Below are 65966 nucleotides of genomic sequence, written 5' to 3'. Positions count from 1 at the left end.
AAACTGGGAAGTGTTATACATGTACAAACTATTCTATTTACTGTTAACTGTAAAACATTAATCCCCAATAAAGAAATTTTTTAAAAAATCTTACTTCTGTGAAAAAAAAAACACCTCAGGGACTTCTTTATTTCTACCTGTAGGCAGACATATTTCTATATGTAGGACAGTAACTGAAACAGCAGACTGTCAAATATTTGTTAAACAAATAAGTACTACTCAACACTGCCCAACAACATTCCTGAACATTATCTCACCCTGAAACAACTTTAATAAAGTTTATTCTTTCAGCCTAAGAGTTTGCACAGTGGATAAAGTGCTAAAGTCTCGGGAGTCGGGCTAGCGTAGTGGGTTAAGCACAGGTGGTGCAAAGCGCAAGGACTGGAGTAAGGATCCTAGTTTGAGCCCTGGCTCCCCACCTGCAGGGGAGTCACTTCACAAGCAATGAAGCAGGTATACAGGTATCTGTCTTTCTCTTCTCTTCCTCTCTCCATTTCTCTCTTTCCTATCCAACAATGATGACATTAATAACTACAATAAAACAACAAAGGAAACAAAAGGGAATAAATATTTTTAAAAAGATAGATAAAAAGTGTTAAAAGTTTCAAACATGAAGTCAGTCCTGAATTTTTTTTTTTTTTTAAAAAAAAACACTTCCCTTAATATTTATTTACTCAAGATTCTCTTTTCTACTTGTTTTTTTTTTTTTTTTTTTAATTTTGTTACCAGAGCACTATTCAGCTCTGGCTTTTGGTGGTTTGGGGGATTGAACCTGGGACCTTTGGAGCCTCAGGCATGAGGGTCTATTTGCATAACTATTATGCCTATCTACCCTCCGCCCTTAGTCCTGAATTTGATCCTCAGTATCATACTTGCTAGACTGATGCTCTGGTTCTCAAAAATAACTAGATTTAAAATAAAAAAAAAATTGTTCCTTCCCTCTTCCCAAATGTCCTGATTGAGACTCTTTTTATTAAGCTCATACTTTATGAAGAAAAAAGAAAAACTCAGACAGTGACTCCCAAATCTCCCACTACTAAGTACACCTACTCACATTTGTCCCCAAGTACTAGTTTCCCTCGTGTTAAAAGATTTATTTGGGAGTCGGGCGGTAGCATAGCGAGTTAAGCGCAGGTGGTGCCAAGTGCAAGCACCAGCATAAGGATCTGGGTTTGAGCCCCTGGCTCCCCATCTGCAAGGGAGTCGCTTCACAGGCGGTGAAGCAGGTCTGCAGGTGTCTCTCTTTCTCTCCCCCTGTCTTCCCCTCCTCTCTCTATTTCTCACTGTCCTATCCAACGATGACGACATCAATAACAACAATAAGAACTACAACAACAATGAAAAACAAGGGCAACAAAAGGGAAAATAAATAAATAAATAAAAATAAAAATAAAATATTTATTTATGGATGTGCGGAAGGAAGTATAGTGGTTATGTAAACAGAATCTCAAGGCTGAGGCTCCCAGGACCCAGTTTCAGTCCCTTGAACCAACCAGAAGCCAGTGCTGAGCACAGCACTGTTAAAAAAAATATATTTAGGGTGTTAGGTGGTAGTGCAGCGGGTTAAGTGCACATAGCACAAAGCACAAGAACGGGAGTAAGGATCCCAGTCTGATCCCCCAGCTCCCCACCTGCAGGGGAGTTGCTTCACAAGCGGTGAAGCAGGTCTGCAGGTGTCTATCTTTCTCTCTCCTTCTCTGGCTTCCCCTCCCTCTCCATTTCTCTCTGTCCCATCCAACAATGACATCAACAACAACAACAATTATAACTACAACAAGGGCAACAAAGGGAATAAATAAATAAATAAATAAATATTTAAAAATATAGATAGATTTATTTATTCTTCCTTTTTTCTGCTTGAGGTACGAAACGCACCATCCAAACCTAACTCACAAGTGCATATTAAATTATCATATTTATTTACTTATTGGGCCATTTCTTAGTTCACTATTTCTTTTTTTATATTTATTTATTTATTCCCTTTTGTTGCCCTTGTTGTTTTGTTTTTGTAGTTACTATTGTTGTTGTTATTGATGTCGTCATCGTTGGATAGGACAGAGAGAAATGGAGAGAGGAGGGGAAGACAGAGAGGAGGAGAGAAAGACAGACACCTGCAGACCTGCTTCACCGCCTGTGAAGCGACTCCCCTGCAGGTGGGGAGCCGGGGGTTCCAACTGGGATCCTTGTGCGGGTTTTTGCACTTGTGCGGGTTCTTGAGCTTTGCGCCATGTGTACTTAACCCGCTGAGCTACCGTCCAACTCCCTTAGTTCACTATTTCTAAATATCTGATATCCAGCTTACTTCACACATTTAAGTTATCTAAGAGAAGGAATTTTTCTGATCTCTGATTTACACTTTCTCCATGTGACCTCATCTAGTTCTATTTAAATACCAGAGTTTTTTTTTTAAATACCACAGTTTTAAAATATATTTTTTTGTTTAACAAATCCCAAGTTCCCAAATATGCCAGGAAATACTGTACTCCACAACACAACAGCATTGAATAAAACAAGTCACCTTACTTTCAAACAGCCTTTTTCTAGCAAGGCAAACAAAATAGTGATAATGTAAAGCCAATTAATATGGGGGAAAAAAAAACATGAAAAGAGAGGAAGGGTATTGAAAAGACTGTTTTAGAGAGGGTCATCAGGGAATGCTTCTCTGAGGTGATACTTGAACTTGAATGAAATGAAAAAAAGGAAGGGCTCCCCAGAGAGAGGAACAGTTGCTACACAAATCATAGAGCTTGTTAGGCTTATTCAAGAATGTCAAGGCAAATTGGCTGGAGAAGAATAAGTGGGATCAAGTGGTGGGAAGTGCATTTGGAGCAAATGCAAGGAGGATTGTGTAGGTTCTGGTCAGGAAGAAGGGGCTTGACTGGAAAGCTTTGAATAAAGGGAGTGAAATAATATGAATTGTGCTTTTTTTTTTTTTTTAGAAAAAAAAAAGCTCTCACATAGTTATTACTGAGTCAGGAAACAGGAACTGAAATATGCAAATAATATCAACAGTGTCCCTAATTAGTGTTCAGAGAACAGTGATGCTTTTTTGTTTAATATGACAAGATGCTAGCAAGCTATCACAGAATAAACATGTGTGCATTTATGTGACTTCTTTTAATATTTATTTTATTTATTTATTCCCTTTTGCTGCCCTTGTTGTTTTATTGTTGTAGTTATTATTGTTGTTGTCGTTGTTGGATAGGACAGAGAGAAATGGAGAGAGGAGGGGAAGACAGAGAGGAGGAGAGAAAGACAGACACCTGCAGACCTGCTTCACCGCCTGTGAAGCGACTCCCCTGCAGGTGGGGAGCCGGGGTTCGAACCGGGATCCTTATGTCGGTCCTTGTGCTTTGCGCCACCTGCGCTTAACCCGATTATGTGACTTCTTATAGAACCTACTTCGTTCCTCTCCAGTGTCTACTGTTGGAGTTATAATTGATTTTCTTACAAATTTTTATTTGAACCCACTGGGGAAATGGGATGATTCTGCTTTTGTTTCTTAGCCAAGAATCACTTAATTCCGGAAGTCTTATAAGAAGATACAGGAAGGACCAGTTAGTCTGCACAAATAATAGTGGAGAAAAGGTGAATTACGTCTTTCTAAATTTTTTAATCTTTATTTATTTATAATACAGACAGACAGAAATCGAGAGGGAAGGGGATGATAGGGAGAAAGAGAGAGAGAGAGAGAGATTGAGAGAGAGACCTATACCACTGCTTTACCACTTTCATAACTTTCCCCTGCAGGTGGGGACAGGGGGCTTAAACCCGAATCCTTGTGCATTATGACATGTGTGCTTAACCAGGTACACCACCATGGGGCTTCTGAATTATGTCTTAAAAGAATTAATATGTCTGACTGGAGAACTGAGTATAAGAGGCCAAGAATAGGGACAACTATCAATAGTTCACTAAAAAGTTACTTAAGTTTAGCTGGGAGGTGTTAGTAAAGACGTCTAGGGTGGCAAAGCTAATAGAAGTAAGAAAGAATGAGATTTGAGATCATATTTTCAATCTATAGATTGAGGTAGATAGGGAGTGTGACTATAATGTCTTTGGCTTAAGTAAATGAATTCATAGAAATATCATTTATTGAGAGAGGAATAGTTTCAAATCACCAAGCCTTCACTGTTTTCACAGATAGAGACAGAGGGTAAGATATCACAGTCATTGAAGCTGCCTCCAGTGTGATGGGTGTCAGGCTTGAACCTGGGTCACATGCATGGCAAACCTGGGACACTATGCAGGTGAGCTATTTTTCCAGACTGAGTGGTAGCTTTGGACATTTTCTTTCTCCCTCCCCTGCCGCCCCCTCCCTTGCCTCTCCCCCTCCCCCTGCCTTTCCCCCTGCCCCTCCTTCTCTCTAGCTCCTCTTTTTTTTTTTTTTTTTAACCAGAGCACTGTTCCGCTCTGGCTTACGGTGGTGTGGGGAATTGAACCTGCATGAGAATCTGTTTGCATAACCATTATGCAGTCTACGCTCCGCCCCTAGCTCCTCTTTTTATTACCAGAGCACTGCTCAGCTCTGGCTTCTGGTGGTGCTGGGATTGAACCTGGGAATTTGGATCCTCAGACATGAAAATCTTTTGCATAACCATTATTCTGTCTCCCCAGCCCAATTTGGACATTTTAAAAAAAGATTTTATCTATTAATTAATGAGAAATATAAGAGGAGAAAGAACCAGACATTACTCTGGCACATGTGCTCCCAGGGATTGAACTCTCATGCTTGAGAGTTCACTGCCTTATCCACTGTGCCATCTCCCAGATCATGTTTTGGACATTTAAAAAATAAGTACAGTTTGGGGGCCGGGCTGTAGTGCAGCGAGTTAAGCGTACATGGTGCGAAACTCGAGGACCAGCGTAAGGATCCCGATTTAAGCCCCGGGCTCCCCACATGCAGGAGGAGTCGCTTCACAAGCAGTGAAGCAAGTCTGCAGGTGTCTATCTTTCTCTCCCCTTCTATGTCTTCCCTTCCTTTTCAACATTTCTCTCTGTCCTATCCGGCAACAACATCAATAACAACAACAATAATAACCACAACAATAAGGAACCCAACACATCCATCCAAAAAGATCTGTGTACACATATGTTCTTGGCAGCACAACTTGTAATAGCCAAAACCTGGAAGCAACCCAGGTGTCCAACAACAGATGAGTGGCTGAGCTAGTTGTGGTCTATATACACAATGGAATACTACTCAGCTGTAAAAAATGGTGACTTCACCGTTTTCATCAGATCTTGGATGGATCTTGAAAAAATCATGTTGAGTGAAATAAGTCAGAAACAGAAGGATGAATATGGGATGATCTCACTCTCAGGCCGAAGTTGAAAAACAAGATCAGAAAAGAAAACACAAGTAGAACCTGAAATGGAATTGGTGTATTGCACCAAAGTAAAAGACTCTGGGATGGGTGGGTGGGGAGAATACAGGTCCATGAAGGATGATAAATGACATAGTGGGGGTTGTATTGTTAAACGGGAAACTGGGGAATGTTATGCATGTACAAACTATTGTATTTACTGTTGAATGTAAAACATTAATTACCCAATAAAGAAATAAATTTTAAAAAAACCACAACAATGATAAAAACAAGGCAACAAAAAAGGAAAATAAATTTTAAAAAATAAGTACAGTTTGATGATAATTACCAGAGCACAGTCTTATTATTACCAGCTCTGGCTTATGGTGGCATGGGGTTTGAAACTGGGACTTAAGAGACTCAGGCATGAGAGTCTCTTTTCTATCTACCCCAGCCCTGTTTTGGTCATATTTTATATTAGACATCTACTAGATCTAGAGAGGATGAGGTAGAGTCTGGATTTCAGAGCTGTGGTGGGAGTAAGTTCTCTCTTATTATCTGTAGAGCATAAACGAAGGCCCAAATGCCATATGTCTAACCACTTAGAAATTATAATCAAGGAAACAGACAACATATTTGTAGATAAAAACATGCTCTATGCTTCCACTTTAATAAACAAACCTTTACAATAATATAATTATAAAACACATAAGACAAAGTTGTGATTTTTTTGTGCCTCATGTTGGCAAAAAATGAAAGGTGACTAAACTTAATTATAAAATATTTCTGGGTGTTGTAGTGATAAGTCAGTGATGTTTAGATACATTATAAAGTACACACAAGAGGGCCAGGTGCACCTGGTTAAGCACACATAGTAGCATGCACAAGGACCCGGGTTTGTTCCCCACCTGCAGCAGGGCCGCTTCACGAATGGTGAAGCAGGACTGCAGGTGTCTCTCTCTTTCCCTATTTCCCCCTCCCCTCTCAATTTCTCTCTGTCCTATCTGTTTAAAAAAAAAAAAAGGAAAAAAATGGCTGTCAGGTGCAGTAGATTTGTAGTGCAGCCACCAAGCCCCGCAACAAACCTGGAGGCAAAAAATAAAATAATAAATACATATAAGTAATAAATTATTAGGGACCCAGGAGGTGGTGCAGTGGATAAAGTGTTGGATGAGGTCCTGAGTTCAACCCCTGGCCTCACATGTGCCAGAGTGATGCTCTGGTTCTCTTACTTTTTCTCCCTATTAAAAAATAAATCTTTCAGGAGTCAGGCGGTAGCGCAGAGGATTTAGCGCACAGCACATGGTGCACGAAGCAAGGACCCTCGTAAGAATCCCAGTTCGAGCCCCCCCCCCCCACACCTGCAGGGGAGTCACTTTCTCTCCCCCTTTCTGTCGTCCCCTCCTCTCTCCATTTCTCTCTGTCCTATCTAACAACTACGACATCAACAACAACAATAACTACAACAATAAAAAAACAAGGGCAACAAAAGGAAAAATAAATAAATAAGAATTATTAAAAAAATAAGTCTTTCAAAAATTCATTTTTGGAGGTCAGATGGTGGTACATTCCATTGAACACCCATGTTACAGCAGGCAAGAACTTGGGTTCGAGCCCCAGGCCCCCAACTGTAGAAGAGAAGTTTCATGAGTGGTGAAGTAGTGCTGCAGGTTTCTGTCTCTACTCTGCTATATTTCCCCTTTCCTCTCAATCTCTCTCTGTCCTATCAGTCAGTAGGTAAATAAATATTTTAAAGTTTTTTTTGAATATTTTAAAAAGTTTTTTTTTAAGTTTTTTTTTTTTTTTTTTAATTATCAGGCAGGGGTAGATAGCATAATGGTTATGGAAAGAGACTCCTATGCCTGAGCCTCCAAAGTCCCAGGTTCAATTCTCAGCACCACCATAAATGAGAGCTGAGTATTGCTCTGGTAAAAATAAATAAATAAATAAATAATCAATTAACATTTAATAATATATAAAAAAAATTTTGTCATTGCTGGATTTTACAGTTCTGAGCTGGCTTTTTTTTTTTATATATATGTAGAGAGATGGAGGGTGGAATAGATAGCATAATGGTTATGCAAAAGAACCGATAATAAGAGTGAACCTACTACCACCACAATCCTGGAATCCAGACTCTACCTCTGTCTAGTGGATATCTAACAGAACTGAGGCTCCAAAGTCCTAAATTCAATCCCCTACACCACCACAGACCAGAGCTGAGCAGAGTTTTGGTATATATCTACCTATATATTTATCTATCTATATCTCTCATTAAAATAAAACAACCAAATATATATGGAGAGAGAGAGACAGAGAGAAAGAGAGAGAGAGAAAGTGGAAGGGAAAGATAACAAACAGAATGTTGATGCTTCCTCCAGTGCCATGGGGATCAGACTGGGACCTGGATTGTGCACATGACAAAGTAGGCATACTATATAGGTGATAACTATTTTAACAGCCCATCTATCAAAAAGATAAGTCAAGAGCAAGGTTAGATAGTATAAAGGTTATGCAGAGATTCTCATAGCTGAGGCTCTCTCAGCTGAGATAGCAGGTTTAATCTTCCACACCACCATAAGCCAGAGCTAAGTAAGCAGGCAGGGGAGACAGCATAATGGTTATGCAAACAGACTCTCATGCCTGAGGCTCCAAAGTCCCAGGTTCAACCCTGCCCCGCATCACCAGAAGCCAGAGCTGAGCAATGCTCTGGTGTTTCTCTCTGTGTCTCTCTCTGTATCTCTCTCAAAAATAAAATTAATTAAAAAAATTTTTTTAAAAAGGGAGTCGGGCGGTAGCGCAGAGTTAAGCTCAAGTGGCACAAAGCACAAGGACCAGCATAAGGATCCAGGTTCGAGCCCCCAGCTCCCCACCTGCAGGGGAGTCACTTCACAAGCAGTGAAGCAGGTCTGCAGGTGTCTGTCTTTCTCTCCCCTCTGTCTTCCCCTCCTCTCTCCATTTCTCTCTGCCCTATCCAATGATGACTACAACAATAAAACAACAATGGCAACAAAAGAGAATAAATGAATAAATATTTTTAAAAATAAATAAAATAAAATAGAGACTGGGTGGGCGTGTACCTGGTTGAGTGCATGTTATAGTGTACAAGGACCCAGGTTCAAGCCCTAGTCCCCACCTGCAAGGGGAAAGCTTTGTGAGTGGTGAAGCAGGGCTTCAGGTGTCTTTCTTTCTTTTTTTTTCTTTCTCCTTTTATCTCCTCTTACCCTCTCAGTTTCTGGCTGTCTCTATCTAATAAAGATAATTTTAAAAAATAGAAAAATAATATAAAAAGTTAAATCAAAATTATATAAATGAAGCTGGGCATACAAATACTTGTAAAATTAATTGTATTATAAAGAGAAACATTTTGTATAAATAAAATGATTCCTTATGCTAGTATTCACTATTTATCCATGATAATGTCACAGATCAGGTGGTATAGTGGCATAGTGCTGAACTTATAAGCACAGGGCCCTAAGTTTGAGCTACAGCACCACAGTGCCACAGTGATGCTCCGGCCAGTTGCTCCAGAAAAAAATATTGAAATAAAGCAGCCTGGGAGGTGGTAAATCTGGTAAAGCACTGGACTGTCAGGCACAAGGTCTCAAGTTTTATCCCTGGCATTGCATGTGCCAGAATGATGCTCTGGGTCTCTCTCTCTCCTCTGATACTTCTTTTTTCCCTTCTCATTGGTAGATAAGTAAACCTTTTAAAAGTGAAATAAAATATCATTGCTTAGAGTCAAGAATGACAGCTCACCTGGAAGAGCGCTGGTTTTGTCATGTGTGCAACCAGGATCAGACTCTGGTTCACCATATGGGAGTACTATGGCACTGAAGGAAACTCTGGTTTCCTTTAAAAAATAAAAACTAAAGATATAATTGTTTTTAATAAATGAAGATAAGTAATTATTAAAAATAAAAGATACAAAAATGCACAGTAACATTTCAAGTGTATGCTTGCTGCTCAGATCTAGAAAGTTATTATTTAGCTGCTTTTGTCCATTAAAGCTACATATTCTCCTCCGGGCCAGGCAGTGACACACTTGGTTAACCACACACATTACAATGTACAAGAACCTGGGTTCTAGCCCCTGGTCCCCACCTGAAAAAGGGAAGCTTTGGGAGTGGTGAAGCCAGGGCTGCATCAGTATTTGCTTTATATGTTCTAAAATGCATAGTATAAAATATAGGGAGGGGATAGATAGCATAATGGTTATGCAAAGAGACATTGATGCCTGAGGCTCCAAAGTCCCAGGTTCAATCCCCCATACCACCATCAGCCATAGCTGAGCAGTGCTCTGGTATAAAAATTATAGAATATTATATATACTTAAAATTTAATTGTGAGAAGGAGATAGCTAGCTAAAGACACAGACAGAGAGTGAACGCATCACTCTGGCACATGTGATACCAGGGACCAAACTTGAGACCTCATACTTAAGAGTTCAATGCTTTACGTACTGCATGGCCTCTCTGACTACTAGAATACTATATTATATGCCTTTTGTAATTTTCTTTTTATAGTGCTTATATTTTCTGCACTTATTCTTTTGATATCTGCAATTTTAACTCATTCATTTACTAACTGTAGAATATTTCATGCCATAATTTGCTCACCCGTTCCATGGCTGAACATATGTGCTGTTTATAATATTTTATCATTATAAATAGTTGTGCAGGCAGCTGGAGAAATAACTGGTAGAGCACATGTCTGAGGTTATGGATTTGAGTGCCGGCATCACGTCACCAGAGTGGTGTTCTGGCTTTTCTCTCATTCTCTTGTGTGAAAAACTACCTAATATGAAATAAATAAAAATAACTGTAGAAAATAGTTCTGAGGGGCCAGGTAGTGGTGCACCTGGTTAAGCACACACATCAGAGTGATCAAGGACCTGGGTTCAAGCCCCTGCTCTCCTTTGCATGGGCTAAACTTCACAAGTGGTGAATCAGGGCTACAGGTGTCTCTCTGTCTCTTCTTCTCTCTACCTCCTTCCCTCTCAATTTCTCTGTCTCTATCCAATAATAAATAAACAAATAAAAATGTTTAAAAAAGAAACAACTGGATTTAAAAAAAAACAGTTCTGCAGTAAGTATCAGCAACATAGTATCTAAGAAGTCATGGTCTAGAGCTGACTACCTGGGATTAAATTATGGACACCATCACTTATAAATTATATCATTTGGGCAGGGGAGATAGCATAATGGTTATGTAAAGAGACCATCATGCCTAAGGCTCCAAAATCCCAGGTTCAATCCCCTGCAGTGCTCTAGTAAAAAAAAAAAAAAAAAACCAGTGGCACAGCTATATACAAATAATATCAAAAGACATAAATTATGGTGATGTTGATAAAAATAAAGTAAAATAATTAAAAAAAACTTTATATATATCCAGAGCACTGCTCAGGTCTGCTTTATGGTGTTGATGGGTATTGAACCTGGGACCTCAGAGCACCAAGCATGAAATTTTTTTTGCATAACCATTATGCAATCTCCCCAGCCCTAAAATAAATCTTTAAAAAATTTTAAAATATTTATTTTCCCTTTTGTTGCCCTTGTTGTTTTTCATTGTTGTCATTATTGTTGTTGTTATTGATGTTGTCATCGTTGGATAGGACAGAGAAATGGAGAGGAGGGGAAGATAGAGAGGGGGAGAGAAAGACAGACACCTGCAGACCTGCTTCACCGCCTGTGAAGTGACTCCCCTGCAGGTGGGGAGCCAGGGGCTCAAACCAGGATCCTTTCGATAGTCCTTGCGCTTTGCACCACCTGCACTTAACCTGTTGCGCTACTGCCCAACTTCCAAAAATTTTAAAAAGGTTATGCAAAAGTGATTTCCATACCTGAGGCTCTTGAGTTTACAGGTTCACTTCCCAGCACTGCCATAAGCAGTGCTCTGGTAAATAAATAATAAATGAATACATTCTCTATATCTCTATTTATTATTATTATGATTTTGCTAGAACACTGCTCAGCTCTGGTTTATGGTGGTCTGGGGGATTGAACCTGGGACCTGGGAGCCTCAGGCATAACCATTGTTTGCATAACCTTTATGTGCTTTATGTGCTATCCCCCCACCCTACATCTCATTATTCCTGGTGGCTGTCTTTTTTTTTTTTCTGACAGTAACAGTAGAGTGCAGGCATGAGATTCCTGGAGCACAGATCCACCAGTGGTGAAACTTCCCCCCTGCAGGTGGGCACCGGGGTCTTGAACCTGGGTCCTCATGCACGGTAACTTCTGTGTTCGCAAGGATGTGTCACTGCTCAATCCCAGATATCAATATTTAGTTTTATTTATTTATTTATTTGCCTCTAGGGTTATCGTGGGGGCTTGGTGCCTGCACTAGGAATCCACTGCTCCTGGAGGCCATTTTCCCCATTTTGTTGCCCTTGTTATAGCCATTATTGTTGGATAGGACAGGGAGAAATCGAGAGAGGAGGAGAAGCCAGAGAGGGGGAGAGAAAGACACCTGCAGACCTGCTTCACTACTTGCAAAGTGACCCCCTGCGAATGGGGAGCTGGGGACTCGAACCGGGATCCTTAAGTCAGTTCTTGGCACTTTGTGCCACGTGCGCTTAACCCCTACGCTACTGCCTGGTCCCCGATATCAATATTTATTATTACTCCTAATAACAGTCATGTTAACATATAGATTTATTAAATATTATACCTACTTCTCTTAAGTGATGTGCCAATTTATACTTCTGCCGGCATTGTATAAGTTTTATTTTCTTTTTAGTTATTTTAATATTGGATAGAGACAGAAATTGAGAGGGGAGGGGGAGATAGAGAAGGAAAGAGACACCTGAAGCTCTATGTCACCACTCCTGAATCTTTCCCCTGAAGGTGGAGACCAGGAGCTTGAATCCCCAGGTTGTTGCACACTGTAGTGTGAGCGCTTAAGCAGGTGTGCCACTGCCTGACCCTTAAACTTTCTTTTCTTTTTTAAATATTTATTCCCTTTTGTTGCCCTTGTTTTATTGTTGTAAGTATTACTGATGTCATTGTTGTTGGATAGAACAGAGAGAAATGGAGAGAGGAAGGGAAGACAGAGAAGGGAAGAGAAAGACACCTGCAGACCTGCTTCACAGCTTGGGAAGTGACTCCCCTGCAGGTGGGGAGCCAGGGGCTCCAACAGGGATCCTTAGGCTTTGTGCCACCTGCACTTAACCCTCTGCGCTACCGCCCAATTCCCACTATATTTTCTAAATCCTAATCTATGGCAGTAACTCAAAATTTTGCCTATTGGATGGATAAACATGTCATTGTGGTTTTACTTGGTACTATGATATAACGAAGTTAAGTCTCTTGTCATGGGTTTATTGGACATCCAGATTTGGTTTTGGTGGACCTTTTTTTTTATCTATTACCTATTTTTCTATTGGATTATTTTATATTTTCCTTTTGACTTGGGGAAACTTTTTTTTTGATATCACTCTTTCATATTCTAAATGTACCATATGTTTAACCTTCTGTTATTGCAGAGTTAACAAATGTTTATGCAGTTAACCCTAACAGTATTTCTCTTTTATTTATTTATTCCCTTTTGTTGCCCTTTATTGTCGTAGTGGCAAACGCTAGAAGAAGAATTGTCGTAGTTATTATTGCTGTCGTCTTTGTTGAATAGGACAGAGAACAATGGAGAGAGGAGGGGAAGACAGAGAAGGGGAGAGAAAGATAAGACACCTGCAGGCCTGCCTCACTGCTTGTGGAGCGAATCCCCTGCAGGTGGGGAGCCCGGGGGCTCGAACCTGAATCCTTATGCGGGTCCTTGCACTTTACTCCACCTGCACTTAAACCGCTGCACTACCGCCCGACTCCCCAACAGTATTTCTCTTATTGTTTGGGGATCTTATTTCAGGTATTCTTTGCTATTTTTATTATCTTTATTTATTTATTGGGTAGGGGCAGCCAGATATTGAGAGGAAGAGGGAGACAGGGAGACAAAGAGATACCTGCAGCACAGCTTCACCACTCTTGAAGCTTTCCCTCTGCTGGTGGGGACTGGGGGTGGGGTGGGGGCTTGAACCCCAGTCCTTGTGCATTGTAACAGGTGTGCTCAGCCAGATGCGCCACGACCTGGCCCCTTCCTATTTTGATTTCATAGTTTACATTTCCTGAGAAATAAAGATTGTGAGGTCTTTAAATGAGACTTAATTTTGGATAATGGTTTGAGGTAGATATCTTTCTTTTGAAAACTCCTTTGGAAAAAGCTTTTGGGAAAAAAAAACCACCATTTATTGAAAAAAATCTTTTCTTTACTGACTGGTAATAATGTCGTTTATGTTATAAATAAAGTTCCCATGGAATTATTTTTTATTTCGAACTCACAGCCGTTATTTTCTTTCTACTGGGGAGGCTTTCCTCTAGGTTCTTCTCAGAGCTACCTTTCTCTCCCGCAGACCGAGGCTTAAATGCCATTTCCCTCACATCTAGCTTGTAGCGCATACACACCCAGGCTCGCGATTTTATGACACCCAAGGTTCTGGAAGGTCTCAGGTGGACTCTGGTTTGTGGTTGCCAGGGTACTGCCAGGGGGAGTGATCGGAGGCCCCTGAGGGGAGTGGGTATCCCGAGTCGCAGTGACGGAATCCAGTGGGCGCCGGCGTCGCGAGGAGTGCGTCATCACGCGAGGGCGAACGGGGGCGGGGTCAGGGTTAAGTCACGTGGCTTGGTTGCCTACGCGCTGCTGGGCGGTGGGAAGATGGCGGACGGAAAGGGAGCAGCCGCCGCCGCCGCCACTCGGGCCGGGGCAGAAGCTCCGGCAGGAGCCGGAGCGGGAGACGGGACGGCCACTGAATCCATGGCTCGGGGTCATGGCCCCACATCTCCGGTGCCTGGAGCCCCGGGACTGCGGCCGTGCTTGTGGCAGCTGGAGACAGAACTGAAGGAGCAGGAGGTGTCTGAGGTCTCATCTTTGAACTACTGTCGGAGCTTCTGCCAGGTGAGCGACTGACTGCTGGCGGCGGGGCGGGGAGACCAGGAGCAGAGGCCCGGGATCCATTGCCGCAGCTGGGGCCGGGCCGAAAGGCGCCACCTCTGGGCTCTCGGCGCGCCCCCGAGCCGGGAAGGCCTGTTCGGAAGCTCGACCGCTGGCCCCCCTCCGCCACTCCCGAGTTTGGCCACAGTCAGTTCGGGCTGTGCTGGGCCGGACGGGGAGTCGAGAGGGCGCTAGGCAGCTCCTTGGAAGGGCTGTGCCCTGCTGAGGTTGCCGGTGCCCTGGGCGGCTGGTAGGAGCGCCATTGCCCCCTGAGGAATTGCCTGCTTGTTACTGCCAGGAGATCCTTTATTGAGTAGAGTGCAGATCCCCCCCCCCCAACTGGAATGTCTGGGTTTTTCTGGAGAATCGGGAGATAAGTGTTGGGACCAGAGACTTTTGGAATGAACGTTGTCTGCGCCCCTAAAAGGTGTTATGACAGCTGGCTTTGAAAGACGTTTAGGGCTTACTGCTTGGGGATTGCCGAGCTAGTTGGCTGTTTGGTGTTTGGCTTTTAAAATGTTTTCCCCCGTTGGTGTTTAACTCGCTCTTTACCCTCCTCCTCCACTTCTTTTTTTCCCTTTGAGGATTAGGTTACCATGAATGAGGCAGTTGAGCCATGGTAGTGGTTAGTAGGGTCTGTGTGTACAAGAGGATCCAGAGATGTGGAATGTGTCCCTTGGCAGTTGCGTGACCATTTCTGTGCCACAGTGGGTCTAATGCCGGGACTACACATCTGTTGGTATGCTCGGTTTTGTTTCCATGATCACCCCACGGTTTTTCTCATTGTGTTTGAATCTTCCATAAGTAAAGCGACCTGCCATTATTATTTCTACTTTTGTTGTTCCATCGGGTTTCGGAGCCGCCCTTCTGCTCGTCACTTAGTGTACCTTAGAGAATGCAAAACAATCGTGGTATGTTGGTACCTGAACTTTTTTTTAAAATTTATTTCTTTATTGGGGAATTAATGTTTTACATTCAACAGTAAATACAATAGTTTGTACATGCATAACATTCCCCAGTTTCCCATTTAACAATACAACCCCCACTATGTCATTTATCATCCTTCATGGACCTGTATTCTCCCCACCCACCCACCCCAGAGTCTTTTACTTGGGTGCAATATGCCAATTCCATTTCAGGTTCTACTTGTGTTTTCTTTTCTGATCTTGTTTTTCAACTTCTGCCTGAGAGTGAGATCATCCCATATTCATCCTTCTGTTTCTGACTTATTTCACTCAGCATGATTTTTTTCAAGGTCCATCCATGATTGGCTGAAAACGGTGAAGTCACCATTTTTTACAGCTGAGTAGTATTCCATTGTGTATATATACCACAACTTGCTCAGCCACTCATCTGTTGTTGGACACCTGGGTTGCTTCCAGGTTTTGGCTATTACAAATTGTGCTGCCAAGAACATATGTGTACACAGATCTTTTTGGATGGATGTGTTGAGTTCCTTAGGATATATCCCCAGGAGGGGAATTGCAGGGTCATAGGGTAGGTCCATTTCTAGCCTTCTGAGAGTTCTCCAGACTGTTCTCCACAGAGGTTGGACCAATTGACATTCCCACCAGCAGTGTAGGAGGGTTCCTTTGACCCCACACCCTCTCCAGTATTTGCTGCTGTTACCTTTTCTGATGTATGACATTCTCATGGGAGTGAAGTGATATCTCATTGTTGTCTTTATTTGCATTTCTCTGACAATCAGAGACTTGGAGCATTTTTTCATGTGTTTCTCCGCCTTTTGGATCTGGTACCTGAACTCTTAATGAGCAGTTGAGTATACTGAATACATTGCTGTGCTCCAAAGTTATAATTTGGGGGAACATTCTTTTTCTGTAGGTTTGGACCAGAATTAAAAACTGTATTGCTTGTTAGCTTTACCTCCCCTGTGCTGAGCTGGAAACACCTCATGCATTTAAATGAGATTTTTTTCTTGCTACTTTTCCATATTTTTATGGTTATAGCTTGCAACATTTTGCAGTACTGTGAAGTAAGATTTAATGTTTTTTTGCTTATTAGTCATGATCATTCTTGTTTATTTTAATGAGGGAGATATAGAGAGAATGCTTATTTATGGTGGTGCTAGGGATTGAACCTGGGACCTTTGGTGCCTCAGGCATGAAAGGCTTTTTGCATAACCATTATGCTATTTTCCCAGCCCAATCCTGATCATTCTTACTAAACACCTTTATTCAAAAAACTGACTCCAGGATGGTGCCAATTTTCTCAAGTGCCCAGGAGACGGATAAGAGAGCACTTAGCACTGATGGAACTTATTATTGGCCAGAGGTGGTAGAAATAACAGTATTTCCAGTGTACTTTTGTTAATGATGGAAAAGAAGGTGTTGTAGAGACAGTGTTGAGGGGAGAGCCCTCATGGGACATCCTAATGAGAATGACAATTAACTAGTAAAAATAAATTAAAAGGTTAACTATAGATTGCAATACAGGGTCAGAAGATGTAATTGGGAGAGGTTTCTTTAATAGGGGGTCATGGGAAGGTCCTGTGTCTGAAAGAATGAAAATGAGTCATGTGCATGTCAGCAGGGTGGGATGGAGAGCATTGCTTTCTCAAAGGTAGAAATGAGAAGTGATAACCAAATGTTTTGGAAGAAGCTCATCTAACTAGGAGTAGTGGAATCATGGCTTGGGGGTGGTGGTGGTGGTGGTGGTCCGGAAAAATAATTGTGGTTTGGGATGGTTAGCTAGAAGAAATGTAACCAGTTAAACTAGAGGTTGTCAGGATGCCTTATTTGTATTTTGCTCTGTGTCTAGTGTTTGTAGCTCTGTTTTTATTTTAACTGGGTGTTTTAATGTCTTGGTGACATTTAGACATGTGAGGGCAAAGAAACTTTAAAAGGAAGAGCTTTCCTAATATTTAGTTATTACCAGAACACTGCTCAACTTGGCTAATGATGGTGGGGGTGTTGAGCCTGGGACCTTGGAACCTCAGGCATGAGAGTCTGTTTGCATAACTATTATGCTGTCTCCCTCACCCATATATTTGCTGCTTTTTTTAAAAAGCAAAACATTTGTGTTTTTTTTTGTTGTTGTTGTTATTTAAATCATATGAAAGAGAAACCAGAGCACCAGTATGGCGTATGTGGCACCAGGTCTTTTATTTTATTATATTTTATTTTTAATTTCTTTATTGGGGAATTAATGTTTTACATTCAACAGTAAATACAATAGTTTGTACATGCATAACATCCCCCAGTTTCCCATATAACAATACAACCCCCACTAGGTCCTCTGTCATCCTTCTTGGACCTGTATTCTCTCCACCCACCCACCCCACACCAGGTCTTTTAATGGGGATGCCAGGCATGCAAATTCTGTCCTCTTCTAGCAGAACTATCTCCCTGGCTGCATAGTTTGTCTTTTCTGGTGAAGGTTTTCTTTCTTCTCTCTCTCCCTCCCCCCCCCCACCCCCCCCAAGAGCACTGCTCAGCTCTGGTTTATGGTGGTGCAGAGGGTTGAACCTGGGATTTTGGAGCCTCAGGCTTCAGAGTCTCTTTGCATAATCATTATGCTATCTCCCCCCCATTTTAAAGACTTTTTTTTTCCCCTCCCCTCTCTTTTGCTTAAGTTTCCCAAAACAATTTGTGGACTAAGTAAGAAAAGATGTTTCTGTTGACATATCTTGTAGAAAGCACATTGTTTTGGGAATTGGTAGGATTTTAATTGTGACTCTTCACTTATTAACTAGACACCCAGGTCAAGCTATGACTGAAATTATATTTCTGATCTTTTTCTTATAATGTTTTAGGAAAATAGAGCATTTATACATTTCTACACTATATTTGTCACAGTGTTTTTGTCACATTTATAGTAGCCCAGATAAAGTCGAAGCTGGAAAAATTTAACCATCCAAATTTGGTTGAGTAACTCAGAGTTTCATATTTGAAAGCAGAATGAGATTTATTTGCTTAAGAAGCACTGTGTGTCTGATATTGTTCTAAGTGCTGAAGATAGAAATCTGCTATCAGGGGCCACATAATGTATAAGGAAACTTTACATAGTAAAGATATAACTTTTATTTTCTGGGATGCTTAACTGCTACGGAATTATTTTCATCAGATGTTTAAATTAAAAATGTTCTAGAGACTTATTGCACGAAGTTGATCCCTACTGTTGTAGACTGGAACCAAACATAGTCTCTCCATCACTTGAATAATTAAAAGAAATGGTTCTGTCTTTGGAATTGCATCAATGAAGAAATAAACTAACATGAAAGGCTAGAGAAGTCTGTCTCATTCTGGGCATGCTCTCAATTTTCAGAAGTTTGTAGAGATAATAAAAACAGAGCTTCAGAAGTATAGTTACAAAGAAAATGATAAATGATACTTAGATCGAGTTGTACTCAGTGAAAATTTGTATTCAGTTACTATGGGATGTGGGTTTCGTTGTCATTATGTTTTCTTTTTCCTTAGTTGCTTTTCTGAAAACACCTGCTAGAATGTAAGATTAGCGCCAGAAAAAGTTTGTTTTACTAGAAAAGAAATAACCTTAATTTTTTTGCTATAATTTTGGGAACCAGATTCCTAAAGTTTTATACTGCTAGTTTAATTACTTAAAATTTTTTTAATTTTCCCTTTTGTTGCCCTTGTTTATCATTACTGTTGTAGTTATTGATGTAGTTGTTGTTGGATAGGACAGAGAGAAATGGAGAGAGGAGGGCCAGACAAGGAAGAGAAAGACACCTGCAGACCTGCTTCATTGCTTGTGAAGCGATTCCCCTGCAGGTGGGGAACTGGGATCCTTAGCCAGTCCTTGTGCTTCTTGCCATTTGCGCTTAAACCACTTCGCTACTGCCTGGCTCCCAATCTATTTATATTTATTTATTTATTTATTTATTTTTGATTTATTTCTTTATTGGGGAATTAATGTTTTACATTCAACAGTAAATACAATAGTTTGTACATGCATAACATTCCCCAGTTTTCCATATAACAATACAACCCCCACTAGGTCTTCTGTCATCCTTCTCAATGTGTTTATTTTTACCAGAGTACTGCTCAGTTCTGGCTTGTGGTGATATGGGGAATTGATCCAGGGGACTTTGGAGCCTCAGACATGAAAGTCTTTTTGCAAAACCATCATGTTATCTCCCATACCCTACTACTTCCTTAATATTAGTTTGTTTGTTTATTTGTTTTTAATTTCACATTAGAGTTTCAGAAAGAAACCGAGGGAGGCAGGCCAGGGTACCTATCTTTCTGATCTCATAACTGCTAGGTTTTTTTTTTTTGTCTCCAGGGTTGTTGCTGGGGTTTGGTGCCTGTACTATGAATCCACTGCTCCTGGAGGCTATTTTTTCCTTTTGTTGCCCTTGTTGTTTATCATTGTTGTTATTGGTGTCATCAGTGTTGGATACAATAGAGAGAAATGGAGAGGGGAGGGGAAGACAGAGGGGGAGAGACAAATAGATACCTGCAGACCTGTTTCACCGCTTGTGAAGCAACACCCCTGCAGGTGGAGAGCTGGGTGCTTGAACCTAGAGACTTAAAAAGTGGATTTGTTTGTCATTGAAAGAGACTTACCATCTCTGGCATATGGTGCTTCCAGGAACTGAGTTTAGTGTCTCTGAACATCAGTTGTGCAAATCTAGTCCTATTTTGTCACTTTGAGCTATCTCCCTGGCCTACTTTGAAGATATTTTAAAGCAGACTTTATTAGTAAACTTGAAATTATTGGGATTGAGCTCAGGGCCTTATTTCTGAAAGTTAAACACTTACCTACTACACTACCTCCTGGGTCTCATGTAGATTTTTAATATTTAAGTGCTACCCATATCTCTTCCTTTCCTCCCTTTCTTTCTCTCTTTTTCTTTTCTTTTCTTTTTTTTTTTATTTTATAATATAGATTAGTGTTTAGGTACAAAGAGTCTAGGTCAGATAGACCTATTGTAATTACAATTTAAGTTTTGCATTTTATTTAATTTTGTTGCCACCAGGGTTATTGCTCAGTGCCTACACAATAAAGCCATCACTCCTGGAGGCTCCCCCTTTCTTTCTTTCTTCTTCTTCTTCTTTTTTTTTTTTTTTGCATAGAGACAGAATTGAAAGGGGAGGGGAAGATAGGGAGAAAGACAGCTGCAGCACTACTTCAACAGTTTTGAAGCTTCCCCACTGCAGGTGGAGGCCTGGGGCTTGAACTTGGATTCTTGCACTTGGCAATGCTCACACTCTGTATCAGGTGCTCCATTACCTACCACCTCCACCCCCCATTACCATTTAAACTGTCTGTGTGGTATGTTCTTTTCTGTAAACATTGTTTTGTTCATTTGCTAATGGGGTAATAATAGTATTTATTGTTCTCTATGTGAATACATTTTGTTTTGTGGAATAAGAACTTTTTTTGAATCCTTAAATTGATTGTGAATTGTCCAGATTTCTTTTCTTTTTTCCCCCTTTATTGCCACCAGGGTTATCACTGGGGCTCCTAGCCAGCAGTACAAACCCACTGCCCCTGGAAGCCATTTTTTCTTCTGCTCCCTTTCTCTCTCCCTCCTTCCCTTTCTCTCCCTTACTTCCTTTCCTTTCCTTTCCTTTCCTTTCCTTTCCTTTCCTTTCCTTTCCTTTCCTTTCCTTTCCTTTCCTTTCCTTTCCTTTCCTTTCCTTTTTTAAAATTAATGTTATTTATTTGATAGAGACAGCCAGAAATTGAGAGGGGATGGGAGATAGAGAGGGAGACAGACACTCATGAAGGCTTCCCTTGCAGGTGGGGCAGGGGGCTTTACGGGGTCCTTATGCATTGTAACACAGCCCTTTTCTGTTCTTTTCCCCTCCTCTCCCCTCCCCTCCTCCTCCTCCTCTCCTCCCTCTCTCCTCTCCCTTTCTCTCCCCTCCCCTCCCCTCTCTCCTCTCCTCCCCTCTCTTTTCTCCTGGACAGAGAAATTGAGAAGGGACTGAGAGAAAAAACACCTGCAGACCTGCTTCACTGTGGTCATGGGGTTTCCCCCCTGCAGGTGGGGAGTGCAGTCTGGGTCTTTGCACATGGTAATATGTGCACGTAACTGTGTGTGCCACCACCTAGCCCCTGGGTTGTCTGGATTTCTTAGCTTTAGAACAAAAGTTTTTGTAACCTTGCCCTCAGTTTACTTCTCAGCTCTTACTTAGCCAATTCCATATCCCCAGTTTGTGGACCAGAATGTGATTTAAGTTATGTGATTAAATTTATGTTTTGAATTTCCAAGTCTTATTTTGGGAGAGATGATTTTAGTTTTTATTTATTCTTCAAGATCCAAGACACACACTAAGATTTTAGTAGACACCAACGAACCCACTAGTCTCCAGATTGATAGAAGTACTTTAACAAGGTTTCAAGGCACCAGACATTCTCATGTCTTTCCTTTTTGTTGTGCTGTTTTATCTTTTTCCCCCTTATGGCAAATTATCCTTTTGTGCTCAGTACAAATGTCACCCTTTCTATGAAGCTTGCTTTTTTTCTTAAATTTTATAAGAAGTCACTCTGTACCATTACCTTTTAAAATAAACCTTTGCTTACTTTTATTTATTTGATACTTATTTATTATGGATAGAGACATAAATTGAGAGGGGAGGAGGAGGTAGACAGGGAGAGAGGCAGACACCAGCAGCCCTGCCTTATCACTGGTGAAGTTTTCCTTCTGAAGGTGGGGTGCCAGGGTCTTTAACCAGAGTCTATGCCACTTCCCGGCTCCCCTCTTTTATGTGAAATATCAGAGCAGTGCTTTGCATTTGGCAGTATTGAGGATAGAGCCTGGGGCCTCAGGCATGTAAAACCTGTATTCCAATGCTGAGCCATTTTTCCAGCTCTTGTAAACAGTCTTCCTCTGAGTTCCTTAGATAACAGAACATGTGCCATTTGTTTTTTGTGGTTTTTTTTTTTGTTTTTTTTGTTATCACAATGTTGCTTAAGAGTAGTCATTTAGGGGCCTGGTGGTGGCACACATGTTATAATGCATAAGGACCTGGGTTCAAGCCCTTGGTCCCTACCTGCAGGGGGAAAGCTATGTAAGTGGTGAAGCAGTGCTGCAGGTGTCTCTTGCTCTTTACCTCTCTCTTTCCTTGCCTTCTTGATTTCTGGCTGTCTGTATACAATAAATAAAGATCACAGGGGGCCAGACTGTAGTGCACTGGGTTAAGTGCATATAGTGCGGAGTACAAGGAACCTGGGTCAAGCCTTCAGCTCCCTACCTGCAGGGGGTCACTTCATAAGCAGTAAAGCAGGTCTGCAGGTGTCTGTCTGTCTTTCTCTCCCCCTATCGGTCTTCCTCTCCTCTCAGTTCCTGTCAGTCAATAGCAGCAGCAGCTACAGTGGGAAAATGATGGCCGCCAGGAGCAGTGGATTTGTAGTGCAGGCACTGAGCCCCAGCAATAACTCTGCAGACAAAAAATAAATAAGGAATTTAAAAACAGAGTTTATTTGTATTATAGCATAAACAATTGGAATTGAAATTGCTAGATTGAAGAAAATTTGGGTTTTTTAAAAATTTATTGGGGAATTAATGTTTTACATTCAACAGTAAATACAATAGTTTGTACATGCATAATCCCCAGTTTCCCATATAACAATACAACCCCCACTACGTCCTCTGTCATCTTTCTTGAACCTGTATTCTCACCACCCATCCATCCCACCCCAGAGTCTTTTACTTTGGTGCAATACGCCAATTCCATTTCAGGTTCTATTTGTGTTTTTTTGTTTTGTTTTGTTTTGTTTTTCTGATCTTGTTTTCCAACTTCTGCCTGACAGTGAGATCATCCCATATTCATATTTCTGTTTCTGACTTATTTCATTTAACATGAAGAGAATTTGTTTTTTTTAAGAAGACAGGCAGAGTGAGTGTGGAAAAGGCCACATCACTAAAGCTCAAGCTTCCTTTAATATGATGGGCACTGGTTTTTGAACCTGGGCCATGCACATAGCAAACAGCACATTGTTCAAATTTAAGCCTGGATCAAGTACATCACTTAGCTGTCTCTCTGGCCCTATCTATTACTTAATGAAATGTGCACAATGTGTATTGTTCATTTAAATATAAATAGATCGTTGTTGAAGTTATGGGCTCTTCAGCTTAATAATGAACATATTTATTTATTCATTTATTTATTTACCCCAGAGCACAGCTCAACTGTGGCTTTATGGTGCTGGGGATTGAACCTGGGACCTAGACATGAAAGTCTGTTTGCATAACCGTTATGCTATTTCCCAATCCCAATTTTGAAGAAAAGCATAATTCTGAAAGACCTCCTCTTTCATTCCAGTGATAACAGTGTTGTAAATTTCACTACTCCAAAATTACTGTGATCATAAATCTTGCTTTGTATCAGTTTTGCCTATAAAATTGACCTAGAAGAAAGGTGGCATGAGTATTAAAGTGGGACAGTTTAACACTGTTCTTTGGTAGCAGAGAAATAACTAGTGTAGCAGTTTTTTTTCCTAACCTGAATTTTCTAAAAAAAATTCTTGTTGATATACAGCCCATTGGGGGCGGGGGAGGAGTCAAGCCAAGTAAAATAATTCCCAGTGTCAAACTTTGCATACGTAACACCTGTGAAGTCTTAAGTGGTTTTGGTTAAGTAGCATTATTGTTTTTTTTTCGGCTGGTATGCATTGTTAGTACCATGCTCTAACCAACTGAGCTCACATCATCTTTAGTTGGTATAGATCATACAGAAATGATTTCCCATGTCACTTTGCTATTAAAGATTTTCATTGGTAGTGTTGCTAAACTAAAAATTTGAAGCAAGTTTGTGATTAAGACCAAATAAAGCAACTAATTTAATCAACAGTAGGAATCCCTCAATGAACTATTAAATTAGGATATTATTGTTATTATTTTTCTTGTTATCTGTCCTACTGGTCTCATACTTCTGAAATCATTAGATTTCAAATGCAGTTAAGTTTTCTCCATAAGTAGTTCTTTTTCTTATCTTTTCCTCTTTTTTTTTTTCCCTTCCTTTTTCCAGACCACTGCTCAGCTCTAGCTTGTGGTATGGGGACTGAACCTAGGACTTTGAGCCTCAGGCATGAGATTCTCTTTGCATAACCATTATGCTATCTACCCCTGCCCTCCATACATTCTTAAAAGAGTTCTATGACTTTAACTCTCATATTTTGATTTAATTTTTATATGTGGTATAAGAAGTCATTCTTTTTTTTTTTTTTAAGAATTTATTTATTTATTCATGAGAAAGATAAAGAACCAGACATCACTCTGGCACATGTGCTGCCAGGGATCGAACTCGGGACCTCGTGGCTGAGAATCCAATGCTTTATCCACTGTACCACCTCCCAGACCACAAGAAGTGTCTCATTCTTTTCCACTTTCCCCAACACCATTTGATGAAAAGAATCTTTTTTTTTTTTTTTTCCATTCAGTAGTAACAGTATCCTTGTGGAAAATCATTTGATCATTTATGTGAGGATTTATTTCTGGACTCTATTCAATTTTTATTTTTGTGGAGCTGGGGCCTTGCACAGTTGTGATCTCACCACTCCAATCCACTTTTACATTCCTATAGTGACAAAGACAGGCAGACAGCAGGCAGACAGACAGACAAATAACTAACACAGCCACCAGAGCTTCCTCTGCTGCCTGTCACCTCCAACGTGGTGGTGCCAGGTGTCTAACCTGCACTGAGTTGATGGCAATGCAGGGCTCTTCCTGTCAAGCTCTCTCCAGCTCTACTGTTGTTCTACATATCATTGTTTTGATTATTGGCACTTTGTAGTAAATTTTTAAACCAAAAGGTGTGAGGGCTACAACTTTGGGGTTTCTTTATTTATATCAATTTAAGTTGAATTTTTCCATTTCTCCCAAAACAAACCTCATTAAGGTTTTTCTAGAGATTGCATTGAGCCGAGCTGCCCTGCACCTGTATAGAGTGAACAAGTTACCATGCATGAGGACTCAGGTTCAAGCCTCTAGTCCTCACCTGTGGTGGGTGGGAGGGGAGGAGCTTCATAAAGGGTGGAGCAGTGCTGTAGGTCTTTCTTTCTTTATCTCTGTTACTATCAAAATAAAGGAAGAAGAAAGGGGGGAAAAAGTCACTGGGACTAGTGGGGTCATCATGCAGGCCCTGAACCCCAGAGATAACTTGTGACAAAATAATAAAAAATTGCATTGGCCTATAGATAGTTGGCTTTATGTTAGTTAGTATCGTTGTCTTAACAGTATTGTGCTCCAGTTTATAAGCATATCCATATCATGTCTTTTCATTTATTTGTATCTCCTTTGGGTTTTTAAATCTTAAATTTTTTATTTGTTTTTCTTTTTTCTTTCAGTTTTTTAAATCTTTATTTATTGGATAGAGACATGGAGATGGAATAGAGTGATAGAGACAGAGAGACACCTGCAGCCCTGCTTCACCACTCACAAAGCTTTCCCCCTGCAGGTGGTGGATAGGGGCTAGAACCCAGGTCCTTGCTCATTGTAACATGTTGCTCAACCAGGGCGCCACCTTTTAAATAACATTGTATTATAACTATGTTTCAGGTGTGCATCACTGAAAAATTAATAGGGTACACTACAGTAAGCTAATGTGATTACATTTTAAACTATAAACTAAATTTCTAAGATATAAATACAATAGTACTGCTCTACCTCAACTATTATAATTTCATCTCCCTTTTTACAATAGCTTTCTTTTTTAATGTATTGTAACCTTGGTTTACAAGTCTGTAAATATTTTCAGACTACAATTTCTCACCTCAAAATGTGTTACCCCCACCACACAGCACCAATATGCCTTCATCAAACTCCGATGAACCTCTCCCCATTGCAGCCCTCTCATTAACCCCTGATAACAGTTCTGCAGTTTGAGGCCATAGTTTTTATTGGGCTTTGCTTATTTTCCTTGCTTTATTTGTTAACTCCCTGGAGGTGAGGTTATTTAGAATCCCCCCCTTTACTATTTCTTGTAGGTCTGGCTTAGTGGTGATGATTCCTTTAGCTGTTGCTTGTCTATGAAAAGATCCTTAACCCCTCTTCAAATCTTATTGATAACCTAGCAGGACAAAGTATTCTTGGTGAAAGTCTTTTTTTTAAATTAATTAATTAATTTATGAGAAAGACAGGGAGAGAGAAAGAGAAAGAACCAGACATTTACTTACTCTGGTACATGTGCTGCCAGGGGTTGAACTCAGGACCTCATGCTTGAGAGCTTATTAAATTAAATTAATTAATTCCCTTTTGTTGCCCTTTTTAATTTTTTTATTATTTATTCATTCCCTTTTGTTGCCCTTGTTTATTATTGTAGTTATTATTGTCGTCGTTGTTGGATAGGGCAGAGAGAAATGGAGAAAGGAGGGGAAGACAGAGGAAGAGAGAAAGACAGACACCTACCTGCAGACCTGCTTCACCGCCTGTGAAGTGACTCCCCTGCAGGTGGGGAGCCAGAGCTCGAACTGGGATTCTTACACCGATCCTAACCTGCTGCGCTACAGCCTGACTGCCCATGCTTGAGAGTTTAATACTCTCCTCCCATACCACACTGCTCAGTGGAAGTATTCAATTCACAACTTTGAATACATCTTGCCAGTCCTATCTTGCCTTAGAGTTTGTGTAGAGAAGACAGCTGATGGTCTTAAGGGACTTCATTTATAGCTAACTCTTTGCATTTCTCTCGCAGCCTTCAGAATTATCTGTTTTGATTTTTGCCTTTTTAAATTTTTATGTGCCTTGGTGTTGATCTCTCTTAGAGTCTGTCAAGCCTCCTAGATTTTTTTTTTTTTTTTTGGCGGGGAGTCTACTTTAATTTTGGGGAAATTTTCAGCTAGGATTTCTTCAAATAAGAGGGTTTTTTTAAATCTCTTTTCTTGTGCTCCAGTGGCATATGAGTGGGAGAGAGATTATTGCTTCTGCCTTACCTTACCTTCTTGTTCACTTATATCATTGGTATCTGGTTCTTGCTAGTGTTATTTTCTCATTTCTTCTCCCTTTCTCTTTCTCCCCCCACTACATGCCTTATTCCTCAAATTACTATTATTAGTATATAACTTTTCTTACAGTTTCCTTGAAGTTTTTGTAATATTCTTCCATAATTTTTCTCAATTCAGTGAACATCTCTAGGGTCATAGCATTGAATTTTTTTTCCTTAAGGTTATTTATTTATTTTAACAAATACAACTTTATTTATTGCCGCCAGGATTGCTGGGGCTCAGTGCCTGCATTAGGAATCCACTGGTCCTGGAGGCCATTTTCCCCACTTTGTTGTTGTTATTGTTGCCATTGCAGTCGTTGTTGGTGGATAGGGCAGAGAGAAATCAAGAGAGGAGGGGGAGACAGAGAGAGAGAGGTAGACAGACACCCACAGACATGCTTCACTCCCTCCTGCAGGTGGGGAGCGGTGGGCTCTAACCGGGATCCTTGCACCAGTCCTTGTGCTTTGTGCCATGTGGACTTAACCCGCTGCACTATAGCCCTGCCCCTAAGATTATTTATTTATTAGAAAAATAGGAGAGAAGGAACCAGACATGACTCTGGTACATGTGCTCCCTGGGATTGAACTCAGACCTCATGCTTGATAGTCCAATGCTTTTTCCACTGCGCCACCTCCCAGACCAGATAACATAGTTCTGTTGTATTTGGGCTTTCTTCAAACTGTTGTCTTGGTTCAGTACTGCAGGTGAATTACATTACATTTTGTGGTTTTCTGCAAAGGTGCTGAGACAGTGGGTAGCAGGGCTAAGGATAAAACCACAGCAGCAGATGTCTTAAGTGGAAATGGGCAAGGTGTGGGCTGAACCAGCCTTGGGGCTGAACTGGGGTCAGTCTTTGTCATTTTTATCATTATGTGCTCTGGTGAACTGAGGTTTAATTTCTTCCACTTCCTCCTCTCCTTTTCTACCCTCTCCATGCCTAGAGTTGTGAGTCTACCTTTAATTTGAGAGAAATTCTCAAGGAGTATGTCTTCAAATGTGAATTCTGTTCCTTTCTGTCTCCTTGTACCCCTGTGATGCAAATTTTATTTCTGTTGGTGTTGCCCCATGCCTTTCTTATGTCCCTTTGTTATAGTGTCCCCTTCCTTCCTTCCTTCCTTCCTTCCTTCCTTCCTTCCTTCCTTCCTTCCTTCCTCTCTCTCTCTCTCTCTCTCCCTTTCTTTCTTTCTTTCTTTCTTTCTTTCTTTCTTTCTTTCTTTCTTTCTTTCTCCTTTCCTTCCTTTCTTTCTCTTTCTACTGTTTACTTTTAGTGGGTTCCCTTACCTTCTTGCTCTCCATTTTGGCCTTTGATGTCTATCTTGCATGTGTTCTCTGCTGAAGTTTTTTACATTTATTTTTTAGTAGTGACTGCGCTCTGTTTTGTTTATTTTTTATTTTAATGAGAGAGATACAGAGGGAAAGGCACACATTGAGTGGGGAGAGGGAGAGAGATAGATTAGAGCACTGCTCAGCTCTGGTTTGTGGTGATACTAGGGTTTGAACCTCACCTTAAGAGTCCCATGCCTGAAAATCTTTTTTGCATAACCATTATGCTCTCTCCCCCAGCCTGCTGTCACTGCATTAAATTTTTTTTTTTTTTTTTTTTAACTAGAGCACTGCTCAGCTCTGGCTTATGGTGGTGTGGGAGATTGAACCTGAGACTTTGGAGCCTCAAGCATGAGAGGCTGTCTGCATAACCATTATACTATCTACCCTGCCCCTGTCATTGCATTTCTCATTCTTCATTCTTCCAAACACTTAAGGATTTTTCTTTAATTCCCTTCATCATTTATCTCATTTTGCTGCAGTCTTCATAGAGTTCATTTTGACAGCTTTGATATCTTCATCAGTAGATTTATATAACTTTGTTGAGTCTTGAGTTTATATTTATTTATTTATTTATGAGAAAGGTAGGAGAGAGAGAGAGCGAGAGAGTGCCAGATATCACTCTGGCACATGTGCTGCCGGGGATTGAACTCAGAATCAATACTTTTATCTACTGCGACACCTCCCAGATCACAATCTTGAGTTTGCTTGAAGCTACAATATTGGCCTATCAATGTCGGTGCTTTCCTATGCTCCCCATTGTATTTGATTCTCTGTGAGGACCAGGGCCAACAGTCTGCATTTGAGCAGGTCTGGGCACTGGCCAAGAATTTGTAGTTAATGAGTGCCTGGCTGAAGCTTTATTGCCATGATTTTGCCAAACCAGAAGTTAAGGTTGCTGGTGTGTCACAAACTGTTGGGAGAACTCTAGCAGTCTATGCACCAATGGGGTGTTTCTCTGTGACTTAACCCTCAGCATCCCCTTCCTAAGGAAACTGAGTTTCCCAATGGCTACTTTCAACTGTCTGTAAATACCACATGGTTTATAGCTGACCAGGTAGTTGGCGGCAGCAGCATCCAGCTAGGCTGGTCCTTGGCTTGACTGAGAGAGATATCTAATAGGTCAGATGCATGACTGTAGCAGTTGGAGCCTGGCTGAGTGCTGAAGAACCTTTGAAGTGAAAGTTTCTCTGTCCTCCCAACCTGCAACCTGTTCTTCATTCTTTTGTTCTTAATTTATTTGAGCTCCAACCTCATTTCAATGAAGATTTTTCTTGTATGTTGTAGTTTTTGTTATGGTGGCAGCAGTGAAAGAAAATGTACTTCCTTGTCTGATGCCATCTTAGCTAGAAATTCTGTGTCATCTTTGATTTATTTGATCAAGATTTTCTATTTTTCGATGTACAAATCTTTCATTTCTTTGATAGTTTATGTCTACCTTATGTATATAAATATGTGTATATTGAATATATATGTTGTATATATTCTAGAGACAGGGAGAAATTGAGAGGGGAGAAAGAGATAACCTGAACCACTGCTCTAACACTTGAGAAGTTATCCCCTTGCAGGTGAGGCTTGGGGGCCTTGAACTTAGGGCCTGGCACATGGTGACATGTCCTTTCAACCAGGTGCACCACCACCCAGCCCTTGAAAGATTTATTTATTGAGAGTTGGGTGGTAGCGCAGCGGGTTAAAGGCAGGTGGCGCAAAGTGCAAGGACCACCGTAATAATCTCGGTTGGAGCCCCGGCTCCCCACCTGCAGGGGAGTCGCTTCACAGGTGGTAAAGCAGATCTGCAGGTGTCTTTCTCTCCCCCTCTCTGTTTTCCCTATCTATTTCTCTCTGTCCTGTCCAACAGTGACAACATCAATAAGAACAATAATAACTACAAAAATAAAACAAGGGCAACAAAAGGGAATAAATAAATATTTTTTAAAAGATTTATTTATTAATGGAAAAGAATCAGAGTATCACTTTGGCACATGGGGTACTCCGGATGGAACTCTGAACTTAATATTCATACGCCTAGCTCAGTAGCCACTGCACCACTTCCTGGTCTGGTTCTGTATATATAGCTCACGTTATCCTGAGGACTTGGATTTAAGCCTCTGGTTCCGGGTATCTTTCCTCTCTAATTCTCCTAAACTGTTTAGGAGATTTCCACATATACATACATACATACATACATACATAGCCACCAGGATTATCACTGGGGCTCAGTGCCAGCTCTACAAATCCACAGTTCCTGGTGACTGATCATGCTTGCTTGCTCTCTTTCTCTGTTTTTCTTTATTTCGTTCTCTCTCTTTCATACTTGATAGGACAGAGAGAAATTGAGAGGGGATGGGGAGATAAAGAGGAAGAGAGATTACACCTAGGAAGTTGCTTCACTGCTCATGAAGCATCCCCCTTGCAGGTGGAGGGCAGGGGTTCAAACACAGGTCCTTTAGCCTGGTAATATGTGTGCTTAACTGGGTATGCTACCAACTGGCCCCTCAACACATTTATTTTACCTATTTCATGAGGAGGAAGAGCAGGAGAGAGAAACAAGCCAGAGTATTACTCCAGCATATGTTTTGCTGACAGTTGAACCTGGGACTTCAGTGGGAAAATCATGATACATTTTTGCAACAGATGGCACTAGTTCTTTTTGGAAGTACTGGAGTCATTTGCATATATGTTATTGCTATGTCATTTGACAATCGAGAGTTCTAGCTTCATTCTAAAAGAAAACATTGAGTTATTTAGTTAAATTTTGGAGATTTTATAACATGTTGAAGATGGAAGACAACTGCATTTTTCACATTTCCCTTCTATAAAGGGAAAAACTTGCATCAAACTTGTGAAAAGTTTACGGTGACAATATTCTATAAGCATGTCAGTGCTAATGATATTTAATGAAATTCTGGGCTGAAGATTTTGATCTCAATGACATTCCTCAGTGCAGGAATCCCACTGAGGTTGACAACAAAATAGACATCGATTGAGTCAAACCAACATTACACAACAGGAGAGATTGCGGAAGTATTGAACATCCTCATTCAAACATTCACAACCACCTGAAGATGCTGGAATATGGTAGCAAGCTCGATATTTGGGTTCCTCAAAGTATAAATATTTGTGATATGTTCATGCAACATGAGGGAAATGATCCTTTTTTGAAGCAGTTGATAACTGGTGATGGGCAGTGGATTGTTTAAAAGTGGTGCACAAACGGTCTTGAAAGCAGACATTCACCAGAGAAAGGCTGTGCTCTCACTGTGGTGGGATTTTATTATTATTTATTTATTTATAAAGAGGAAGCACTGACAAAACCATGGGATAAGAGGGGTACAACTCCACACAGTTCCCACCACCAGAATTCCGTATCCTCTCCCCTCCTCTGATAGCTTTCCTATTCTTTAACCCTCTGGGAGTATGGACCCAAGGTCATTATGGGATGCAGAAGGTGGAAGGTCTGGCTTCTGTAATTGCTTCGCTGCTGAACATGGGCATTGACTGGTCGATCCATACTCCCAGCCTGCCTCTCTCTTTTCCCTAGTAGAGTGGGGCTCTGGGGAAGCCATTGGTGGGTTGTCTGTCCAGGGAAGTTTGGTTGGCATCATGCTAGCATCTGGAACCTGGTGGCTGAAAAGAGAGTTAACATATAAAGCCAAAGAAGTTGCTGACTAATCATGAACCTAAAGGCTGGAATAGTGCAGATGAAGAGTTGGGGGGGGGTCTCCATTTTGTAGATAGCTAGTAGGCATATTTTAGTTATATTCCAAAGGGCCTGTGGCTATACTAGTCCCCCCCCCCCCAGCCTGAAATCTGATATGCTTCGCACTTAATATATTTCTGACTGGAGGCAGTATGGAATTGAAATTTTTGTATCTCCCATCTCCTTACTTAAAAAAATGAATGATAGTGGTCCAGGAGGTGGCACAGTGATAAAGCTTTGGACTCTCAAGCATGAGGTCCCAAGTTCGATCACCGGCAGCACATGTGCCAGAGTGATGTCTGGTTCTTTCTCTCTCCTATCTTTCTCATAAATAAATAAAATCTTTTAAAAAATTATAATTTTGTGACAAAAAACACCAGTGGCTTTTTTCTTTGTTAATAATGATAATAACTATAGAGAGCATCACTCTGTCATGTGCAACACTGGGAATTTAACTCAAGGCCTCGCTCATTCCTGCAAGTCTGGTGCTCTAGTGGCCATGCACACTCCGGAACCTCCCTGGTGAACTTTTTTCCTCCCTCTTTTAATTTCAAATAGAAGGAGAGATGCACTCACTGCTATGAAGTTCCCCCTAGTGCTGTGCGTGACTGTCCCATGAGGTGCTACCATATCCCGTCTGGGTCCACATATTTTAATGTGTGTACTCTACTGGGTGAGACATCTCCCAGCCCTACAAAAATATTTGTTTATGTGTTTGTGTGTTTGCCACCAGGGTTATTGCTGGGGCTTGGTGCAGGCTCAACAAGTCCACTGCTCCCAGCGGCCTCCCCCATCCCTTTGCATTTTTATTTTACTTGATAGGACAGGGAGAAATTGGGAGGGGGGGAAGAGAGAGAAGAAGAAGAGATAGACACACCTGCAGACCTGCTTCTTTGCTCATGAAACATCCCTCATGCAGGTAGGGATACACAATACATTTTTAAAACAGAAAATGAAACAAAGCTAGAAAACAATCAGTATCCCATGATAGAATCGGTATCCAAAGTAGTACCGGTAGACTGGGATAAAGAACCAGATCCAGTGAAGTTTAGTTAGAATCTATGACTAGGGAGAGTATAAGTCATATTTCTGGGTTTTAAAGAACCAGCTGGAACTAATAAACAGTTTGAAGTGGGGGTGCTTAATAGCAAAACATGTAAGAGACTTACCGGATTTTAAACTAGTAATTTTGTCTTGTAAGCTGCCAGCTGTTTTCCTAATTCCATTTCATCTCACACCAAACCTAGTCTATGGGGAACCTTTCATGTGTTGACATTTAAGTCTCACCATCATTTGCCTCCATCTGTTTCTCTGACTTTGTTCCAGTTGCTGTCTATTTGAAGTGATTCTGTTCCCCTCTTTTTTACAGTTTCAGGCTAGACCTATACTTGAGAAATCTAACACAAGTGCCACTTCCTGCTGGAGGTTTATCATAATGTGGTCATATTTTACTCTGATTCTCAGAATTTCACATTAAATTAAAATCTAGCACCATACAGAGAAGAAAAGTGTCAGTAAACTTAAGAGGATAATGTGGTGAATGTGTTTAGTAGATTGATGGTACACCAGCCTCAAGTAGCAAAAATCACCTGCTATGTGTTTCCAGGACTCACATCTGGGTTAAATACATGACATGGCAGGTGCCTTTCCCAGTGAGCTCTCTCTCCTGTTTAAGGATCCTACCTTCTAAAGTGACTGGTAGAGTAGCATGATACTTAACTGAATGGCCATGCTCAAATAGTTTAACAGGCTCACATACTAGTTTGGTGCCTTAACACATGTGGCATGATAATTTAATCTGTATGTCCTTGTGAGTTTTTTTTTTTTTTTGCCACTAGGGTTATCTTTTTCTTATTTTTCCTAGAGCACTGAGCAGCTTTGGTTTATGGTGGTGCAGGGACTGAACCTAGGACTTCATGCCTCAAGCATGACAGTATCTTTGCATAACCATTATGCTATCTATCCCTGCCCCTGGGGTTACCTGAACTGATCCCTACACAACAATTTCACTGTTTCTGGCAGCCACCATTTTTGTGTTTTTTCTTTGATAAGAGAGAAGAAAATGATGTAGAGAGGAGACAGACAGAGGAGAAACATTCACAGCACTACTCCACCGCTAGTGAAACTTCTTTCTCTAGGTAGAGACCGGAGGCTGAAACCCAGCCAGCTCCTCCTGCATGATCACATCTGTGCTCTACCAGCTGAGCCATCACAAGGCTCCAGGAGATTTTTATGCAATAAATTCCAGTCAGTTCTTAATTATCACTAATATAGAAAACCCAGTGCAGTCCTGCAGTACCACAGCTATTTGTAGTTAGTTAAGTGGAAAAATCAAAGACAGGAAATTAAGAATCTTTGAAGAATTCAGAATGTTTCCATACAAGGATTTTGGCAGCAGTACTCCAGCAATGTCCAGAGAGAGCAGCATTCCAGCTTTCTGCCATTATCCCAAAACCACAATCAACTCTTAAGTGTTGTACATATGTAATTTGTCAAGCTTTATTGTGGTCCCATTTTCTACACTTACCCAGATAAGTTTTAGTTTCATTTTTTTAAATTTATTTTTATTTATTCTTAATGAGAGAGAGAGAGACCAGAGCACTGCTTACCTGGCTTATGGTGTTGCTGGGGGATTGAACCTGGGACCTCAAGAGTCTCAGGTATATAAATTGTCTGTAATCAACTTTACAAGGGCAAATACAAAGGAGAGTTTTATGAAGCTATAGATCTGAGCATCATGTTCCAGAATGACACTCTTCTTGTTGGTATTTAAGATTGTGTCAGTGAAGCTTGTTATTGAACTTCCAGATGGTAACTCCACAATTGTAGTGAGAAAAGCTATAGAGCATTCTAAATTTGATTTCATGTCAAGAGTGTTCTGCCCTTTCTAGAACGAAAGTTCATTGAGTGATGAAAATAGAATCCTCTTCATAAGTCAGAAACTAGAGAGGCAAAGAAAAGGTATATGAATTTATTAGAAAAGAGGATAAATAGTGCATTAGAGAACAAAGAAGCTCTGTTTTGTTTTTTTTATATTAATAGTTATTGTGACTTAATACATTAATTTTATTTTTTAGACCTTATTACAATATGCAAGCAACAAGAACGCATCAGAACATATTGTATATCTTCTGGAGGTATATCGACTTGCCATCCAAAGCTTTGCCAGTGCACGCCCATATTTAACTACTGAATGTGAAGATGTCCTCTTAGTACTTGGCAGATTAGTACTGTAAGTTTAAGTACTTAAATCATACTTAAGACTGAGTACTTTTGTTTGTGATATTTGCCTAGATTATTTTTACTATGGCTTCATGTTATTCAAGGCACCACTAAAGTCACGTCATACCTTTGAATGAAAATTTCTTTGTTCTGAGTCTTCATATCTTCAGGTTCCCAGGAGATGAAGCTCCAGCCAAGCAACTAATAACATTTAATTGCCGCAAGAGTCTCGTTTTCAACTCAGGCTTAGAATTTAAGAACAGTATGTTTTCTTGGTCTTAGGTATAGACCAATTCAAATGACTATCTAGAAAATGTAATAGTTCTCAAGGAGCACTGTATATTTTGGGGGGGGAGCAACACAAAATTTTGATGTTTGGTTATATTTGCACTGTATTAACATGAGCACTGCTGAGATTTGGCATATAGTGGTGACTTGCATTGAACCTGGGGCTTCAGGCATGAAAGTTTGTTTGTTTATTAATTTATTACAAAATAACTATGCTGTTTCCTTGGACTAAACTGAAAATATTTGTACAAATAGAAAACTATCAGAGTACTTTGTAAGATCATCACCCTAAGAGATCATAATAATTTAACTATTTTAGAGGTTATTTATTTTATGAGAGGAAGACCAGAGCACCCACTCTTATCATGTGTGGTGCTGGGGAAAGGAACCTGAGGCCCCAATGGATGCAGGACATACACTGTATTCACTAGCTGACTTTTTTTTTACTCTCCTAGTAGCAGGCAAACTTGGCACTTTCAATCTAATTTTCCTCTCTAGATTGAAAGAATGCCAGCCATTCAGTGTTTAGCTAAGGAAGCATCATGGTTCCGATTATAGATTTAGTTTGCTTCCCCTCCACCCCCCCCATCCGCACCTGTTTTCCCTCCTATTCTTCAGAGCCCTCCACCTCTAATACCATACCTTTATGGAACATGAACAGTTCTGGTCATGCAGCCACATCTTATTACCCATATTAAGCATTGAAGGGTAAAGTGATATTATGCAAGATTTCACAGTTGTGCTAGTTGATGGATACTTTACATAGATCTTTATTCACATGCTTCCTTTTAAACAGTCTTCTGGGCTGTGTAGATAGCTCACGTGGGTCAGCACCTGGTCTGTCGTATGTCCTGGCCCCTACTGCACTGGGGAAATTTTTACCAGAGCACTGTTCGGTTCTGGCTGATGGTGGTGCAGGGGATTAAACCTGGGACTTCCAGAGCCTCAGGCTAAGAGTCTGTTTTCATAACTATTATGCTATCTACCCTCCGCCCTGGGGAAAGTTTTGATCTACTGTAATCTTGGTGTCTGTCTCTCTGTGCCTCTCTCTCTCTTTTTCTCCCTCTGTCCCTCTCCCCCTTTCTCCTGCACCCCCACCCCACATCTCTTTGTAATTGACAAAATGGTTGACCCAGAGGAGTGATGCCCTGATGACTTAAAAAAATGATTTTTTTCTTTGCTATTTATTTTTAAACAACAACTATTAATGTGGGGGAGATAATGAGAGTGTGCATCACTGTGCCACATATGATGTTGGGATTGAGAATGAAGCCTATTAATTACTATTTTAATTTAGCACTTTAGCTACTATACCACCTCCCAGGCTGCCTTCCTGTTTTTTCTTATGAACAATGATTAGGGTAGAAAGAAGAAATTAATTAATTCCTTGTTAGTGGTAAAGACATGACCTTTACCTATATATATATTTTTTCCCTTTACAAATAACAGGGACCTACATATGTTTATCACTTGATCAGCTAGATTGACAGTAACCTCAGCTGTTTTTGTCTTTTGGAATCAGACTGATTCCTGTATGATCACCTTCCCGTACACTAATAAACTACTTGGGATATGACTTCTAGAAACCTTGCATATTCTTGCCAAAAGTACTTAAGCAGTTATGTAAACACAGTCTCATTCATGCTTTTGTTTTTAAGTTGAATAGCTAATATAACAAAGCTGAAAATCTTGAAGAGAAAAAACTTTAGATGACCTAAACAAATGTAAAATTAATTTAGCATTGCTTTCATACTGTATTGGTTGTGACTATAACCACCTTTATTGACTTATTTATATTGTAGGAGTTGTTTTGAATTACTGCTTTCAGTGTCTGAAAGTGAATTACCATGCGAAGTCTGGGTGCTCTTCCTTCAGTCTCTACAGGTAAATTGATTTTTGCTTTAAAAAGGTTATTACATATTGCTATTAACTTCATGTAAAATGAAAAGCCCCTCCAGATAGGAGGGAGGTATTAAGATTTCCCCCCCTCTCACTTGGTTTAGTTAGCCTTTGTATAGTTTAGACATCAAAAAACATTCTCTGTACTCAGAGTTTAAGACAGAATAAAGTAAAATTAAAATGTAAAATCATATATGGTTAAGGGTAAAAGTATTTGTATCATTCATAGTACAGTAGTAAAGTGGTAATTTTTTAAATTTTTAAATTTATTTTTTAATTTTTTTAATGAAAGAGATGAAGTGGGAAAGATACATACACAGAGAGACCAGAGCACTGCTCAGCTCTGGCTTCTGGTGGTGCTGGGGATTGAACCTCGGACTTTAGAGCCTCAGGCATGAGAGTTTGCTTGCATAACCATTATGCTATCTACCCCTACCCTTCATTAAAATATATATATTTAAAGTAAAACTACTTTTTCATATTGCTGGTCAATATGTTTCTTGGATTTGCTTTATTTATCTTTTATTTTAGGAGTCACATGATGCATTATTGGAATTTGGAAATAATAATCTACAAATACTAGTTCATGTTACAAAGGAAGGGGTGTGGAAAAATCCAATCCTTCTTAAAATTCTGTCTCAACAGCCAGTAGAAACAGAAGAAGGTAAGCCTTAACTTTACTGATTATATTAAAGGAAAATTTGGTTCTAAGAAAATTGAAATTTATGTTTGAGAAACTTTGGTAAATTTTATTCATGTATCTTTAAGTGAATCCAGAATTTTAGAGTGTCTTCTATATGATGGGCACTGTATTTGTGCTTTTACTGACTTGTCAATTCATAGAACATGTGAAAACATGTAAAGGCCACAAAGTTAAGATTGTGGATGCAGAGTTTGAATCTAGGTAAGGAGATTGAAAATGATTGAGGGGCTCTGAGGTGGCGCAGCTGGTTAAGCACACATACTGTCATGCTCAAGGACCTAGGTTTGAAAACATCCGTAGCACTACCCCAGCTCACCCCCCACTTCAGGTGGGGTGCTTCTAAACGGAGAAGCAGATCAGCAGGTGGCTTTCTTTCTCTATCTCCTCCCCCTCTCAGTATCCACCTGCCCTATCTAATTAAAAAAAGAAAGAAAGAGAGAAACGAGGGGATAAAATGTTCCTGGTGAGGAACACTGGATTTGTAGTGCAGACACCAAGCCCCCGTGATAACCCAGGTAGCAATATATAAATAAAGTTATTGATTGAGGAGTACTGAACATTCAGTTGCTAAATAAATTATTTTATTAATCATCTCTTAATATATAAAGCATTATGCCTTGTGCTGCAGGTAATACAAAAAGACACAGTGTTTGTTCACAGATTGCTGATATTGATACCAATACAATTAGATAAATATCAGGGACAAATAATAGCTAGTGTTGGTGCATTTACTCTGTGCCTGGCCCTGTGCTAAGTGCTTGTCTGCCCAACGGTATTTCATATATGCTTCATCTCTCCGAGGTGGATATTACTAACCTTTTATAGATGATGAAACTTGAAGGCTCAGAGAGCAGTAAACTTGTCAAAGCATCTCAGGGCTAATTTATATCAAGATTATATCAAGAGTCTGATTCAGCATCAGATTGGTCACTTCATAATTTAATATATGCTTTTTCTTTTTTAAACTAGAGCACTGATCAGCTCTGGTTTATGGTGGTATGGGGTATTGAACCTAGGATTTCAGAGCCTCGAGCATGAGAGTCTGTTTGCATAACCATTATACTATGCACCCCTGCCATAATTTGAGATCTTAATCTTTATATTAGTACTTTTTTTTTTAACTTAAAAGAAAAGCCAAGGCCTAACTGCTTCAGGCTGATCCCCCGCCTCCCCCCGCATTTTTATTCAGACAGAAAGAGAAAGGGGTTGGGTGGTGGCACACCTGATTGAGTGTACAAGTTACAGTGGCCAAGGACCCAGGTTCGAGCTCCAGTCCCCACTTGCAGGGGCAAAGCTTTGCCAAGTAGAGAAGCAGTGCTGCAGGTGACTCTCTGTCTCTCTTCCTCTCTATTTCTTTCTTCCTTTTAAATCTCTCTCTTTTTTTTTTTCCCTCCAGGGTTATTGCTGAGCTCGGTGTCTGCACCATGAATCCACAGCTCCTGGAGGCCATTTTTTTCCACCTTTTTTTGCTCTTGTTGTTGTAGCCTCGTGGTTATTATTATTGCCATTGTTGATGTTGTTTGTTGTTGGATAGGACAGAGAGAAATGGAGAGAGGAGGGGGAGAGAAAGAGAGACACCTGCAGACCTGCTTCACCACCTGTGAAGCGACTCCCCTGCAGGTGGAGAGCCGGGGGCTGGAACCGGGATCCTTACTCTGGTCCCTGCACTTTGCGCCACATGCGCTTAACCCACTGCGCCACCGCCCGACCCCCAAATCTCTCTTTCTATCCAATAAATAAGTAAAGGTAAAAAAAATAATAATAAAGAGGGAGAGATACTATAGGACAACAGCAGGAACATTTTCTCTGGTGCCATATTGCCTATGTTGTGGTGCCAGGACTAAATGGGACTATCTAACCAAAGTGACCTTGGCTGACTGCCACGGAGTTTGTTACCAGAACCCACTCAAAATGTACTCTCTTGATATAGAAAAAAATAAACTTTAAGTTTGTTGCTATCAGGTTGTTGAAAAATGTATGAAAGCAATAGTCCTAGTTTGTTCTGGGCTCAGTTTTTTTTTTTTTTTTTTTACATGAATCCACTGAGCCTGCCAGCATTAAATAAACACTGCTTCCTGCTTAATTGCTTTGATGTGTTGTGTCCCTTCTCTGTCTGAAAATCACACAACAAAGATATGTGCAAGTTTGAGAAACACTATCATTTTAACATTTATTTTTGAGAGATAGAAGCCAGAGGCTCATGCACTTAAGTCCTGCATACAATCTGAGTCACTGCCCAACCTCACTGTAGTTGAAACATCTAAAGGGTTGCTCACTCAATACAATGTAATGTTGCCATATGCCTGTTGACTATTAATTTGTAAATTGAGGGCTTGTCCAGAGCACTATTTGGAGCAGCATTTTCCAAAGTGTGTTCTGAACCAGGAACACACTGGTTTCCCCTGTACTTATAATACATATAAAAGGGTTCTCTGGTCAAATCAGTTTGGGGAACATTGGACTAAATAAAAATGAACAGTATTCTTTCTTATAGGACTGTTGAGAGATTTGACCAAGGAATCCTTTTTTTTCTAGGACTATCTCTCAGGTCTTTTGGTCGGTGGAACACACTTTGAGAAATGCCTGGTTTAGAGGGAAGAACACCACTGGCTTTGGAGTCCTTGGCAAGTTACCTAATTTCTCTGAATATAAAATTTTCTAACCTTAAACTGGGGATAATAATACTTGCCTTGGTGGTGGTGTAAAGAATAAATTAGAGGTATTACCTTCAGCTTAAAGCTCGATACCTCAGAAGTGTTCAGGTGGTGGTTAATATTGCATAGGCTCATTGCTTCTTATTCTTGCATATGTACATTTACTTCATTTCTTGGTTCTTTACTGTCCTTATCAGAAAGTAAGGGAAAATGTGATTGAATAATTTAATGAAGTGTTAGTAGTTTTAGTCAAAGGTTTGGCATTTAATTTAAACTTGACTTTTCACTCTCCTCTAGTAGATGATTATTGAGCCAGAATAGTTTTCTCAGTTATAGCAACTGAATTTTACTCACCAAAAGCAAAGGACAGAAGATACCAAGTTTAAATTTTTTAATCATGACACATGATGTAATATGCTATTAAAGTTTTATTTTTTCTTTTTTTCTAGTCAATAAATTAATTGCACAAGAAGGACCTTCTTTTCTACAAATGCGAATAAAACATTTGTTGAAATCTAATTGCATCCCCCAAGCTACTGCTCTATCAAAACTATGTGCAGAATCTAAGGAAATTTCAAATGTGTCATCTTTTCAGCAAGCCTATGTCACATGTTTGTGTTCCAATCTCCCTAATGAAGATGCTATTAAGGAGGTAAGTAACACAAATCACTGCTCCTGCCACTCATACTTAATCTGAGTCTAATAGATTTTAATAAATATGCCATGGCAGAATGAAAGTCAGGACTCTTTAGGTTGCTAAAAAGTACCATTTTAGTTGTATATTTAATTATTCAACAGATTTCATGTCAAGTTGTCTTATAGGTGGATTTGAAAAGTAAATTTTTAATATTTAAATGCATGTTTAACATGAAATATGATGTAAGAACAGATCGTTGATTTTTGTGTCTGGGTAATGGTTTGCTTTGAAATCTTGTAGTATGAAAGTTGCCTTTAATGAATTCATATTTGGGAAATGCAGATTGTGTTAATACTGACAGCAAGGTTAAATTAAAGAGAACGACACTTGACTTTAGCTTAAGTTACTTTATACATATACCTGTAAATACAGAAGTGTCTTTCAAAATCATAAACAGTTTTTTTTTTAAGGAAATTTTTTTTAAATTTTTTGTATTTATTTACTTATGTTCCCTTTTGTTGCCCTTGTTTTTTTATTGTTGTAGTTTTTATTCTTGTTATTTTTTTTTTGTAATTTTATTTATTTATCTTCCTTTTTGTTGCCCTTGTTGTCTTTTTATTGTTGTAGTTGATGTCGTCATCGTTGGATAGGACAGAGAGAAATGGAGAGAGGAGGGGAAGACAGAGAGGAGGAGAGAAAGACAGACACCTGCAGACCTGCTTCACCGCCTGTGAAGCGACTCCCCTGCAGGTGGGGAGCCGGGGGCTCGAACCGGGATCCTCATGCCGATCCTTGCGCTTAGTGCCACCTGCGCTTAACCCGCTGCGCTACCACCCGGCTCCCTATTCTTGTTATTAACATCATCGTAGCTGGATAGGACAGAGAGAAATGGAAAGAGGAGGGGGAAGAGAAAGATAGACACCTGCAGACCTGCTTCACTCTCTGTGAAGGGACTCCCCTGCAGGCGGGAAGCCGGGGCTCGAACCAGGATCTTTATGCTGGTCCTTGCGCTGTGCGCCATGTGCGCTTAACCTGCTGCGCTACCGCCAGACTCCCATAAACACAGTTTTTAATGACTGAGGACAAATTGGATACCGTGGGAAATAATAAAGTGAGCAAGTCATCCACCCCCCTTCTTTTGATGGAGGGAGGGAGACAAGGGGAGAGATGCCTGCCGCACAGCTCTGCTCTTCATGGAATGTCTCCCCTGTGGGTGGGAATTAGAGGTTTATATATTATATAATGTTTGTGCTCTGCCAGGTGAGCTACCACTCAGTCCTGATTGAGTCTTTTAAAAAGCAACTTTGTGGGCTGGGGAAATAACATAATGGTTATGCAAAAAGACTGACGTCTGAGGCTCTAATGTCCCAGGTTCAAACCCCCTCCTCCCACCGTAAACCAGAGCTAAGCAGTGAGTGCTCTGGTCTTTCTGTCCCGCCTCATTAAAATAAAAAATTTAAAAAGTAAATAATAAGATATCCTAGAGCTTTATTTATTTGTTTTTTGTTTTTTTTTTTTGCCAGAGCACTGCTCAGCTCTGGTTTTTGGTAGTGTTGTGGGTTGAACCTGGGATTTTGAAGACTTGGGTATGAAAGTCTTTTGCATAACCATTATATTGTCTCCCCAGTTCAAATAAACAATCTTTAAGCAACTTTTTAGTTAACCTTTTTCTTAAACCTGAATTATTGCCATGCAGATAAAAACGAGAGATTCCTAAGCAACTCTACATTTTCCCCTCTGCTGCTTTGTTTTTGATGTCACTTTTCCAAGGTCAGCTTTTTCATTCAGATAGGGAGAAGAGGGAGAGAAACCACAGCAATGGAGCTGCACCCTCACCTCGATGGTAGCACTCCCCCGTATGGTGCAGGACACAAACCTGGAGATCCAAAACATCTCATTCTGTGCTGTAGTCTTTTATTTATTTATTTATTTATTTATTTATTTATTTATTTATTTTTTATTAGATAGAGACAGAGAGAAATTATCAACGAGGGGGTCATAGAGAAGGAAAGAGATGGAAAGACACCTACAGCTCCACTTCATAACATTTGTAAAGCTTTCCCCCTGTACCTGGGGACCAGGGACTTGAACTGAGGTTCTTGTGCACCACGATGTATGTGCTTAGCCAGGTGTGCTACCGCCTGGCTCCTGCTGTAGTCATTTTTAAACTTAAGATATTCCAACTGTGAATATTCCTTCTACTCTCCAGATGTAACACTCCATCTTTCTGTTTCACTCTTTTAATATTTGAATGTCAACACCAATTATTCATTGGCATTTTCATTCGCATCCTCCTTGGGTACTCAGTTTCTTCTTTTCTATAGTTATATTATTATCACTCCCTATATACAACCCAAATTCTTCTAGCAACCTCTCCTTTCATTGTTCCAGTTTGACACACCCTCACTCACCCTACTCACTGCTGAACCACATAGGAGTATTGGGCAAGGTGAGAAGCTTCAGTGCTGTTGTGTCTGTCCCTCCCTACTCCTATCCCTACCCCAACCCTATCTCCACCTAGTCTGTCTCTGTCTGAAAGAAATCAGCCCACTGGTGAAACAAGTCCCAGATACAAAATACATACATACATACATACATACATACATACATACATACATACATTTATACAAAGTCTTCTGTTTTGCTCCTTTCAGCTACCACCACTTTTCTTTGCAGGCCTTTCACTGTGATTTGTTGAATGCTCTGGATTTACTATATAAAACGTTTGAACATGAGTGCTCTCTGACATAGCATTCACCTACCACCATATTCAGTTTACCACTGAATATGAAAAAAAAATCAGTGATTTTTTTTTTGTTTGTTTGTTTTAAACCAGATCACTACTCAGCCTTGGCTTATTGTGGTACAGGGGATTGAACCTGAGGCTTTGGAGTCTCAGTCATGAGAGTCTCTTTGCAAAACCATTATGCTATTGACCCCTGCCATTGAGGGCTGTTTTTTTTTTTCTTCTAATTCTTAAATTTGCTTTCCTTTCTTTCTTTCTTTCTTTCTTTCTTTCTTTCTTTCTTTCTTTCTTTCTTTCTTTCTTTCTTTTCTAGAGAAATTGAGAGGGGAGGATAGATAGGGAAAGAGAAACACCTGCAGATCTCCTTCACTGCTTGTAAAGCTTTCCCCTGCAGGTGAGGAGTGGGGGCTTGTACCTGGACCTTCCTGTTGGTAATATGTGCATTTAACTAGTTTCACCTTGCTCTTTCTCATCTCAGTGAATATTGTAGCACTCTAGGACTCTGCACTCAGTGATCTCATCTAAACATGTCTTTAAACTAGTTATATTCTGAACACACACACACATACATACACACACTCTTTTGGCATTATAAGGGCTTTCTACAAGTAGATTTTATTGCTCCTGGGTCAACTATAGTCTACATCAGTAGCTATCTCTCATGATACTTTACAACTCTCTCCAGTTAATTAATTTTTAACCAGAGCACTGTAAATTTCTGGATTAAACATGTAACTTAAGAGCTGCAGCATAAAATATTTTTGCATGATCATTATATTATCATGCTATCTCCCCTGCCCTTCTCCAGCTAATTTAGCTTGTGTGTGTGTGTGTTTTAACACATGAAGCATATTACTACAACAAGTTTTGCACTTGTTATTTTCTCTGCCTGGAATACCCTTCCACTAGATAATTTGAGTGATCCATTCCCTTACATGTTTGTCTTTTAGTATTGCCATATAGGAGAGGCCTTCTCTACCATCCCATCTTTAACAATACTCTATCCTCTGTCCTGTTTTCCTCTACTCTTCAGTAGATATCTGTTGCCAGTCTGTGTTTGGCCCCCTAATAATTCATTTGTCTTTTTTCTTTTTACCACCCCCCCCAATCTTTGCACCTGCACAATTCCGCTATCCCAGGTGGACTCTTTCTATTTTCCAGGTAGAGGGTGGGAGAGACCCCCCCCCTTGTGAGGTACCCCTATGTGGTGGTTAGGGGTTGAGCCTGAGTCCTTGCACATGGTAAAGTGTGCATTCTACCAGGTGAGCTATCTCCTGTTTCTTCTCACCCCCACCCCCATCTTTTGCCTTTTTTAATGGGTCCCCAATTAGCCCAGAGAGATAGGTCATCTGTGCAGTACCTGCCTCGCCATACACATAGTCCGGGTTCAAGCCCTCATGTGGTAATGGGGATGCACTGGTGCTGTGATACCTCTCACTTTCTGTCTAGTGAAAAAGTAGATGCAGGAGCAGTGCATTTGCATGTGTGAGAGGCCCTAGCTCTTTCAAGAAATAAATAAGTGGATACTTACCATTCTGTGGTCCCTTATCTACTTGTTTGTATTTGGCCACATAATAGGATCTTATAAGAAACTAGTTACAAATTTGAGGCAATTTAATGTTAAGAATGATAAGGAGGCAGTCGGGCTGTAGCGCAGTGGGTTAAGCGCAGGTGGCGCAAAGCACAAGGACCGGCATAAGGATCCTGGTTCGAACCCCAGCTCCCCACCTGCAGGGGAGTCGCTTCACAGGCGGTGAAGCAGGTCTGCAGGTGTCTGTCTTTCTCTCCTCCTCTCTGTCTTCCCCTCCTCTCTCCATTTCTCTCTGTCCTATCCAACAACGACAACAACAATAATAACTACAACAATAAAACAACAAGGGCAACAAAAGGGAATAAATAAATAAAATAAATATTTAAAAAAAAGAATGATAAGGAGATAAACTTTCCTCTAAGAATAGCTGCAATATTTTGTGTTTGATAAACATAATCAGAGTATGTCATTCGTAATGGTTATTTTTTTAACTTTTTTAAAAATATATTTATTTTTTGAGACAGAGATGTCTCTCTGTCTCTCTTCCTGTCTATCTCTCCCTTTCCTCTCAATTTCTGTCTGTATCAATAATAAATAAATGAAATTAAAATATTTTAAGAATTATTTTAAAAGGAACACAGTAGTTCTTACTTAGTGATGATTTCATTTGCAAGTTACAGCAGAGTTAAAGAGAGCCTTGAAAGTTTGCTTTGGAAAAGTACTAGTGAGTAGATAGAACTTACAGAGCATAAACCCTGTATGTGTTCTAAGGAACCACAGTCATCTGCCATCTGCTTCAGATAAACTAACTCAGAAGAGTCAAATTAACTTGAGCAACAGCTGGGAATAAAAGTACTTGTGTGTTGGCACCTGTGGGTGTCCCTAGAATCGGTGTGTGTAATGGGAAACCTCTGCCGGGGAAGACTTAACTAGATGCACACAATTATGATTAATTGACAGGCTGAGCTTGAAAGACAAAAGTCAGAACCCCCTGAAATGGTGGAATTCTGGGTTGTAAATGCTTAATTTAGAATTGAATGAGATGGCAGTGCTATTAATTTTACATCTTAAAATATTTTAAGGAGAGTTATAGACTTGTCTTTGATCTAGTACCTCCCAAGTGGATGTTTCCTATATTCATTCTTTTCAATTACTCAAAGAGGAAATTGTTTCAAAGGTTAAGTTTCCACACACAGCTTGAACAATAACAATGTTTTAAACATGAATTGATGCTGTTATTTTGAAAGGGGAAGGGAATGTTGTCAGGGTCCATTTCATTCTCTTCCCACCTCCATTTCATTCTTAATTATGGAATGAACTACATCTTCAGGATCTAATCTGGTTAGTAGGCATTGTAGCAGAGGCTTGTTTCTCCTCTTGATGTGGAGAAGAAAAGACAAACAGTGCTTAATTTACTCACCATTCTAACCCTTTGGGGAGTTGCCACAGTCACTAGGTGTAAATGATAAACAGAGCAAATACATTTAAACAGGACCCAGTGGGAATTAAGTCCGGAAGGGAGCAGAAGAAAAAGTAAACAAGAGCATTGAAATTCCAAGTGTGAGTTAAATAAGAACAAAAATTAAGATGGACCCTGAATAATAATTATAGATTGTATAATTCAAAATTAAAATTTGGTTCATTTTACCATTTGATCATAGTGGAATTCATACACTGAAGGACATTATAAAGAAATTGAGGGAGTTGGGCGGTAGTGCAGCAGGTTAAGCGCATGTGGCACAAAGTGCAAGGACCGCTGTAAGGATCCCGGTTTGAGCCCCCGGCTCCCCACCTACAGGGGAGTTGCTCCTCAGGCGGTGAAGCAGATCTGTAGTTGATCCCCCCCACCCCTGTCTTCCCCTCCTCTCGTCACTGATAATTGTGAAAGCTTTCTAGTTGCCTTTATTCTTGTTCTTAGAGCTCATTCTCTAGAATAGCCAAGGTTGTCTTTAAAAAGCAAATAAATACGGGGCCAGGTGGTAGTGTACCTGGTTGAACACACACTACAGTGTGCAAGCACCTGGGGTTCAAACCCCTGGTCCCCACCTCCAGGAGGAAAGTTTCGTGAGTGGTGAAGTAGAGCTGCAGGTGTCTCTCTGTCTCTTTTCCTTTCTGTGTCCCCCACCCATCTCAATTTATCTTTCTCTCTCAATCAAAGAAATTAAAAATAAATAAATGTCTATATGTGCATGTGTGTATGTGTTTAGTAATATGTTACTTTTGTTAACATGACTAGTGCATCCTGCTCAGTTCTGACTTACGGGATTGAACTCGCACCCTGAAGTATACAAGACACTGTCCCAGTGCATTGCGCTATCTCCTTGACCTGACCTTTTTCTTTTTAACATAAAATGTAGACATTGTGTTTTGAGATGATTTTTCAATTTCCCTATAGTTATAAGGATTAATAGATACATGGCTTTTAGTTATTGGACATTACTAGTGGACTCTTTTAGGCACTGAGGATATGCACAGATGAACAAAATATAAAACAGGAACAGCTGTTCACATTGTGCAACTTAGAAGAGAGGTTTAAACTGGAAATTCATCCTTGGAAGAGGACAAAGTCACATGCCCAAGACATCAGTCTTTGGTTCAATCCCTGACACTACCATAAACCAGAGCTGAGCAGTGCTTTGGTTATTTAAAAAAAAACCCAAAAAAAACAGAAGAAAAGAAACTGAAACTCAAGCAGTTTAAGTCTGTCAGCATTTGAAAGCAGAGAGTAGCTGGGATTAACTTTTTTAGAATTAAATTAACTAAAGCTTTCCCACAATCCATGAAGGCATTTTTATATGCCCCATTGCCTTCTCCCCAGCTGTACCATAACCTTGAAAACAGCTTCTGGAATAGTTATGAAAGCCAAAGTGGACAGAATGGATTTGGAATGCTACAAAATATATCCCCAGAGAATTGCTCCTGTTTGACCCATCTGGCACCTATCTGTAAAAGGCTTCATACTTAAGACTTGTCTGACTTAGAGCTTTGCCAAAAATTCTCTCTGGGGCTTTTGTCAGAAACTATCACTGGAAAATTGAGTTACTTTGTCGAAAGAACCATTGCAAATCAAGCTGGTGATACTGATCAAAAAATTATGAAGGGGCCGGTGGTGCCACACGTAGTTGAGTGCACATGTTACAGTGCACAAGGACTCATGTTCAGGGTCCCAGCCCCCACCCACGGGGAAAACTTTGAAGCAGGTCTGCAGGTGCCTCTCCTCTCTGTCCCCATACCTTCTTAGTTTATGACTGTCTCTATCCAATAAGTAAAGATAATAAAAAATTAGAAAAATAAATAAAATAAAACTTTAATAAAATAAAGTAAATTATGAAGACCATCCGGATGGTCCAGGAGGTGGCACAGTGGATAAAGTATTAGACTTCCAAGCATGACGTCCTAAGTTTGATCCCCGGCAGCACATGAGCCAGAGTGATGTCTGGTTCTTTCTTTCTCTCCTTCTATCTCTCTCATTAATAAGTTAAATCTTTAAAAGAAAAGAAAAGTGGTCTGGGAGGTAGATAAAGCACTGGATTCTCAACCTTAAGGTCTCAAGTTTAATCCTGGCAGCACATGTACCAGAGTGATGTGTGGATCTTTTTTTTTTTTTTCTTTTAATTTTATTTATTTTCCCTTTTTGTTGCCCTTGTGTGATGTGTGGTTCTTTCTCTCTCTGTGTGCCTATCTTTCTCATGAATAAATAAATTCTAAAAAAAAAAAAGAAAGCAAAAGAAAAACTGGAAGGGGCCAGGCACTGGCACACCTGATTAAGTGCACAGATTTACAGTGTACAAGGACCCCAGTTCAAGACCCTGGTCCCCACCTGCAGGGAGAAAGCTTCACGAGGGGTGAAGCAGGTCTGCAGGTATGTCTTTCCCTATCTCTCCCTCTCATTTTTAAAAAAGTAAAGAAAAGATGGAGGCTTGTTTTAGTTGAGTGCTCACGGGGATGAGCCCTTGGTACCACATGAGAGCTCCCTGGGTACTATGGTGTCTATCCATCCCTCTTATCTCTTTCCCACTATATCCTTATCTGAAACTAAAAAGGAGAAAGAATGAGTCCCCTGGGAATGCTTGGAATCATTCAAGGACTAAGCGCACATGGTGCATAGTACAAGGACCAGAGTAAAGATCCTGGTTCAAGCCCCCAGCTCCCCACCAGTAGGGGTGGTGGTGGTCACTTCACAAGTGGTGAAGCACGTCTGCAGGTGTTTATTTTTCTCTCCCCCTTTCTGTCTTCCCCTGCTCTCAATTTCTCTTTTTTATCCAACAACAAGAACAGCAGCAGCAGGAATAACAAGGGCAACAAAAATGGAAAAAATGGCCTCCAGGAGCAGTGGATTCGTAGTGCAGGCACCAAGCCCCGGCAATAACCCTGGAGGCAAAAAAAAAAAAGATTAAAAAAAGAATTATTAGGGTTATCGCCGGGATTCCATGCCTGTACAACTTCACTTGCTCCTGCTGGTATTTATTTATTTATTTATTTTCCATTCCTCTAGATAGAGGCTGAGGGGTAGAAAGAGAAAAGGAGATAAACTGTAGCACCGCCTCACCGTCTGTGAAGCTTCTGTTGCAGATGCTTCCATTTGGTGGTCTGGAAATTAAACCCAGGTCCTTATGCATGAATAGTGTGTAAGCTACCAGGTATTGAACTTGAGAGTTCACACATGCAGCCTGCACCACGAATCCACTGCTCCTGGCAGTGCTTTTTTCCTTTTTTGTTGCCCTTGTTTTTATCGTTGTTGTGGTTATTATTGTTGGATAGGACAGAGAGAAACGGAGAGAGGAGGGGAAGACAGGGGGAGAGAAAGATAGACACCTGCAGACCTGCTTCACCACTTGTGAAGCTGACTCCCCTGCAGGTGGGGGGCTGGGGGCTCAAACCGGGATCCTTATGCCGGTCCTTGCTCTTTGAATCATACGTGCTTAACCCGCTGTGCTACCACCCGGCCCCTGTAACAATTCTTTAAAATAAGTAACTGGACATGAAATTTCTATAGAAGACCGAAGCCTCAGATATATTCCTAGAACTCTGGAAGGTAATATGCATGTGCAGGGATGTGACCCAGTCACAGAATGGCCTGAGACATACCTAATCCTTCAGGTCTTGTTTGCCTTGTGTACACAAGTTGGAACTGAAGGGCCATTTCTTTATAGGGCACATTCACTTAAATTGGGACAATCTAAACTTGATTTACTTTAATATGAGAGAGAAGGATCAAGAGCATTGCTCAGCTATGGCCTATGGTGGCAGCTGCTACCTCTGGGGCCTCTAGCATGTAAATGTAAATCGTGTGCCCATAACTTGTTATGCTGTTTCCCCAGAAGTTAGAGCAGTCAGATAAGAACAATGTAGATATAACAGCGCACCTGGGGCCGGGTGCTGGTGAACCTGGTTGAGCGCACATGTTATGACGTGCAAGGACCCAGGTTTGAAGCCTCGGTCCCCACCTGCAGGGTAAAGCTTTGTGAGTGGCGAAGCAGGTCTGCAGGTAGCTCTCTGTCTCTGTCACTCACTATCTCCTCTTTTCCTCTTGATTTCTGGCTGTATCCTATAAATAAAGATACTTTAAAAAATTTTTTAAATAAATAAAAACAGCACACCCTTTTTTTAATGGGAGGAAATTGGAATGCCTAAGAAAGCCCACAAAGAAAGGGAGAATGTGTAAAATTCCATATAGACAGCAAACCCTAAAGGAAGACTTAACACCCCCCCCCCCCCCCCCCCCGGTTCTCCACCTTATAATGAAGTCATGTTATTGTAGGACCTGCTGTTTTTAAATGTCAAGTAATGTCCCCTTAAAAAAATGATGCAACAGAGGAAATAGCTTGACTTGTAGAACATTAAACCATAATGCCTGAGGTTCCCCAGTCTGATCCCTAGCACCACAGACACTAGAAGGGGTGCTTGGACTTGTCTCTGTTTCTCTCCCCTCTGCCTCAGGTTAAAATTACTCACATAGATAATAATTAAAAATCAATCTTTTAAAAATAGGGCAGTATGTCAGATTTACTGGATGATGTATAACATTCGGAGAAAAATGAGATGATACTTAAGCAGTTGGCAGAGAGTAGACCAGTACAGGAGACCATTCCCCAACCTCCATTTTGTTACCCTTGTTATTGTCTTTGTTGTTATTACTGTTGTTGTTGGTTAGGACAGAGAAATGGAGAGAGGAGGGGCAGACAGAGGAGGGAAAAGAAAGATAGACGCCTGTAGACCTGCTTCCCCTGCAGTTGGGGAGCTGGGTCTCGAACCAGGATCCTTAACCAGTCCCTGCACTTTGTGCCATGTGCGCTTAACCCACTGTGTTACCACCTGACCCCTGGAAATTTTCATTCTTATGCATGCAGTAGAAATATTTCCAGCCTTACTAATCTTAGAGTTATCATGTTGAAAAAATCAAATAAAGGAATAGAGTGCTTAGCTCACCAGGTAAGGCATACTCCACAGTGTTTCTTAATAATGTGGCCACATAGTGCAAAGCTCAAGGATCCCAGGTTCCAGCCCCCAGCTCCCTACCTGCGGGGGGTGGGTTGGGGTTGGGGGGGCCACTTCACAAGTGGGGAAACAGGTCTGCAGGTGTCTGTCTTTCTCTCCCCCTCTCTGGCTTCCTCTCCTCTCATTTCTCTCTGTCTTATCCAACAACAGCAATAACAATGGAAAAAAGATGGCCTCCAGGAAGAGTAGATTTGTAGTGCAGGCTCTGAGTCCCAGCAATAGCCCTGGAGGCAAAATAATAATAATAATAATAATATCAACAATATCAACAACAAAAAGTTTTAGAAATGCCGATTGTAAGGCTGGGTAGGCACACATTACTATGTCCCCACCTGCAGTGGGAAAGTTCACAAGCGGTGGAACAGTGCTGCAGGTGGGTGTCTCCCTCCCTCTCTGTTTCTGTCTCCATTAAGAGGAGAAGAGAAAATATCCGCCAGGGGTGGTAGTCACCATGTTGTCACTATACCCCAATAATAATCCTCATGGGGGAAAAGAAAGCTATGTGTCGTTTCTTAGTGTGGGGATGTTATATTACTGTCAGCATCAATTGTGGAATTCTTGGGTTTTGACAGAAATTTTATTAATGTGGCCTGCTGGACCCTGCTGTTTTCACCTGCTATGGAATAATTTAACTTTGGTCTTTCAATCTTTGTAACTCCTCTTCTTCCCCCCCCCCCCCCACTTTGCACCTTTATTATTTCTCCACTTCTGTGGGCACACACTCTCACCTGCCTTTTTTTTTTAAGATGAGGGAGAGTGAACATATTAAGACTGAGAAGTGATAAAATAAATAGAGCATGTATATCTTAACATTGTACAAGGAAATTCTTGGAGACTCAATTGGTGTTTATTTGTTTAAGATCACTATAAATATGTTGTAAATGAAAATGTTATATAAATCTCACTTTGCATTATATTATAAAATGATATATTAATATACCATTTATATTTAAATCTGTTTCTAAAATGGCCTTATTTAACTCTTCTGGAATAAGGATAGGCCTTTTATTTCCTCTCTGTAAGTAAAGTAGATAACATTGAAAAAGAAAGTAAATAGCAACAGAAAGATGAGAGTAAAGTGAAAATAGCTTGAGTTTTTTTTTTTATTTTATTATCTTTATTTATTTATTGAATAGAGACAGAAATCAAGAGGGGAAGGGTGGGTGAGAGACAGAGAGACACCTACAGCACTGCTTTACCACTTGTGAAGCTTTTCCTCTGCAGGTGGGGACCGGGGCCTCAAACCTGGGTCCTTTGGCATTGTAACATGTCTGCTCAACTAGGTGCGCCACCACCCAGCCCCTAGCTTGAGGTTTATTGTGCATCATCTGACTGATGTGAATATGGTAGTAGTGCTCATAGGTAATTTTTAAAAGCTACAGAAATGTTCTCTGTATTGCAGCTGAAGTGGAGTGTCTTTCAACACCCATCCTCTTTTCTGTTTAGTATCGAAGTATTTCTGAGCATTTAACCATTACTTATAGAAGACACTTGTTCACTCAAATCAAATTCTTGCCTCATCATCAAAAGTAGAAAATACATAGTTTCATGTTATTAACAAAATTTACAAAAAAGTCACCATTTTCTTTTTGACTTAGTCATCTCTTTTTGGTAGATTTCAAAGGTTGACTGCAAGGAAATACTAGACCTCATATGTAATCTGGAATCTGAGGGTCAGGACAACACAGCATTTGTTCTTTGTACCACTTACCTTACTCAGCAGCTCCAAACTGCAAGTGTATATTGTTCTTGGTAAGTATATTCTATTTTATGTCCCTTATTTGTTAGAACATGTATAGCATTTATGGTTTATGTAGAACAGTAGTTTGTTTGAACTTTAACTATTGGCAAAATCAATGGTGATATATGACTAACAACTTACTTTTAATTAAAACTAAGGGGCCAGGCAGTGGTGCCACTGGTTAAACACTCAAATTACAGTGTTCAAGGACACTGGTTCAAGCCCCTGCTCCCTACCCTCAGGGATAAAGTTTCACAAGTGGTAAAGTAGGGCTGCAGGTGTCTCCTCCCTCTCTCTCTCTCTCTCTCCCCCTCTCTCTCTCCCTCTCTCTCTCTTTCTCTCTCTCTCATAAATGCAGCCAGAAATCTAGAGGGAAGGGGGTGATAAAGAGGAAGAGAGACAGAAAAACACCTGCAGTCCTGTTTCACCACTCACAAAGCTTTCCCCCTGCAGGTGGGATGTCTCTCCTATACCCCCTCTCCTCCGAATTTCTTTCTGTCTCTCCAATAATGAATAAATAAATATCAACAAAAAGATTTAAAAATACTAATGTTTAATCTTTTTAAGAGTCCACAAGTAAAAGGTACAAAATTTGAGATCTTAATTATTGCATAGAAGAATATAATTAGAACTGAGCTTCATGGCCAGGGTTTTTATTTGCTTTTTACTTATTTATTTCTAACTCGTGGAACATTGTTATATTTATTTGTAACTTGTGGACCATTCTTGGCACAGAGCCAGAATTTTAACATTATGAATATTTTGTTAGGAAACCCCTTTCTCAGAAAAAAGGTGATAGAAATGGGTCGGGGTAGATAGTATAATGGTTATGCAAAGAGACTCTCATGTCTGAGGCTGTGAAGTCCCAGATTCAATCCGCTGCACCACCAAAAGCCAGAGCTATGCAGTGCTCTGGCATATCTCTCTGTGTCTTTCTCTCTCTGCATCTCTCTTAAAAAATAAAATAAAAAACAAATACTTAAAAAAAAATCTTAAGTGATAGAAGTAAAAATAGGAAGTCGGGCGGTATCGCAGGGAGTTAAGCACAGGTGGCTCAAAGCGCAAGGACCGGCGTAAGGGTCCTAGTTCGAGACCATGGCTCCCTACCTGTAGGGGAGTCACTTCACAGGTGGTGAAGCAGGTCTGCATGTGTGTATCTTTCTCTCCCCCTCTCTGTCTTCCCCTCCTCTCTACGTATCCTTTCACATAGTCCTATGTGCACTTAACTGGATGTGGCACCTCCTAGCCACGATAATTAAGTTTTAGATAACTAGACATGAAAGAGATTTTTATTGAAGATTTTAGCCTTAAACAAATGTCCTAGAAAATAAACCCCAATTTGTTAACTGTAGTCATACAATTCTTCTAATACTACTGATAAAACATTCTTATGACCGTAACTTGTAAAAATGTTTGCCCCCCCCTTTTTTTTTTTTTGTCTCAGCCATCATTAACCCTTTTGTGGATGTTAGTGGTTCTCAAATTAATGCTGTTCCTCTGCAGCAGGAAGGGATTAACTAGGATTTCCATTTAGTTGGCATCTTGAGTAGTTATGAGTAAAGGAAACTCCTAAGCCATTTCACACTTTGTGAAAAGTAAGCTTCATCGAAGCAATTAAAAAATGAGCTGCTTCACCACAAATGAAGTTTTCTCCCTGCAGGTGGGGACCAGGGGTCCTTGCACACTGTTAACACATGCACTCAACTAGTTGTGCCACCACCCGGCCCCAATACACTCAATCTTAATGACTATTCTAACTCCCATTTTGCCACTACTCCCTTAAAAATTGCCTTATGCAAAAAGATTTCATGCCTGATGCTCCAGAGTCCCAGATTCATTCCTGACACCACCGTAAACCAGAGCTGGGGAGTGCTATGGTCTCTCTGTATCTATCTCTCAGTGTCTCTTTCTCTCTGATTAAAATAAAATATATCTTACAACAACAAGGGCAACAGTAATGGGGAGAAATGGTCTCCGGGAGCAGTGGATTCGTAGTGCAGGGACTGAGCCCCAGCGATATGTATATGTGTGTGTATATATCTTAGAGAGAGAAGTAAGAGGTGTGAACTCTGGACTTTCAAGCATGAGGTCCTGGTTTTGATTTCCAGAATTGGATGTGCCAGAGTGATGCTCTGGTTCTCTCTCATTAAAAAAAGAAAAGAAAGAAAAACATTATTTTAAAGAAGTGTGGGAATTTTCAAGAAGGACTGTTTATAATTTTGCCAATTTGGAAAGTAATGCTAAGAAACGTAGACACTTTTTTCTCCTAATTTGTTTGCTGTCAAAATTTTCACACACACACACACACACACACACACCCCACCCCACACACAAAAAAATCTGGTAGGGAAGTAGGTAGCAGAAACCCACTTTGTTTTAAATATTTCTCTGTGACATTTTCTTTTCCTTTTAATAGGGAACTAACTCTCTTTTGGAGTAAACTGCAAAGAAGAATCGATCCTTCTTTAGACACTTTTTTGGAGCGTTGCCGTCAGTTTGGTGTCATAGCTAAAACACAGCAGCATTTATTTTGCCTGATTAGAGTTATACAGACTGAAGTGAGTAATTTTTTTTTTTTATTAACACTAATTATCCTGGAGGGAAAACCTAACACATTCTTTTAAATAAGGGAAAATATGAATTAATGGGGTTTAGAAAATTGAGGAATTTGCAATATCTAGCTATTACTGCCTGTTAACTTCCTTGGAAATTAGCTGAAAATTAATGATTTGAAATGACTGACCATTGAAGGAGGGGCAGATTATGTTTCTCAGTAATCACTTCAGTCACTCTACTTTTCTAATAATAAATGTTCTGTATTTTGTGCAAGCATGCTTGTTTGGAAGTTAAAATAGCTATATGTCTGGAAAATGTAAATGTATTTTTTTTTCTATACTGGGAGGATTAATGGTTTACAGTAAAATATAGTAGTTTATACAAAACATTTCTCAGTTTTCCACATAACAATTCAACCCCCACTAGACCCTCCTCTGCCATCATGTTCTGAATCCTCCTCTTCCACCCCAGAGTCTTTTACTTTGGTGCAATATACCAACTGCAGTCCAAGTTCTGCTTTGTGTTTTCCCTTCTGCTCTTATTTTTCAACTTCTGCCTATGCGTGAAATTATCTCATATTCATCCTTCTGTTTCTGATTTATCTCACGTAACATGATTCCTTCAAACCATCCAAGATGGGGTGGAAAAGGTGAAATCACCATTTTTAATAGCTGAATAGTACTCCACTATATATAGACCACAGTGTATTCAGCCACTCATCTGTTGTTGGTCACCTGGGTTGCTTCCAGGTTTTGTCTATTAAAAATTGTGCTGCTATGAACATAGGTATACACAAATCTTTTTGGATGGGTGTGTTGGGGTCCTTAGGATATATCCCCAGGAGAAGAATTGAAAGGTCATAGGGAAGGTTTACTTTTAGCCTTCTGAGTGATCTCCAGACTGCTCTCCACAGGGGTTGGACCAATTTACATTCCCACCAGCAGTGCAAGAGGGTTCCTATGTCCCCACAACCCCCCCCCCCCAGCATTTGTTGCTGCTACCTTTTTTGATGTATGACATTCTCACAAGAGTGAAGTAGTATCTCAGTCTTTATTTGCATTTCTCTGACAATGAGTTGCAGCATTTTTTTCATGTGTTTGTTGGCCTTTTGTATCTCTTCTTTGGTGAATATTCTGTTCACATCTTCTCCCCATTTTTGGATTAGATTATTTGTTTTTGTCTTTCTGTTACTGAGTTTGGTGAGCTCTTTATATACTTTGGTTATCAGCCTCTTGTCTAATGTTTGACATGTAAAGATTTTCTCCCATTCTGTAAACACTCTGTTTGGTTGGTGACTTCTTTCTTTCTTTCCTTTCTTTCTTTCCTTTTTTTTTTTTTTTTTCTTTTTAAAGATTTTATGAGAGAGAAAGAACCAGACATCACTCTGGTACATCTGCTGCTGGGGATCGAACTCAGGACCTCATGCTTGAGTGTCCAATGTTTTATCTACTGTGCCACCTCCCAGACCACACGGTTGGTAGTTTCTTTTGCTCTCCAGAAGGTTGCTTTTTTTGCCTCCAGGATTATCACGGAGACTAGGTGTCTGCACTACTGCTCTTGGAAGCCATTTTTCTTGCCCTTGTTATTGTTATTTTTGTTGTTGTATAGGACAGAGAGAAATCGAGATATGAGGGGAAGAGAAAGATTGACACTTGCAGACCTGCTTTAGCGATTGTGAAGCGGACACACACACACACACACACACACACACATACACATATCCGGGGGCTTGAACCAGGATCCTTACAGTGGCTCTTGTGCTTCACGCCATGTGTGCTTAACCTGCTATACTACTGCCTGGCCCCCTGGAGGTTTTTTTTTTTTTTTTTTAAATTTTTTTATATTTATTTATTTTCCCTTTTGTTGCCCTTGTTTTTTATTGTTGTAGTTAATATTCTTTTATTGTTGTGGTTAATATTCTTATTGATGTCATTGTTGTTAGAAGGACAGAGAGAAATGGAGAGAGGGGGGGAGAGAAAGATAGACACCTATAGACCTGTTTCAGTGCCTGTGAAGCGACTCCTCTGCAGGTGGGGAGTCGGGGGCTGGAACCGGGATCCTTACCACAGCCCTTGTGCTTGCGCCACGTGTGCTTAACCCACTGCGCTACTGCCCGACTCCCTGCCCGTAAGGTTTTTAATTTGAGGTAGTCCCACTGGTTCATTTTTGTTTTAGTCTTCTTTGTAACTGGATTCATATCATTGAAGATACCTTTAAATTTTAGATGGAAAAGAGTTCCCCTAAGTATTTGATAAATGTAAATGTATTTTTAAACATTTTTCTTAGTGTTTTAATAATGATTGACAAGATTATAAAAGCATAGGGAAGTTGTTCCACACCACTCCCACCACCAAAGTTGTGTGCCCCCACCCCCACCAGCAGTAACCACCATAATTCTTACAAAGTCTCAGAGATGGTTTGACTATTTTTTTTAAGTCCACATATTTCAATTCCCTATGTTCCACATAGGAGTAAACTACCCACTAGTTGCCTTTCACTTCCTTACTTACTTGCTAAGTAAGCTGTTGCCTTTACACTTCCTTCCTTGCTTAGCCTAATACTCCTTGTTCCATCTGCTTTTGCCCTGAAGGACACAATATCATCTTTAAGAAATTAATTGCAGGGTAGTACTCCATTAGTACATATGCCATAACTTCTTCATCCAGTTATCTGTTGATGAGCATTTAGGCTGCTTCTATTTATTTGCTATTGTGAATAATGCCACTATGAACATAGGGGTGCACGTGTTCCTTCAAATCTGTGTTTTTATGTCCTTTGGATATATGCATGAGAGTGGTATGGCTGGGTCATACAAGCTTCTCTTTTTATTTGTTTGAAGACTCTCCATCCTGTTTTCCATTGGAACTTAACCAGTTTGCATTTTCAAGTGTACCAGACAGAGTTACTTTTGCTCCACATCCTCAACAATATTTGTCATTTCTTGATTTTTGATGTGAGTCATTCCCACAAGTATGAGATGGTATCTCATTGTGGATTTTACTTACATTTTTTTAATGGTAAATGGAGCATTTCTTCATGTCTGTGGGTCATATGTATCTCTTAGAAAACAAACCTTTTGTTGTTGTTGTTGAACTGTATGAATTCTTTAGATGTTTTTATATTAATACTTTGTCAGAAGTGTGATGTGCCAATATGTTCTCCAAGTTGCTGGGTTGCCTATTTATCTTTGTAAAGTTTTCTTCCAGTTATAGAAGCTTTTTAATTTGATGCAGTCCCATTTATTTAATACTGTTTTAGGTTCACTTGCCCATAGAGTTGAGTCTTTGGATACATTCTTGATGTTAAGGTTCTAGAGTATTTCACCAATGTTTAGTGTGTATGTGTCTGCTTTCCTATATTTTATAATTTCAAAGCTAATATCCAGGTCTTTGATTCATCTTGAGTTAATTTTGGTGTAATCTTTTACATGGTAAGATAAGAAAGATGTAGGGAATAGTTATGCACAAAGACTTCACTGCTTAAGGCCCTAAGATTCCAGATTCAATCCCCTGTACCACCAGAAGCTAGACCTGGGCAGATCTCTGCTTAAAATAAAAAGAAAGAGGGAGTCGGGCAGTAGCGCAAGGATCCCAGTTTGAGCCCCCAGCTCCCCACCTGCAGGGGCGTCACTTTTACAAGTGGTGAAGCAGGTCTATCTTTCTCTCCCCCTTTCTATCTATCTCCCCTCCTGTCTCCATTTCTCTCTGTCCTATCCAACAGTGAGGACATTGAGAACAACAACAATAAAACAAGGGCAACTAAAGGGAATAAATAAATAAAAAGAAAGAGGAAAGAAGAAGGAAGGAGAGAGAGGCAAGCCTAAATATAACTTTTAGGAAAAACAGTTTAAAATTTAAGAACTCAGTATTTTGAGACATTTATATGTGTCTGTCAAATAATTTTTTATTTATTTATTTTTACCCTAGCGCTGCTCAACTCTACCTTATGGTGGTGCTGAGGATTCAACCTGGGACTTTTGATGCCTCTTGCATGAAAGTCTTTTTGTATAATCATTGTATCCCAGCCTAAAATAAGTATTTATCTTATTAGTGAACAATATGTAATATTTCCATAATATAAAAAAGTAACTTTCACTGTCTTCTTACAGGCACAAGAATCGGGTCTTGGTGTGTCAGTTTTGCTATGTGTCAGAGCTCTTCAACTCAGATCAAGTGAGGATGAAGAAATGAAGGCATCAGTTTGTAAAACAATTGCTTGTCTTTTACCAGAAGATTTAGAAGTTAGACGAGCCTGCCAGCTTACTGAATTCTTAATTGAACCCACTTTGGATGGATTTAATATGTTGGAAGAGCTCTATTTGCAACCAGATCAGAAATTTGATGAAGAAAATGCACCAGTTCCAAATTCTCTTCGATGTGAGCTCTTACTAGCTTTAAAAGCCCACTGGCCTTTTGACCCTGAATTTTGGGACTGGAAAACTTTAAAACGACATTGCCACCAACTCCTAGGACAAGCAGCTTCAGATTCTGATGATGATCTAAGTGGTTATGAAATGTCTATTAATGATACAGATGTTTTAGAGTCATTTCTCAGTGACTATGAAGAAGGTAAAGAAGATAAGCAATATCAAAGAAAAGATTTGACAGATCAGCATAAAGAGAAAAGAGACAAAAAACCCACTGGTTCTTCTGAAAGATACCAGAGGTGGCTTCAGTATAAGTTTTTCTGTTTGTTATGTAAACGAGAATGTATAGAGGCCAGGATTCTTCATCATTCTAAGATGCATATGGAAGATGGAATTTACACCTGTCCGGTTTGTATTAAAAAGTTCAAGAGGAAAGAAATATTTGTTCCTCATGTAATGGAACATGTTAAAATGCCACCAAGTAGAAACCACCGCTCCAGAAGGAAATTACTGTTGAAAGGCTCTCAAAAGGGATTTTATCCCAAGAGCCCCTCTTCGGGTCTGGAGCAAAACCAGTCATTGAATGAACAAGCCAAAGGAGAGTCTCATGACTATGTCACATTCAGTAAGTTAGAAGATTGTCACCTGCAAGACAGAGATTTATACCCATGTCCTGGCACTGACTGTTCCCGTGTATTTAAGCAATTTAAATACTTAAGTGTGCATCTTAAAGCTGAACACCAAAATAATGACGAAAATGCCAAGCACTACTTGGACATGAAAAATAGAAGAGAAAAGTGTACTTACTGTCGACGCCATTTCATGTCTGCGTTTCACCTTAGGGAGCATGAACAAGTGCATTGTGGACCTCAGCCTTATATGTGTGTGTCTATAGATTGCTATGCTAGGTTTGGATCAGTGAATGAACTACTTAACCATAAACAGAAACACGATGATCTACGTTATAAATGTGAACTGAATGGCTGTAATATTGTTTTCAGTGACTTGGGACAGCTTTACCACCATGAAGCACAACACTTTAGGGATGCATCTTACACATGCAATTTTGTTGGCTGTAAAAAGTTCTATTATTCCAAAATTGAATACCAGAAACACCTCTCAATGCATAATGTTGAAAGCTCAAATGTAGATGTGAAGAAAGTGAAACTGGAGCCTACAGCAAGTGAAAAACAAGATTGTGTTGATCAATCCCACCTACTTGATAAATCACATATATCTGAGGATTTTATTTTCTGTGCTGGACCAGCTAGTTCTCAAATAGTAACTCCAGAAAACCTGAAAGAAAACAGTGACAGTAATTCTAGTGATCAACTAAGTCATAGCTCTTCAGCTTCCATTAATGGAGAGTTAATTGACCCACTAGATCACTCTGAAGCCATGCAAGACATATTATTATCTCATGAGAAAGTCTTTGTACCCTCCAGTTTAAAAGAAAAACGTTCCAATGTGGCAGTTTGTTTTGATGGGACGAAGTTTACCTGCGGTTTTGATGGCTGTGGTTCCACATACAAAAATGCAAGAGAGATGGAGAAGCATTTACGGAAAGTTCATCCGTATCATTGTAAACCCAAAAAGATAAAGACAAAAGATCTCTTTCCCTCTTTGGGTAGTGAACATAATCAAACTGTTGAAAAGTCTGATGGAGAACATAAACCCAACTCAGATACAAACAGTGACTCCCTGGATGAAGGTCTAGATCAACATACTCCTACTAAATGTAAACGAGAACATCAAGGTTATTCAGGAGCTTCCATTTGCTCTTCTAAAAGGCCATGTACAGAGGATACCATGTTAGAACTTCTGTTACGCTTGAAACATTTAAGCTTGAAAAACTCAATGACACATGGATCTTTCTCAGGGTCATTGCCAGGATACCCATCCAGTGGTGCTAAGTCTCTTCACTCTCTCTCAGACCTTAATTTTCAGAATCACGAGGAAAACATGCCAAGTCAGTACCTTGCACAGTTGGCAGCTAAACCTTTTTTCTGTGAGCTTCAAGGATGCAAATACGAATTTGTGACTAGAGAAGCATTGTTAATGCATTATGTTAGAAAACATAATTATTCAAAAGAAAAGGTCCTTCAGTTGTCCATGTTTCAACATCGGTATTCCCCATTCCAGTGTCACATTTGCCAAAGGTCATTTACGAGAAAAACACACCTTAGGATTCATTATAAAAATAAACATCAAATTGGTAGTGACAGAGCAACTCACAAACTATTAGATAATGAAAAATGTGATCATGACGGCCCATGCTCAGTAGATAGGTTAAAAGATGACTGTTCAGCAGAACTTGGAGGTGACCCCAGCAGTAACTCCGAAAAGGTGCATTGTCATTCTAAAAAAGACGAATGCAGTTCAGAAACAGATTTAGAGTCATCTTGTGAAGAAACAGAAAGTAAAACTTCAGACATTTCATCACCAATGGGCAGCCATAGAGAAGAGCTGGAAGGGAAAGAAGGGAGAGGTAGCAGGAGAACTGTTGCTAAAGGCAATATGTGCTATATTTTGAATAAATACCACAAACCATTCCATTGTATCCATAAAACTTGCAACTCATCTTTCACAAATCTAAAAGGTTTGATTCGTCATTATAGAACTGTACATCAATATAACAAAGAACAGTTATGTTTAGAGAAAGACAAAGCAAGAACCAAACGGGAACTTGTCAAATGTAAAAAGATATTTGCTTGCAAATATAAGGAATGTAATAAGCGCTTCCTGTGTTCTAAAGCTCTTGCAAAGCACTGTAGTGACTCTCATAACCTAGATCACATTGAAGAGCCTAAAGTGCTTTCTGAAGCTGAGTCTGCAGCAAGATTTTCCTGTAACCAGCCTCAGTGCCCTGCTGTTTTTTATACATTCAGCAAGTTGAAGCACCACTTGATGGAACAGCATAATATTGAAGGGGAAATACATTCAGATTATGAAATTCATTGTGAGCTTAATGGCTGTGGCCAGATTTTCACCCACCGAAGTAATTACTCTCAACATGTATATTATCGACATAAGGACTATTACGATGATCTGTTCAGAAGCCAGAAAGTAGCAAATGAAAGGCTGCTAAGAAGTGAAAAAGTGTGTGAAACAACTCACACATTGGGACATGAACACCAGACTACCAGGAGGTCCTTTAATGCTAAGGGTAAAAAGTGTGGCTCTATCAAAGACAAAAAGGCTCCAATTAGTTTTAAAACAAGAGCTGAAGCCCTCCACATGTGTGTGGAGCATTCTGAGCACACTCAGTACCCCTGCATGGTCCAAGGATGCTTATCTGTGGTGAAGTTGGAGAGCAGCATAGTGCGGCATTACAAACGCACCCATCAGATGAGTAGTGCCTATTTAGAGCAACAGATGGAAAATCTTGTTGTTTGTGTTAAATATGGTACCAAGATTAAGGAGGAGCCCCCTTCTGAAGTGGAGCCCTACATAAAGAAAGAAGAGGATGGAAGCTGTGAATTGGAGCAAACAAATCACAGCCATTCCCCAGGTGACTGCAGACCTGTCCAGAACATGGATTCTTCCCATTCGAGTGACAGGAATGGAGTACAGAAAGGATGTACAGAAAAATCATTATTTGATGCAGAGACTCTGCTCTACAGAGGAACTTTGAAATGTAATCATAGTTCAGAAACCACTGCTTTGGAACAATGTAATATAGTTCAGCCACCTCCTTGTAAAATAGAAAATTCCATACCTAATCCTGATGGAACTGAAAGTGAGAATTACTTCACAAGTTTTCAGCTGCCTTTACCAAGAATCAAAGACTCAGAAACTGGGCAGCAAATTTCAGGGCAGGAAAACACTGTAAAAAAACCCACCCTTCTCCCAAAAGATAATAATAGGAAGCATCCACAGCCCAGGTCATTTGATTTGAAGGCTTATAAACCTATGGGATTTGAATCTTCTTTCCTGAAATTTATTCAGGAAAGTGAAGAGAAAGATGATGATTTTGATGATTGGGAGCCTTCAGAGCACTTACCATTAAATAATTCTTCACAACCCAGTAATGACTTAACAGGGAGTGTGATAGTAAGTGATATGGTAAATAACAGTGACCCTGAAACTGACATACCTCATTCTTCCAATGACTCAGCAATTCATGAGAACCTGACTGCAATCCAACCTTTAATAGTAGCTGAGACAACAACAGTTCCTTCCTTGGAAAACCTAAGGGTTGTATTGGACAAAGCTTTAACAGACTGTGGAGAGCTTGCCTTAAAACAGCTTCATTATCTTCGGCCAGTGGTTGTCCTTGAAAGATCTAAATTTTCCACACCAATTTTAGATTTGTTTCCAACAAAAAAGACAGATGAACTTTGTGTAGGAAGTTCATAAATAGTAATTTTGTTTCAGAAACAGACTGGCTCCAACACTGCAACATGGGGACAATTGCCAACTCGAACAAAGGCTGAGAACCAGCCATACCATTTTTTAGGGTAGAATATAGGCTGTGTATTTACATGAATGTACAATATCTCTTGACAGCAGTATTGGCTGAGTCCATTAGCTCTCCAGTTGGCTTATTGATTGGTTTTTGTTTATTAAAAAAAAAAAAAGAAAGAAATGGAACTGTACTCTTGTTTGGTGCTAATTAATACATCAAAATATATCGGGGCTTCCTTTTTTCAAATTAAGTGTGCATGATTGTATATGGAACAAATACTAAAATCCCAGGGTGGGAGGGCTAGGGAAAGGAATATGGAGTTCTTACTTGACTTGAATGTGCACCTGAGGGTGCTTTGTGTAATATATTGTACACTACAGCATCTTATATTTTTTTGAGTTGAGTTTCAATAAATTACAATTTTTCACCCATTTCTTGTTTACTCATAGTAAGTTTTCATGCCACATGTAACCTGGATTGCACATCATTAT

At 40.1% G+C, this 65966-nt stretch overlaps 1 protein-coding gene across 1 annotated transcript; it reads left to right on the top strand.

The window, feature by feature from the left end:
- Window positions 1-13987: 13987 nt before the first annotated feature.
- Window positions 13988-65655, top strand: RLF (RLF zinc finger). Its single transcript, XM_007527077.2, has 8 exons — window positions 13988-14252; window positions 35304-35458; window positions 37539-37620; window positions 38167-38299; window positions 41442-41644; window positions 54020-54156; window positions 56562-56703; window positions 60810-65655. The coding sequence occupies exons 1-8, from the start codon at window positions 14013-14015 to the stop codon at window positions 65424-65426; spliced, it is 5709 nt and encodes a 1902-aa protein (XP_007527139.1). The 5' UTR covers window positions 13988-14012; the 3' UTR covers window positions 65427-65655.
- Window positions 65656-65966: the final 311 nt, after the last annotated feature.

The sequence above is a fragment of the Erinaceus europaeus genome, chromosome 13 (genome assembly GCF_950295315.1).
Source record: "Erinaceus europaeus chromosome 13, mEriEur2.1, whole genome shotgun sequence".
NCBI classification, from domain to species: Eukaryota; Metazoa; Chordata; class Mammalia; order Eulipotyphla; family Erinaceidae; genus Erinaceus; species Erinaceus europaeus.
Note: the sequence above shows the minus strand (reverse complement) of the source record. Positions and strands in the feature narration are given on the sequence as shown.

Bases quoted from the DNA above. Each gene is read 5' to 3' on its own strand.
- RLF (XM_007527077.2), top strand. From the start codon at position 14,013: ATGGCGGACGGAAAGGGAGCAGCCGCCGCCGCCGCCACTCGGGCCGGG. The intron at 37,621-38,166 runs GTAAATTGATTT...CTTTTATTTTAG, and splicing joins TCTTCCTTCAGTCTCTACAG to GAGTCACATGATGCATTATT. The intron at 38,300-41,441 runs GTAAGCCTTAAC...CTTTTTTTCTAG, and splicing joins GCCAGTAGAAACAGAAGAAG to TCAATAAATTAATTGCACAA.